General features: G+C 49.1%; 1 protein-coding gene across 1 annotated transcript; it reads right to left on the bottom strand.

Annotated features, from left to right (window-relative positions):
* Positions 1-2,452: 2,452 nt before the first annotated feature.
* On the bottom strand, positions 2,453-49,875 carry Mmd2 (monocyte to macrophage differentiation-associated 2). The gene is made up of 7 exons (NM_001037217.1): positions 49,656-49,875; positions 19,066-19,147; positions 14,148-14,308; positions 13,761-13,835; positions 8,865-8,966; positions 7,185-7,254; positions 2,453-3,878 (listed from the first exon to the last, which is right to left on the bottom strand). Exons 1-7 carry the CDS (start codon positions 49,703-49,705, stop codon positions 3,675-3,677), a joined length of 744 nt encoding a protein of 247 aa, NP_001032294.1. The 5' UTR covers positions 49,706-49,875; the 3' UTR covers positions 2,453-3,674.
* Between the last annotated feature and the right edge of the window lie 11,073 nt (positions 49,876-60,948).

Below are 60,948 nucleotides of genomic sequence, written 5' to 3'. Positions count from 1 at the left end.
TGAGGTGCCCTGGAACCCTGGGGAACTCCTTTTTCTGAATGATGCTAGATCATAGGCAGTGTGTCTTGAACTGGAGCAGGAGAAGGAAGGGTGGCCATGGCCTTTCAAGATATCCCCAAGGGTCACCCATAGTTAAATGTCACCCTTAGTGACTTTTTTCTTGGGTTAGTATTGAGGTTCAATCGGTTGCTATGCAGTGAAGGGCTGCGTGGGGCCCTAAGGCCTGGTTGTTCCAGAGGTGAGAGAATCGGCAAGTAGTCCCAGAGGGATGCTGTGACCTTGGCCCCAAGTTACTTGGTGAATAGAGATGCCTACAGCTTAGAGCTGGGCAGAATTGAGATAGGCGGGGCTTGGTGTTCCCGGTCTTGTGGGAGGAGACCACAAGGGGTTTAAAGAAGAAGGTGGAGGGAGGAGAAAGATGCCCTGAATTAGGAGTCAAGAAAGTATGGCTCTGAGGGCTGACCAACTGGAGTTAGGAGCCTCTCAGATGAAGCACAGTAAGTAATAACTTGGGGTTATCAGAAGGAAATAGATTTTCCTTTTTCTTTTTTTTTCTTTTTCCTTTTTTTTTTTTTTGGAGCTGGGGACCGAACCCAGGGCCTTACGCTTCCTAGGCAAGCGCTCTACCACTGAGCTAAATCCCCAACCCCGGAAATAGATTTTAATAGCATAGAGGGCACAGATCCACTCAGCATTAGTACTAATAAAGGCTTATTATAAAGGTCACATGTGTCTTTTATCTGGGAACTGAATAATCAAAGGCAGGATAAAAACTATGCTTTGAGATTAAATATTTCCAACAACAGGTTGAAACTCCAACACAGGAGTCTCCTTTATCAGACCTTACTTTCCAGGGGACAATTAACAAAGCTAATTAGAGCATCAGGCTGGGCGTTGCATCTCATTCATTTAATTAATTAATTAAATGTGTATGTGTGTATGTACATATGTGTATGTATGTGTGTATGTATGTGTATATATGTATGTGTGTATGTATGTATTTGTGTGTATGTATTTGTGTATGTATGTATGTGTGTATGTGTATGTATATGTATATGTGTGTATGTGTGTATGTGTGTGTATGTATGTGTGTGTATGTATGTGTGTATGTATGTATGTATGTATGTATGTATGTATGTATGTATGTGTACGGCAGAGGATGGCTTGCAGAAGTCCATTCTCTCCTACTGTCAGCCTGGGGAATTGAACTCAGGTCATCAGGCTTGACAGCTAGCACCTTTACCTTCTGAGCCATCCCATCAGCCCCACTGTTATTCTATTCCTTTCTTCATGCAGCCTTATACGGTGCTGTCATTTCACATTATTTATTTATTTATTTATTTATTTATTTATTTATTTATTTACTATTTATTTATCTTTATTTGTATAAGTGCTTTGCTTACATGTATATCTGTGCACCAGATTTATGCCTGGCTCCTACAGAGGCCAGAAGAGTGTGTCAGATCCCCTGAAACGGAAATCAGAGATGGTTACAAGCTGCCATGTGGGTGCTGGGAATCAAGAGCAGCCAGTGCTCTGAACCGCTGAGCCCTCTCTCCAGCCCCATATGAGATGCTGTCTCACTTACTTTGTCTCATAGCTGGGAACATCTGCCACAGAGAGCAAGGGATTGGTCTAAATCCATGCCAGATTTCTAAATCTGGGAAAGGCCAGATTTGATGCCAGGTCTAGCAAGACAGCCCAGCCCTCCAGGAGCAGCTCATGTACCTGAGTGACAGAGCGCTGAGCTATGGTGCGTGCCAACGAGCGCAAGGAGTTAGAGGTGCAGAGGATAGACCCAGAGTCACACAAATACTCCAAAGTCCTCAATGTGTATTTGGGCTTTGAAGAATGAATAGGAGTTGAGTAGGAGAGAGACCCTCTGTAGGGTGACTGTCTAGGGACAATTCTAACAAATGTCCAGCCCAGGGCCACAAGGAGATGGAGCTATTCAACTCAAGAGCTCAGCAGTGGCCATGTGGTCACTTTGAGGTGCCAAGCCAGTGTCTTAGGCATCCATTAATGTTCCCAGTCCCCATCTGCATCTAGCTGCAGACGCTTTTCTTGGTCTGAACTGCACCATTCCCAGGACATTCTCATACAGCATTTCAGATGCCCCATTTCCCACAGCTTCAGGCCCAGGGTGAGGCCAGTTATGAGGGTCCCATCCCAGTCAGCAGCTGGCTCTCTCCAATGTGGGTCTCTTCTCTGAACCCTGACTCCCTGTTGGAGGAAACAGGGGAAATGCATGGGGCAGGATTGCCCAAGATGGTTACCAGGGGCTGGAAGTCCTATTCTTTTACATACAACACACACACACACACACACAACACACACATGCACATAGACACACACATAACACACACACGCACACGCACATACAAAGAGACATTCACATGCACAAGCAGCCTAGACAAATCCAATTTTAAAGCTCGCTGTCTCCACAACCATCTTTCCGAGGAATGCATAAACTTGCTTTAATACTGGCTTTGACATATGGGATTCCAGGTGCTGACGCCCTGAAATACCTTGGAATGTGCTAGAACAAAGTATAAGGCACCCTGTCTTGGCCCACCCTCGCCCACGCCCATCTGGCCGGCAGTTGTTGAGTAAGATGTTGGATTTCCAGCAGACTCCTGCAGAGTCTGAGCTGTCAGTTTAGGTCAGGAGCCAGGCCTGCTGCTCCAATACTCCATCAGTGTCCAGGTGGCATCTTATGACAAGGCTAGCCCAGGAGTACAAGTGGCTGAGGACGGGCCCCTGGGAGCCATGCTCTTAGCTAACAGATCACTTCAGACGATTGAGGGATGGAGGCATTCCACTCATTCTAATAGGCGAAGACCCTGCCCCTAGGCCCATCAGAGGGGCCTCTGAGAGCCATCTCATGACACTAAGAAAAAATCCCTCTGTTGAACAGTGTCGTTTTTCTGTGTTCTTTGAGATGAGAAAAAAGGGCCAGGAAACAGCATCTTCATGCCAGATCTCAGCTCCTCTAGAACCAAGAGCCAGCCATGGTGGAGCAGAGTGTGAGGAGCTGCTTGGAATGTGTGCCTTGATCTTCCTGCACTGCCCCCAAACAGCCCACTCCAAAACTCCCTCGGACAGGAGGGAATCGAAGGTAATGGTGTCCATACAGTAACTTCTCATCGCTATGCTGTGATCCTGTCTCTTAACACACCTGGCCAGCCAAAAGGTTCCATAATAAGAACAGAATCAATTAGTAATGTCTGCATGGGACACTGTCGAATTCTAATGCTACGTACATGCTGCAATTGATTGGTGATGCCTGTTGTGGTCAGGGATATTCCCCATCTGTCATCTATAAAGCTAAGTCACTTTCCTCTGAAGCAGAAAGGGAGGCCCTCAGGACCTTAAAAATTACCTTTTGGATGGTCATCCCCTATTTGGCCCTTTTCTGAAGATGTTAATCTTGGTTATAGTAAAAAAAAATATATCTAAAGTAGAAACACAATACTGAATTAATTTCTCCTCCATGGAAATGACTAAATGTTTTCTTCCTTGCTGGAGATTCAAAAGGTGGTCTGGCTGTCACTGAAAGGGACCTTAGACCCATGAAGAATTCCATCCAGGAAAAGACAGGCAGATCTTGGCACAGTTCACTTCCCATGATGCTTTGATCCCAAAGTCCAAATGACCCACGGAGTCTGGGCCACTCATTTAGACACCTTGGTCTGCAGTGTGCTGGGCAGGTAGAGGTACCTCCAGATGGCATAGTAGTGGGTCCCAGCACCAAATGCCACAAAGAGGTGCCAGATGGCATGAGCAAAGGGAATTCTTCCATCGCTCTTAAAGAACACCATGCCCAGGCAGTAGAAAGCCCCTCCTGTCATCAGCTCCCAGATACCCTCAGTGTTGGGCTGTTGGAATAAAAGGAGATAAGTCAGAGGAAGAGCTGGTCGTTCCCTGCCACCCAGACCACACATACAAGTGTAGAACAAGCCCAGAAGGAAGTCTCAACATGGTGCTATCAAATTTTCCCACCTTAATTCCCCAAATCTGCAATTGGTTGAAGATGACAAACTGGACCCTCAGAGGCCCAGCACGTGGGAGAAGGCAAATGCAGCAGGATTAGAAGTCCAAGGCCAGCCTGGGCTACACTGGGCTGTGCCTCCACAAACAGACCCCCCCAAATTTCAAAAGCTACTTTTATAATAGGGCCATATAACAAGTTCGTGAGGAACTTAAGGTAAATATTGAGACCCTTCCAAAAAAAGGAGGAGGAGGAAGAGGAGGAAGAGGGGGAAGAGAAGGAAGAGGAGGAAGAGGGGGAAGAGGGGGAAGAGGAGGGAGAGGGGGAAGAGAAGGAAGAGGGGGAAGAGGGGGAAGAGAAGGAAGAGGGGGAAGAGGAGGAAGAGGGGGAAGAGGAGGAAGAGGGGGAAGAGGGGGAAGAGGAGGAAGAGGAAGAAGAGGGGGAGAGGAGGAAGAGGGGGAAGAGGGGGAAGAGGAAGAAGAGGGAGAAGAGGGGGAAGAGGGGGAAAAGGGGGAAGAGTGGGGAGAGGAGGAAGAGGAGGAAGAGGAGGAAGAGGAAGAAGAGGGGGGAGAGGAGGAAGAGGAGGAAGAGGGGGAAGAGGAAGAAGAGGGAGAAGAGGGGGAAGAGGAGGAAGAGGAGAAAGAGGAGGAAGAGGAGGAAGAAGAGGAAGAGGAAGAAGAGGGGGGAGAGGAGGAAGAGGAAGAAGAGGGGGGAGAGGAGGAAGAGGAGGAAGAGGAAGAAGAGGGGGAGAGGAGGAAGAGGAGGAAGAGGGGGAAAAGGGGAAGGGGGAAGAGGGGGAAGAGAGGGAAGAGGGGGAAGAGGAGGAAGAGGGGGAAGAGGGGGAAGGGGGAAGAGGAGGAAGAGGGGGAAGGGGGAAGAGGGGGAAGAGGGGGAAGGGGGGAAGAGGGTGAAGAGGAGGAAGAGGAGGAGCTGGGAATACAGCCGAGTAGTAGAGCACTTGCCTAGAATGTGGTTCTATCTTCATCACTGCATGCTCACGCAAGTGCACACAGCCCAGCACTCATGCACACACACACATACCACCAGTATGCCCACACCCTGGGATGTTACTCAGCCTTAAAAAGGATGGCTGTTCCAACACAAGCAATGGTGTGGAAAAGCTTCAAGGTCACGGTGCTAAATGAAATAAGCCAGGCACGGGCACAAAAGGACTGCTACCATGAAATGTGATTGCCCCAAAGTAGCCAAGTTCACAGACACAGAAAGTAGGAGGCCTAGGTGGAGGGATGTTTCACAGGACCATCCTCCTAGCAAAATTGCTGCCATCCTCGGGAGTTTGGGCTGGACCTGCTCAGCCAAGATCCCAACTGGACTTGTTGAATGCTAACATCCCCTCTTGGGAAGAGGGGTCAGCGAGAGACATGGTACCCTCAGCGGAGTATCCAGCCATCCCTCCCAACCAGTTCTATGCAGTTCTGCCCTAGTCACCCAAGGCCTTGGAGTCTCCGAGAAGGGCTACAGGATAGAGGTACAGATATGAGAAGGACTCCATCTACACGGCCACGGGGAATCGTCACACATGTTGGATGCAGACATTTAGTGTGGCTGCTTTAAAGTCACCCACACATCTGCCCATAAGCCCTCACCCACTGCCCTGCAAGTAAGCCTGGACTCTGGTAGACTCGAGGAGGGGTAGATGTTTACATCTTCCCAGCAAAAGGAAGTTTAGCAGTGGAGGAGAAAAGGGATTGTGTGAGTGCCGTGTATGCGGGTGCCCAAGGAAGCCAGCAGAGGGCGCTAGATGCCCTGGAGCTGGAGTTCCAGGTGTCTTTGGTCCGCTTCTTGTAGATGCTGGGAGCCACACTCATGCCTCTCCTCTAAACTGACACAGGATCCAATCTTTAGGCAAGCAGGTTCCGCCATCCTTTCTTTCTATGACTCAGCCATGACACAGTCTCTTAGAGACGGGGCAAGAGGCGCCTGCCTGTAACCGTTGCAGGCATGCGCTGAGCAAGCAGAGGAAGGAAGAACTCAGGGACAGCCTGGGCTCAGAACCGGGCTCTGCTTCACACAAACAATACAAAACAAAACAGAGAGGAGAACTGGACACGAGAATGTTATTCAGCCTTGAAATAGGAAGAATATTCTACATAAGGAATTTGATGTCAGCCTGGTCTACAATGAGAATCTCAAAAAAAAAATATTTCTTAGAGATCTTAAAGACGCTGTGTGGTGCTTAATTGTAACAGCTGGCTTGACCCAATCTAGAATTACTTGTGAAGAAGGTCACAAGGAAAGATCTAGATCAAGTTGTTTTGTGGGTATATCTATTGGAGATTATCTTGATTATTATTGTTGATATATGAAGACTCGTCCTAAAAATGGCCAGCACCATTCTCTGGATGAGTCCTGGACGATATAATGGTACGGACAGTAAGCTGAGCTCTAAGTATGCATTCATTTTCCTCTTCTCTTGGATGTGATTAGCTGCTGCAAGTTCCTGCCTTGGCTTCCCCTCAACGATGAACTATAACCTGAAATTGTGATCTGAACAAAGTCTTTCTTTCCTAAACTGCTTAATAAAAAATGACTTCATTTTTAGTTATGTGTATGCATATGGGAAGGGGTGTGGGTGCACCATTTGTGTGCAATGCCCATGGAGGCCAGAAGGGGGCACCAGATACCTGGGTCTGGAGTTAAAGGTGTTTGTAAACCACCTGTTGTGGGTGCTGGGAACCAAACACAGGTCCTGTGTAAAAGCTGCAACTGCTTTTAACCATTTGCACTATCTTTTCAGTTCAGCCCTCTAAGGCATTTTTTGTCACAGCAACAAAATGAAACTAAAACACATGCACGCATGCACGCACCCATGCATATTCCCCAGTCCTCAAGAGTATGGAAGCTGAATATTAACCACACAGTACACATAGCACCCAGTGCTTTCTAGCAGGAGCAACATGCCAGGCACCATGGTCAGTGCCTTGCTTGAACTGTCTGGTAAACTCAATAGAATATGGAGACCTAACCTCAGAGTTAGGCACAAGGGATGCTCTATTTCCCAGGTGAGATCTCCATGTTTTCTGTTCCCTTAGGCAAGCACACAGACCCACGGGGCCTCTGTTTCCCCTGCTGCCAGAGAGGGGTTTATTGATAGTCTCAAGAGACAGGTCTTGCTAAGGCATGTGTTCCTTCCAGAAGATCGGAGACCTCATGATGGGCAAGTGAAACTTACCATGGAGAGGATGACCAGGGCGGGGAAGAAACCCATCACCACATAGCAGAGCAGCTCCACAAGCTTGTACCTGGGAAGACAAGTCATGTGGCCTCAGGACAAGCTTCCAATGAAGGTCAGAGCACACAGGTTTCTGATGCTGAAGACCAGCACAGCAAGAAGAGGGCACTTCTCTGTGTGACACTCCTTGGCACATTTTCTACCCAGCAATATCAATAGGCAATGGTGGTTGTGTGCCACCAATGTGTGGCCAATGCAGACATTACTAATTAATCCCAGCATCATCTCCCACAGGACCCAAGCAGCCATTCTCAATTGTGCTGAACTGCTAGATCAACTGAGCTCTATGCCCTTCTGTCTCCTGGAGTCCCTGGGGCCTCTGTGGATGCAGGACTTTGTTACTTTCTGATGCTTCCCCAGATTTTCTTTCTTCCCCCACTTAATGACTCTCACTCTAGTTCCATAGCAGTAATAGTTTTTGGGGTATATCCCTCTTATAGCCTTTTCCCATTATCTGATAATATAGCCTAGGAAGGTGATAGATGAACTAGGCAGGTGACTCAAGTTACCTACGATGTCATTAAAAAAATCTGGAGAGGACAGTGTGCTGGATAGATGGCTCAACAGTTAAGAGCACTTCTAGTTGGGTTCCCAGCACCCACAGTGGGCAGCTTACAACCATCTATAACTCCAGCTCTAGGGGATCTGACAGCCTCTTCTGGCCTCCTGGGGCACCTACACATGTGTGCATGTACATTCACACAGATACACATAAATGAACCCTTGTTATGTGTGTGTGTGTGTGTGTGTATGTACATTTGTGTGAGGTGTGTGTGCACATGAGTATGGGAGTCAGAGAATAGCCTCTTGTGTCATTCCTCAGGGGTTGTCCATCTTGAGAAAGGGTCTCTCAATGACCTGGACCTTGTCAAGTAGGGTGAGCAGCAAGCCATGGGGATCCTCTGTCTCTGTCTCTCGGCAGTAGGATGCTGGGCCCAGCTTTTAAAGTGTGCTCTGGGGATCAAGGTTAGGTCTTGGTGCTTGAACACTGGAACTTCATCAACAGAGCCATCTTCCCAACATCCTCTATGATAGCTCTTTTGAAAGACACATAGGGCCCAAAGAAATGGCTTCCTTGGCAAAGGGCTTTCTGTACAAGCACAAGGACCTGAGTTCAGATCCCTGCAGCCACATAAAAGCCAGGCCATGATCACACACATCTGTACCCTCATCTCTAGGAGAGAAGAGTCAGGATTCCTAGAGCTTGCTGGCCTGTAAGGCCAGCTGATTGATGAGCTCTGAATGAGAGATCCAATCTCAAAAAGCAAGGTGGAGTGGTTGAGGTCATCCACATACTCTGGCCCCTACACACACACAGGTACACACACACAGATACACACACAGACACACAGATACAAACACACACACACACACACAGAGAGAGAGAGAGAGAGAGAGAGAGAGAGAGAGAGAGAGAGAGAGAGAGCTTCAGAGCTTCATATCTGCCCCTCTTGGCCAGGTGTACACCCATGGGTCTCCTCAAGGGTAGGATACAAACAAAGCTGGGCCCTCACCTTTCTGGAGTCATCCTTGGGGTTCACCTACTTGGGGGTGCTGAGTAGGTAGTACTGAAAAACTAAGGGACACCTTGCCAATCTAAGACTTCCAGCCTTCACTTACCGTTCATGGAAGAAAAAGACATAGACAGTTCCAATAGAGGCCATGATCCAGACCAGCCAGCGCATGTGGGAGGCCCAAGGGCCCAGCTCCCGAAGGTTCAGCCTGGGAGAGAAGAAAGCCAAGTCTGAGAGAACCAGCATGGCTCAGCACTACAAGGCCAGACTGTCCCAGGAAGCTGATGCCAGAGCAACCCAGTCCCCAGTGGCTGCCTGGGAGGAATGGAGACTCTCACAATGGCGGGGTAGAATGCTACACAAAAGGCATTGGCAGGGGTTGGGGATTTAGCTCAGTGGTAGAGCGCTTGCCTAGCAAGCACAAGGCCCTGGGTTCGGTCCCCAGCTAGAAAAAAAAAAAAGGCATTGGCAAAGTTTCGATGGCGGCACATGCTTGTCATCCCAGCACTCAGGAGGCTGAGGCAGGAGAACCACCAGTTTCAGACCTGTATGAGCTACACACATGAGATAAGACCCAGACCCAGACAGAAACTAGCCTCACAGCAGGGACGACAGTAAAATGCCAGCCACTTAAGCAGAAAGACATGAGTTCAAATTCCCAGAACCCACAAAATCCCCAGTGACAGGGAGGCAGATGCAGGAGGATCCCTAGGGCTCACTCAGCAATCAGTCTAGCCTCATAGTGAGTAGTGGTAGGATCAATGAGACCCTTCCTCAAAAATAAGGAGGAGGCCAAACAAGGGAGTCACCAGACCTTCATGTGACCTCTGTCTTTCACATGAGTGCATGCACACATGTGCACCCACATGTGCACCAGAACATATATACACATAGAGATCACACGCGGAAATAAACGTGGGCCCTTTTGTCATTTACATTCCTTCTGTTGGTTCCGTTTAACTGATACACAGTACCATGCCCAGTTCTTGTAATTTTATACAATATTTTGAGAACGTCCGTATGTTTTTTTTAAACATTTATTTTGTGAGTGTGTGTATGTACTCAGACACCATGGTGCATGTGTGGAGGTCAGAGGACAAATTTTGGAGGGGTTGGTTCCCTTCTTCTACTCTATGGCTGCTGGGGAGAAAACTCAGGTTTGCCTGTAGAAGTCAGGGCTGTCTACAGGCCCCTAATTCTTTAACCTGCTAAGTCATCTTGTTTGTTTGTTTGTGTGTGTGTTTGGCTGGTTGATTGGTTGGTTGGTTGGTGGAGACAGAGTCCCTCTACCTGGCCCTGGCTAGCCTGGAACTCACTATGTGGTCCAGGCTACCTTCAAACTCACAGAGATCCATCTACTTCTGCCTCCTGAGTGCTGGGATTAAAAATGAGGGGATTGGGGATTTAGCTCAGTGGTAGAGCGCTTGCCTAGCAAGCGCAAGGCCCTGGGTTCAGTCCTCAGCTCTGGAAAAAAAAATGTGAATGACTGCATCAGGCTAAGTCATCTTAAGGGCCCTATTCACAGTCATTGTAAAGTAGAATGGATGGCAAGGCTGGGATCTTTAAGTTCAAGGCCAACCTGGTCTACAGACCAAGTTCCAGGATGGCCAGGGATACACAGAGAAACCTTATCTTGGAAAAAAAATAGGCGTATAGATTGTTTGAACCAACGTGGTGAAATCCCCAGAGGCTGTTATAGCTGTTGGAGCTGGGAGATCAGTCACGAACAGCAAGCTTGAGTTTGGAGAAATGGCTCAGTGGCTATGACTATTTGTTGGGCCAGCGATGGTAGAACACAGCTTCAGGAGGCAGAGCCAGGTGGAAACCAAGCCATCCAGGATTTCACAGTAGGCCCTTCAGAGAGAGGGCAAGGAGGGAGAGAGGGACGGAGGAAGAAAGACAGAGGGAAGAGAGGGAGGAAAAGAGAGAGAGACAGAGACTTGTTGCTCTTGCAGAGAATCTAGGTTCAATTCCAAGCACCCACATTGGCCACCTGTAACTCCCGTTCCAAGGGGCTTGAAGCTCTCTTCTGACCTCCACAGTCTGCACATGGGGCACCTACACACATTGTCACACACAGACGCATGCATGCATATGTATATAATATATATGTTTACATTATATAAGCCTGTAAACAAAAGCACATAACATGTTGGAAAGAGAAGGAGGCTGAAGATTATGGGATGGGAAGAACGGAATGCCGTATCAAAGTGAGTTACAAAAGAGGATATATAGCTAATAGTTTTCCTGGTTCTAACTCTGTCATGGATTTTCTGTTTGGGGTGATGGATACTGTGATGGTTTGCATATGCATGGCCCAGGGAGTGGCACTATTAGAAGGTGTGGCCTTGTTGGAGGAAGTGTGTCACTGCCGGGGTGGGCTCGGAGACCCTCCTCCTAGCTGCTTCAGGATGCTGTCTGTTCCTGGCTTCCTTCCGGTGAAGATGCAGAACTCTCAGCTCCTCCTGCACCATGCCTGCCTGGATACTGCCATGCTCCTGCCTTGACGATAATGGACTGAATCTCTGAACCTGGAAGTCAGCCCCAATTAAATGTCGTCCTTATGAGAGATGCCTTGGTCATGGTGCCTGTTCACAGCAGTAAAACCCTAAGACAGATACGTGCATAAAAATACATTTGATAATAAATGTATAAAACCCAATAAGAAGCGCTACAACATCCATTCCAAATGGCTACTCTAGCTGTACAGAAGCTCACTGAGATGTACAGACTAGGGGCATGGCTAATTTTGGCAATGTTTAATTTAACAAGTTTCCATAATAAAGTATATAAAATTTGAAACAAAAATAATAAATCTTAAAAGGGAAGAAGAAATGTAGCATGGCCTGAGCGATGGCTCAGTGGTTAAGAGCACTACCTGCTCTTCCAGAGGTCCTGAGTTCAGTTTCCCGCACCCACGTGGTGGCTCACAACTGTCTGTGACCCCAGTTGCAGGAGCTCTGACACCCTCACAAAGACATAGACATACATGGAGGCAAAACACTAATGCTCATAAAATAAAAATAATTAAATTAAAAAAAAAAGAATAGCAATGTGGTGGTTAGTGCTGTCAATGAAATAAAATGTACACGTATGTAGGGAGAAAAATGTAGGGACATTTTTCTTCAAATTCCTGCTGTTCTCCAAACCAAGAATTGGAATAAATATCTTCTCCCTTAAGTTGCTTTCGCCAGTGAATCTATCACAGCCCAGGGTGGATGGCAAGACAGCAAGATTATATTGTTTGCATACAGGATAAATTGCATGTAGATGTGGAGAGAGATCTGAGTCCCTTCCCATGCAGGGAGACTTAGAAAAAGACAATTAATAAGGGGATGAAGAAAAGCCTTTAACTCTACACTGGAGTGAATTCCTTGGATGAGAAAGCCTTTAACATTTTTTAAAACTATGTATCTGTGTGTAGTGGTACACATGAGTGCAGGTGCCAGTGGAGGCCAGAAGAGGGCGCTATACTCCTTAGACCCGGAGGTACAGGGGGTTGTGAGCTGTTCAACATGGGTGCTGGGAACTGAACTTGGGTTCTCTGCAAGGGCTCCCAACTGCTGAAAGAAAAGGGGGGAGATGAGGAAAGAGGAGGATGAGGGTGATGATGATAAGGAGGAGGAGTCAGACACTGAGTAGGGAGGCCCTCTACTCACGACGTAACTGAACGGTCATCACAAAGGCGTTAAGTAGCTGAGCGTGGCTGAACACACCTAGTCCCAGTCTTGGGAAGACTGAAGTCCGAGGATCTGCTCATCAAAGTTCCTGACCAGTCAGGGCTACACAGCCAGACCCCAACTCAGAAAGTGGGAGGGAGGACGTTTACCTAGCACTTGTGAAAGAAAACCTGGGTTATACCCACAGCACAGTAATTAAAAAATAGTAGTGCTTCTGTGTGGAAGAAACCTGATCATTCAAATTCCTGATCCTGCCTCAGTGAACAAGGTGAAGAAGGACAGAGGATGATTCTGGATATCACACATAAATATGCATACACACATGTACACCACACACACACACTCATGCATACGGTCACACATACTCATGCATACAGTCACACACACACACACGCACGCACACACACACACACACACACACGCACACAAAGGACAATAAGCGGAAAAACTAGAAAAATTTTGGGGTTTTATTTTGTTTTCGAGACAGGAACCCACTGTGTAGCTAGGGTTGGCCTCAAACTCTTGATCTCCCTGCCTCAGCCTCCCAAAGTCTGGGGATGCAAGCACATGCCACACACTTGTCTAAATACACACGTAATAATGTCCAATACATGTATGTCCGCCCCCTTCATAGAAAGGAAGCACAGTTAAGAGATAGAGAACTGGTTTGATTTCCAGAACCACCGAGGAAAAAGGATAAAAATATATTGAGGAAGGAACATGTAGCCCCACTGAGCTCAAACTGCCAGAGACGTACCTGTCTCTGCCTCCTAAGTGCTGGGATTAAAGGCCTGTGCAACCACACCCAGAAATAAGTAAAGCTTTTCAATCATACATATAAGCCAGGCACCGTCAAACACACTTGCAATCTTGGCACTTGGAAAGCAGAGGCCGGAGGATCAGAACTCCGAGGCCAGCCTCAGCTACATGGGTAATTCAAGGCTGAGACCCAGTCACACACACACATGAAAAGATAATAATAATAATAAAAGAAAACCCTCACATGCATATCTGCAAATATGTGCAAGTGTGTCTACACATCTATACATTGGCATCTACTGATATCTGTGAATATATGCGCTAATGCATGCTAATATATGCACAAGCATTTGCATACACAGCCACACACACTTGCTCTCTTTTTTGCCGACATTTCTTGAAGGATACAAAAGGTAGGTAATCTTGGCATAAGAGTAAGGATGAGCATGTCTTCTTAACTACTCCTCTGGCTGTGTGACTGCCAGCCACCCACCCAAATTCAATCATGAGAAAGGAAGGGAGGCAGCCAGTGGGGGTGGAGGGGGGGGGGCGCTGGCACTCACCAAGGAGCATAGGAGGCCGCAATGAAGAAGTAAATCACCATCCTGTCGATCATGTGCAGGCAGTGTTCTACCATCCTGGTCAGGGAGAAAAGGAGTCAGGTCACAGCCTCTATGCCAGCAGGAAAGCCCAGCAGCACCCCAGGCACTGCCTAGGGACAACATTGCCTTCCCTACAGGGAGAGAGACTGAGAGATGGGATTAGGAAAGCCCCCACCCCTCCTTCCCGCTCCAGCCTCGGTCTCTCCGTCTCTCCACCAGAGCCACAGTTTTCCAGGTCACCTATCATTCTTGGGTTATTATCCATTACGATGAATGCTAACACATCTCTAACTACATGTGTGTAGAGTGTACGTCCATGAGCCCTTCTGTGGGTTGGGCAGGGGGTACCTGAGATGGCTCTTCTTCCATGAGACTGTGTGGAAAATGGTGGATACCACAAAGAGGCCACAAAGGCCAAGGCCGTAGATCCAGGCAGATATGGTCTCCCAGTCATCATCGGACAGGAAGTAGAGGTTGGAGCTGCCAAGGATGCTGGGAATGATCCAGAACTAGACGGAGAGAAGACAGATCAGGGTGAGCCTTTTAAAGAATAGATACCTTTTATAAAGATTCATTTCCTTTTTAATTTTGTGTATACGTGTGCAGTGGGGGAAGGGCTGTGCACGTGCACGCAGGAGGCAGCAGAGGCCAGAAGAGGACATTAGACCCCTAGACTTTCAGATGGTTATAAGACATCAGGCCAAGGTGCTGGGAAACAAACCAGGTCCTCTGCAAGAGCAGTATGTGTTCTTTTTTTTTTTTTCTTTTTTCTTTTTCAGAGCTGGGGACCGAACCCAGGGCCTTGCGCTTGCTAGGCAAGTGCTCTACCGCTGAGCTAAATCCCCAACCCCGCAGTATGTGTTCTTAACTGATGAAATGTCTCTCCACCCTCAGGGACCAAGTCTTTTGTGCATGGGAGAGGGTGTGTGATTCGGAGCACGGCAGGCTCTTTATGTGACTCTATATGGTGCTGGGCTATGCTTATGCCTATGGAAGCTGTCATTTCTCAGCCATTGTTCTCTCTTCTTGTTTGTATTAAACATTTTTGTTCAGTGTGTATGTGTGTATGTGTATGCACATGTGTATATGCACATGTGTGTGTATATGTGTGCATGTGTGTATGTGTGTGTGCATGTGCATGTATGCATGTGTGTGGGGGTCATGTGTGTATGTGCATGTGTGTATGTGTGTGTGTGTGTGCATGTACGTACACTTGAGTCAGAGTGTACTATCAGACACTGAAGTCAATTCTCTCTTTCTGCTGTGTAGGCTTTGGGGACTGAACTCAGGTCCTCATGCTTGTGGAGAAAGCCTTTTACCCACTGAGCCATCTCCACTGGACAGCCTCAGACTTTCGAGCAATGCCCAAGGAAGCACAGAGCCCCAGGATCTCTGAACTCCCTCCCTTTCTCCAGACCAGCAGTTCGCTTATGTTCTCAGGATCCCCCAACCATACATTTATTTTCATTGCTACTTTATAATGGTTTTGCTACTGAGCAGTGTCTCAGTTCCTAAGACCATCAGAAATGTGTGTGTGTGTGTGTGTGTGTGTGTGTGTGTGTGTGTGTGTGTGTGAAATATGTGTTTTCTGAAGCCATGACTCACAGATTAAGAATCGCTGCTAGATCATGTAGCCCGAGACCTAGGCAGTATGGTGCCCACCAGGCACGCGAAGGATAACAGTGCCACGTAAGAAGTGAGACATTTTATTTCAAAGGAATAGATTCTATTTTCCCGAAACTTTAACTGACAAATAAAATGTAAAACACACCTACCAGGCACAAAAGAGACACCTCAGTGGTTAAGAGCAATGGTTGCTCTTCCAGAGGACCCAGGTTCAATTCCCAAAACTCACATGGTGGCTCACAACTGTCTGTAACTCTGGCTCCAGGGGATCTGATGCCCTCTTCTGGCCTTTGTGGGTACCAGGCATACACATGGTGAACAGACAAACATCCAGGCGAAATATCCATAGACAGGAAATTACAATCACAACATAAAACTTGTACTTAGTGGACTGGAGGACTGGCTCATGGGAATGGCACTTGCCACACAAGTGTGAAGACCTGAGTTCAAATCCTGATAACCCACATAATGCCAGACATGGTTGTTGGAAGCCAGGATAATCCAGGGCTTTCCCTGAGGTCCTGATGTGTGGAGAAGGAACATAATTCTTTGTCTAAAAGCATGAACATGCTTGACAGAGTCAGTAATGGTCTGGGGCCAGAGTCTTGGGAACCCAACTCTTTCCTACTAAGGGCTGTGCTTATTGTCCCAAGGCCACCGTGTGCCCAGTCTGTGACACACTTGAGACATGCTGTGTCCCTTTTGCACGGCATTGCTTGATTAGCTTCCTGCTCACTTCATCCCCTTGTGTGATAGATTTCTGCCGACTGTCCCATTTGCCCCTGCAAATGGTGTGGAAGATGTGCTGATGGAACACGCCTTAGATCCTAGCTCTTGGGAGGCAGAAGCACGGAGATCTGTGAGGCCAGCCTGGTTTATAGAGTGAGTTCCAGGACAGCCAGGGATACACAGAGAAACCCTATCTCTAGAGAGATAGAAAGAGAAAAGATGCTGCGCTTCTTAATAAACTTATGGTGTGAGTGAGTCACGAGGGCTCCGCCCCCTCAATGCCTCTGTTTAGGACCCTCGTTCCTGTGGTTTGGGTCACACAGTAGCACATGTCTATAACCCTGGGACTTGTACATTATCCCAGCATTTCCACAGTGAGATGGAAGAATATCCAAGTACACATGGACCAGCTAGCCTGGGCTAGACCATTAAAGCAGAGACCATTTCAAGCAAGGTGGAAGGTGATAAATGGCACCTCCGCCCTCCACGTCTGCATCGCGACCCATGGGTGCTCACCGTCACCACCATCATCATTTAAGTACTTGTTTTTAACTATGTTTGGAGGTGGCGCGTGTGAGTGCAGGAACCAATTGAGGACAGAAGAGGGCGCTAGAGTCTCCTGAAGATGGAGATAACTGCCTGTTGTGAGCTGTCCGCTGTGGGTGCTGGGAACCAAACTCAGATCAAAGGCCGCTATCTTCTTAAACCTTTTATCATTGCTTTAGGGTGAAAACATCCTAAAGTCCTTCTAGGTTTGTTTGTTTGCTGGTTCGCAGTGCTGGGAGTGGTACCCAGGGCCTCCCTCATGTTATTCAAGGCTCTACCAACTGAGCTACATCCCCACCATTCTATCAAGGTTTTGGAAATGCACAGTTCCATAGTTGTGCTGGTAGAAGGCTTGTGTGTCCTTCCCAAATGACATCCCTGGCACCACATAAAGCAGGCATGGCTGTGCACACCTGTAATCCCAGCACTCAGGAGGTGGGGACTGAAGGCAAAACCAGAACTCAAGTTCATCCTCCGCTACATAGTGAGTTTAAGTCTGGCCTGGGCTACATGAGACCCCATCTCAAGAAGAGACAGCACAGGGGAAGGGGCAGGCCACTCACCTGGTTATAGAGAATAACCCCCCGAATTCTTTACAAATCTGTGATCTGCCTCTCCCAAACCTTCCATATTTTCCTCAGGAGAGTACTGGAAATTGTTCAACAACCGGGCAATGAACAGGTCATCCTAGCACGGCATACGTATGGCAAGGTAGTGAAGGGGACCTACTCAGGCCATCCCTGCATCTGGGCAAATGGGGGAGCTTTAGAGAGGAGCATTTCAGCAAGACCATGATGGACAAAAAGGGTTGACTAGGCAGGGTGATGGGGTGGCAAAAGTTCCAGGGAGCGGGACGGCAGGAAGTCACGGGAACTGCAAGCAGCTGCGGAAGTCAGGGGCTCTGGACAAGAGTGTGGGAGTGGCCTTGTGAGAGGAGAGCTGGGGCCTGTCCAGGGACGAGCTAGAGTGGGTACTAGGAAGGTCTGGGGGTTCACTGAGTGATAGGCGTACTCAGTTCCACAGTCCGTGGTGCTACAATGGGGCTTCCTTTAGCTCCTAGTCACCCTATGGGACCCTGAGGGATTAGAGAAGCAGGTCACACTGGAGTGGGTTAAGAAGGTCCGGGAAGACGACTCCATCAGTAAAATACTCACTGCACAAACACGAGGAGCTGAGTTCAGATCCCCAGCACCCATGTTAAAAACTGAACCACTTGGTGTGCGCTGGGAAGCCCAGTGTTGGGAAGCAGAATCAGGCAGAATCAGATCAGCAGGTGACCGACAGAGCATCACTTAAAGTAAGATGGAGTGCGCCAAAGTGTTTTTTTATGAAAGCCTGGCCACCTGGGTTTGATCCCAAGTCACACACTATGAGTGGAGAACTGACTCCTGAAAGTTGTCCTCTGACAACTTCATACATGCACACCCACACACAAATAAAAACTAAATTTAAAGAACCTCTCGGGGTTGGGGATTTGGCTCAGTGGTAGAGCGCTTGCCTAGCAAGCGCAAGGCCCTGGGTTCCGTCCCCAGCTCCGAAAAAAAGAAAAAGAAAAAAAAAAGAACCTCTTTCTTCCTCCCCCTTCTCTTCCTTCCCCCCCCCCTCCTCCTCCTCCTCCTTCTCCTCCTTGAGACAGGATCTCTCTATGTGGTTCTGGTTGTCCTGGGGCTTGCTGTGTAGACCAGACTGGCAACAGACTCACAGAGATCCTCCTGCCTCTGGCTCCAGAGTGCTGAAAGTAAAGATGTGAACCACTGGCCAGGGGGTGGTGGCACACTCCTTTAATCTCCACACACCAGAGGCAGAGGCAGGCCGATCTTCGAGTTCAAGGCCAGCCTGGTCTACAGAGTGAGTTCCAGGACAGCCAGGGCTACATAGTGAAACTGTGTCTCAAAGGAGAAGAGGAGGTGGGGGGAGGAGGAGAAGGGGAAGGAGGAAGAGGAGGAGGAGAAGGAGGAGGAGAAGGAGAAGGAGAAGGAGGAGAAGGAGAAGGAGAAGGAGAAGGAGAAGGAGAAGGAGAAGGAGAAGGAGAAGAAGAAGAAGAAGAAGAAGAAGAAGAAGAAGAAGAAGAAGAAGAAGAAGAAGAAGAAGAAGAAGAAGAAGAAGAAGAAGAAGAAGAAGAAGAAAACACCATCACACCCAACCTTCAGCACTTTTAGAGAATCTGAGTTCAGTCCCAGCACCCAACACTGAGCAGCCCACAACTGCCTGTAACTCCGGCTCCAGGCACTCGACCCCCTCTTCTGACCTCTGTGGGCATCTGCACTCACACACACAGACGATATACACAACAGACTGAGGGAGCGCGCCTCCCTTGCCCCCACCCTGAAGGGTCCCTATGTCAGCAGCCCATAAGTCAACTCACAGCATGGGTGGCACAGTTCGCTGCATGTTCATACTCTGTGGGCCGGTACCTCTTGTGTGCCGGGACTCGGTCATTCATAAACCTGCAATGAGAGGCAGGGTTTCAGGAAGGTGGCAGAAGACGCCGTACCCCAACTTCTCACCTGTTCCTTCCTTCCTTCTTTCCTTCTCCTTTTCTGGATATTACAGTTTTTTTTCCCAATTACACATGTGTGTTTGCGTGGTGCGTGCACTGGTGCTTGCCTCTGCATGTGCACACATAGGCCAGTAGGTGACATTGTGTGCCTACCTCAGGGACACTACTGCCTTATTTGTTAGACAGGGTCTCTCACTGAACCCAACGCTTGCCTCTTCAGCCAGGCTGACCGGCTAGCAGTGGGCCTCAGAAATCTGCCTGTCTCTGTCTCCCCAGCTCCTTACAGCAAGTTTTGTGTTACAGGTATCAGCCTTCACACCGGTTCTGGGGATATAAACCCAAGCCCTCGTGGGTGTGCAGCACACACTTAACCTAAAACCATCTCCTCAGCCTTAAGGGAAACAGTTTTACTGCTAAGTGTTTCATGTCTAGTCCTTAAGGTGATGTTAGTTTGGGGAATAAAAGAACTTTATTGGGGCTTGGACTATAACTTGGTTGAGAGCTTCCTAACAGGAAGTTCCACCCCCAGGACTTCATAAACGGCTGTGATTGGTGCACATATGTAATCCCTGCATCCTTCGGGGGAAGAAGCAGGGGGATGCTGAGTGCTGGGGTCACAGACATGCATCACCATGCCTGGCTAACACACAAACTATGTAAGATGCAGCCTCACCTGCATCATCAAGAAGTAGATGACTTCTGTACTAATAATCCGTGTTTCATTGATATAGTGAAGTAACTGAGCGTGAATAACTTTATTTTTTTTCTTTTCTTTTTCTTTTTTTTTTTTTTTTTTTCGGAGCTGGGGACTGAATCCAGGGCCTTGCACTTGCTAGGCAAGCGCTCTACCACTGAGCTAAATCCCCAACCCCTCTCTCTTGCTTTTCAAGACAGGGTTTTCTCTGTGTAGTCCTGGCTAGAACTCACCCTGTAGATCAGGCTGGCCTGGGATGAAAAGTGTTCTTAAAAAGAATTCCTGGAGCAGAAATGGCTCAGTTGTTAAGAATTCTTCCTGCTCTGGCAGTGCACCCAAGAAGTTCAGTTCCTAGCACCCACATCATCGAGCCCCCAACCACCTAGAACTCCAGTTCCAGGAGATCTGATGCTCTCTTAGCCTCCATGGACACATATACACATAACAAATGTACACATATACACATTAGAAGACATTTGTGGTGAATGCCTCTTAGGAAGCAAAGACAGGTAGATCTCTGTGTGTTCACGGGCAGCCTGAATTACAGAGAGAGTTCTAAGCCAGCCAGGGCTATACAGTGAGAACTTGTCTCATAAATAAATAAATAAATAAATAAATAAATAAATAAATAAATAAATACTTTAAAATAATAAGCGTTCCCCGTGTGCTACACTGAAAGAATGTTGCTTCTATGCAGACCATACAGGAGTAATTAAAGACTCCATGAATAAACTTAGAGAAAGGTTAGACAAAAGACAGAGAAGCGTATCAGGGATGGTTCGAGAGCTGGTTTAGTAGATCTCCTTGGATGACTACCCTGATATCTTCCCTTATGGGACCCTTCTTAATTTTGCTTCTGCTTCTGATTATAGGTCCATGTGTGTTAAAGAAACTAGTTAATAGGTTTGACTCCTACAAAAAGATAGAGACGCCCAACAAGGTTGGTTTGAGTCTTGGTTCACTCGGTCTCCCTGGATGACACCCTACTCTCTGCTATAAGGCTGGGCCATTACTAATAATTTTCTTGGTTTTAGTTTTTGGACCCTGCGTGACATACAGGTTAATTGCTTTTGTTAAAAATCGAGTGGGTGCTGTGCAGTTGATGGTTCTGAGACAACAGTACCAGTCAGTTAGGACAACTGGTGAGACCAAATATGAGACTTGATATCAAAATTCTAAGATTAGAATTACCTAGTAGAAGAAGAGGGGAATGAAAGGAAAATTATACAGATTTGAGGTTTAAAAATATGAAGTTAAAAGAATAAGTTTTAAATTCAGACTCAGGGCTAAACACTGTGAAAATCAAGTCCAGGCAGCCCTGCCCTGCCGCTAGAACTAACAGACCATAAAAGGAAAGGAATGCAGAACAGACCTGGAGTACCGGATCTGACTCACAGGCCACCTGGCAGGAAGAGATAAGCCCCCAGCCCCCGACATCCAGGACGCCCCAAACCTGCCAATGTGTGTAGCTATACCTTATTACCTCATCATGTGAAATAGCCAATCATATGTGAACATGTCTATGTGCCTCGTTTGAACCCACCAATCCCTGTAACAATGCATCTGCTTCTGTACGCCCACTTCTGCTTCCCCAATCCCTATAAAAGCCCCATGCTGGAGCTGCTGGGCGCGCAAGTCCTCCGAAGAGACTGTGTGCCCGCAGGTACCTGTGTTTTCCAATAAACCCTCTTGCTGATTGCAAAAAAAATAATAATAATAATAAGTGTTCCCTGTATGTCGGGGTCTGGGCCCTTCAAAATGTGTTTTTTTTTTTTTTTTTTTTTTTTTTACCTCCCTTCTATTTGTCACATAGCACAGTTAGGGGCAGAGAAACGACATCGCCAGGTGCCACAAGACTTGGTCCCAGCCCAGTGGCTTCTGAAGCTGGCTCTACCATGACATTTCATTTAGCCCGGTTGACACTTGAAAGTCAGCAGGGCCAGGAAGAGGTGTCCCAGGTCTACACCTGCCTCCCAGCCCAACAGACAGAGAGCCAGGCTACTGTGCAGTGCTCTCTGAACGCCACCAGAGGGAGGCAGCTGCCCAAAGACTCTGAGATCCTCCCACAAGACCCCAGTTATGGAGGCTGAGGAAATGCATGGGTAAAAGTACTAGGACCTGAGGCTGAATTCCAAGCACCTACATCGTCGCTTACGGTTGTACACGTCTGTGATGCCAGCCCTTGGGGGAGGGGACACAGAGAGACAGATCCTGACATCTCAGTGGCCTGTCTAACCAAGCCTGTTGGACGCAGACCACTTCAAGGTAACAAAACAGAGGATGACAGAAACACCCAGGATCCTGCTCTGGGGTTCACATGCAGGTTCATGTGCACACACACACACACACACACACACACACACACACAAATTATTACAGTGCATTCATTCCCTCAAAACGTACAGTACAAAGGTCTTTGTGTATCATAATCCTTTAAGGTCTTATTGGGTGCCAGCTGTATGCTGGTCTCCGGAGCATTGATTTAGTACCTTCTGTATGCCAGGTCTCTGCTATTACAGCAGGTGGAGCATTGGTAGAGCCTTCTTTATGCTGTCTCCAGGGACCACTCACCGAGCACTTTTGTATATTGGACTCATGTTGGTAAATACGCTGAAACTTTTGGTGGGTGTTTACTGGATGCTTTCTGTATGATGTCTTCTTTAGTGCTGGTGTGGCAAGGCAGGGGCAAAGGTTGGAGGGGAGCTGGCCAGGGCTGTTCCTGGGGCTTGTCCTGTCCTGGTGGTTCCCTGTCTGATTCAGATGACAACCTAGATGACTCTGGAGACCACATTGGCTCCCGTGACCCGCCTGCTCTAACCACTGCTCTTCCCAGCATCCAGCCCTTGTCATGTAAGCACACCAGCCCAACAGTAAGCATGATCCCAGCCATGTACCCACTATCACATGCACAGGCAAACACTGAGCTTATCAGTCAGGTGAGAAAATGGAGACTCCAGGCTGAAAGCCCCAGAGTTTCAGGGAAACAACAACTCGCAGGGTTTTCCATCCCAGGGTCTAGGTGCCTTTGCAGGGGCGATTGCCGAGCAGACATGCAGGCGAGGGAGAGTTAACTCGGTGGTTAGGAGCACTGGCTGTTCTTCCAAAAAACCCATGTTCAATTTGCAGCACACAGTTCTCTGTAAGTCCAGGTTCAGGGGATCCGAGATGTATACATCCGCACAAAACACCGTACACAGAAAACAAAAATAAACTTAAAGGAAAAGAAAGAAAACTCGGCAAGCATCCAGTCCTGATGGTGCAGGTCTATTCTCCAAGCTACTTGGGAGGCTGAGACAGGAGAGTCACAAGTTTGAGAACTGCTGGAGATAGATGGTGGGGATGAGACCAACCCCGTGCAACTTAGTGGGTCCTGATGCAGAGCAAAAAGAGGTTGGGAGACGTGGCTAGAATTCCCCAGTGAGGGGCTGGGGCATGGCTCAGTGGGAGAGCCCCTGCCTAGAATCTCCCAGTGAGGAGCTGGGGGCGTGGCTCAGTAGTAGAGCCCCTGCCTAGAATCCCCCAATGAGGGGCTGGGGTGTGCTCAGTGGTAGAGCACCTGCCTAGAATCCCCCAATGAGGGGCTGGGGGCGTGGCTCAGCTTATGCGAGACTCTATATTCAAACTCCAGTGGCACAACTAAAATTTTAAAGAAAGCCGAGAACAACCTAGAGCAGGATGTCATATAAGACCATTGCAGGGCAAAGATGGCCTCAAGCCACAGAAGCAGGGGGTTGGGGATTTAGCTCAGTGGTAGAGCGCTTGCCTAGCAAGCACAAGGCCCTGGGTTTGGTCCCCAGCTCTGAAAAAAAAAAAAGAAGAAGAAGAAGAAGAAGAAGAAGAAGAAGAAGAAGAAGAAGAAGAAGAAGAAGAAGAAGAAGAAGAAGAAGAAGAAGAAGAAGAAGAAGAAGAAGAAGAAGAAGAAGAAGAGGAGAAAGCAGAAGCCACAGAAGCAGCAAAGGTCCCCGAACCTGGAGGAGGAGCCATCGGAGCTAGAAAGCAGCAGCCCTTCCAACACCTCCATCCCAGAACTCAGTCCTCCAACGACAGTGAGAATAAGTGTGTGTGTCAGCTGGGTGCTGGCTACTTTACTGCTGCGGGCAGAGGACGCTGGTCCAGGGCAGAGCATGGTGTCGGTTCACTCCATCAAAGCCCCAAGAGGCAGGAACAATTGATGCTGCCAACAGCTGGACTGCGGGTGGGCGGAGAGCTGGTACAGTGACCCACAGGTGGGCAAGCTCATCACCCTCTGGGAGGCGGGGGTGGGTGGGGCCCTGCACCTGCCACCAGGCACCACCAATCCTCCCCTGTGCCTTTAACACCAGGCAAGCCACCCCATGATGCCAGCCGTGTGGGTCCAGGGTGATGTCACGGTTGCCGTGGAGACCTAGGGCAGGCCATTATTTATTTATTTCTGTCCTCCACAAAACTCCCCTTGTCTCTCCTTTAGGCTGTAGCTATTGAATGGAGGATGACGGGAGGAGAGGATTGAAGGTGGGGGGAGCATGCCTTGGCAGAGGTCCAAGAAATCATTCCCACCACCCTGAAGACCCACAGGTTTTCCCTTAACTCCTTGTCACCCGGCATTTTTCTTCAACAAGCCCTAGACAGGCATTTTTACATGGTAATAAATTCGCGTTTTATGCTTTAATTTGTGTACAATAAAATTGTCTCCCTATTTTGTAACATGGTTGTAGGGGCTTGAATGGATTTTTTTGATCATGGGCTCACCATCATACTTAAATAACGGTACAGCTGGGGCAACCAACAGCGCATGCCTCTAACCCCATCAGGATCAGTAGTTAGGGGCAGTCTGAGCTACACGGTGAGTTTGAGGTTAGCCTGAACTATCAGACCCCGTTTTAGAAAAACAATAGATGGATCAAGTCACAGCACATTCTTAGGAGGGAGGGAACTGTGCTTTGAACAGGAAATAATCTGTGCAAATGTGTCAAAGTGGAACTTGTATATTCAAACCAAAAATGGGCCATGCTAAAGGAAACCTTATGGCTGAGGTTGCAGCTCAGTGCTCAGTGGTAGAGCCCCTGCCTAGAATCCCCCAGTGAGGGGCTGGGGTGTGGCTCAGTGGTAGAGCCCCTGCCTAGAATCCCCAGGGAGGGGCTGGGGCGTGGCTCAGTGGTAGAGCCCCTGCCTAGAATCCCCCAGTGAGGGGCTGGGGTGTGGCTTGGCAGTAGAGTGCCTGTTTGGGATGTATAAGGCCCTGGTTTCTGTCCACGACATTGCAGGGGGGTGGGGATCCTTATTAAAGGTCATTTTGGTGATAATTCCCAACTCTTCTTTTCCCCATTGTACAACCTTTAGGTCAGGTTTTAACGTTTAGTGTAACGCAGCTGAGACTCCTTGGTGTTGTCCTGTGTTCTTTCCTTTTATCTTAGAGAAGGAGCTGGGGTGGTGTGTGTTCGTGGGAGTACCCATGTGCTCGGGTGTCTGTGGAGACCAGAGGCTGACGATGGGTCTTTTCCTTAGCCGGCCTCCACCTTCTTTTCTGAGATCTCAGGGTCTCTCACTACACCCAAAGCTCACGGACTTGGCTCAACTGGCTGCCAATGAACTCCAGGGATGATACACCCGTGTCTGCCCACCCCAGAGCTGCGGTTACAGATGTACACTGCCATCCCGGGCTTCTTACATTGGTCTTGCATGGTAGACACTTGACGTCCTGAGCCATATCCCCAGGCTCAGAGTTCTGGTGAAAACAGACAGAATATGTCAAATATAGATGCTTTGGGACCAAGCTGGAGTCAAAGTAGCAAACCCAAGGCTGCAGGAAGCTGGGTGTGTTAATCCCAGCATTGGGCAGGCAGAGGCAGCAGACTCCAGGGTCCAGGGCCAGCCTGGGCTACATGGCTAACACCTTGTTTGAAACTGACGAACAAACAAACAAACAAAGACAGAAATCTCCCATGCAAGAGCCAACGCTCTTAGCAGGCCCATGATAGGCAAAGTAAACACAGGGCTAAGCACTGCTCCCCCATTGCTGGAGAACAGAAGTCCCATCCTGAGGCCAACCTTGAAGCCCTGATGACCATGTGGCTGCAGCCCCTTGGCAACCAGCAGATGAGCACAGCATACTGAATCCCCCTCCCGGCTGGCCAGTCGAGCTGACTTGCTGACTGAGTTCCACGTTCAGTGGGAGACTATCGGAAAAATAAAACAGAGGAAAACTAAGGAAGACACTTGGAGTCAGTCTCTCTGAACACTTGTGCACGTGTACAGCCGCACAGCACACACGTAGGTGAGCGTATAGTCACCACCAAAAGGAAAGAGGGCCAGCGAGATGGCTCAGCAACTAAAGGCACTTGCTACCAAACCTTGAGTTCAAATCCTGGGACCTACATGGTGGCGGGAGAGAACCAACTCCCACAAGCTGATCTCTCACTTCCACATGGGTTCCATGGCGTATGTGAATCCCCACATGCAGATTAATACAAAAAATCAAATCAAAAGGGAGGGAGTTGTGGGCTTTTATAGTCTACAGCTCAGGAGAACCTCAAAACACGATGCTAATATCAGAGGGCATAGCCCACTGAATGCTTGCTCAGTATGCACGAGACCCCGAACTTAACCTCCAGCTCCCCACTCTCCTAAAAGCTATGCTAAATGAAAGGAACCTGTTGCAGTAAATATCACTTGGGAGGTTTCTACCCCACCTTAGATCATTTGATCCCCAAATAAAAGACATCAAACATGTCTTGAAGCAACTAGACCTTGGGACACAGAACTCAGCATTACAATGCAATGCCACAGACCAAACCTCAACAAAACCAGTGCAAAAAGTCCACATAGCCTTGAGTGTTCAGTCCTCCTGCTTCTGCCTCCCCAGTGCTAGGACTACAGAGGCATGCCACCTCGCCTGGCTAATCACGCAATCTCTAAGTGTCGAGGCCACTTTGTTACCTGGAGAAGCAGGAAATATGGAGGAAAGACAGCCAGGCCTCGCCGTCAGCTACTCCAGGAAAAGACTAGATGTAAACAGGATGAGAGAGATGCTAGTTTTCAGATATAGCCCAGGCTGGCCTTGAAATTACAGCACTCTGCTGCCCAAGATTATGGGCACAGGCCACTGTGCTCAACGTATGCAGTATTGGGTGTCAGACATCCTAGGCAAGCATCTACCAGCTGAGCCACATTCCAGCCCTATTTATTTATTGACTGATTGATTGATATTGATTGATATTGATTTGTTTAGTACTGAGGATAGGATCTCATGCTAAGCCCCACAGAGCCACATGTACAGCGTTTTAATAAAAATTCCAAAATAAAATCTAAGAAAACATTTTTTTCTTTTTTTTTTTCGGAGCTGGGGACCGAACCCAGGGCCTTGCGCTTGCTAGCCAAGCGCTCTACCGCTGAGCTAAATCCCCAACCCCAATAAAACACATTTCAAATACTAAAGTCCAGGTTTTAAATCACTGTGCAAGACCAGAAGGAGAAACACACACACACACACACACACACACACACACACACACACACACACAGAGGAAGGTGGGCAGGTAGGCTAAAAGTTCGAAAGGTAGAGGAGCTTGCAGCCAAGTCTGAGGACTTGAGTTCAATCCCCAAGACCCACAGGTAGAAGGAAAGAACTACTAAAAGTTGTTCTCTGAACTTCATTGTGAGCTGTATGTAAAATAGAATCTCACCTCCAGTGGCCCTGTTACACACACACACACACACACACTCACAGAGTCACTCACACACATGCACACATTCATACACATGTACACACACAGTCATAGTCACATACACACAGTCACATGTACACGCACACACACAGTCACATGCATACGCACACATACACAGAGTCACACACACAGTCACACACACAGTCACACTCATGCACACAGTCATACACATGTACACACACAGTCACACACACAGTCACATGCACACACACAGAGTCACACACACACACATGCACACACACACACAGAGTCACACACACATACACACACACACACACACACACACACACACACACACACATCAGTGGTTCTCCGCTGGGCGGGCAGGCTCAGAGCTGGCTAAAGTGAATGTGAGAAACCCCTGGATGCCCATCCACAGGAATGAAAGATAGGAAATGCACACCAGGACCTCCCAGGCCACTTCAGAAGCCATGAGGGCTAAACCTAGAAACTCAGCGAGCAGCAGGCAAGGCTGAATGACCTGTGCACAGTTCCATTGTGTTCCTGTCAACCTCTCTCTGCAGAGAGAGGTGGGAGACTGACTATGGGCAGGTCAGACCTGGAGGAGAGAGGAAGCATGGTGGATGGGGAGGGCCTGCCTCGAGTCTGCAGGTTCTCCCTCTCTCTCTCTGGCCTGTCCTTTGGGTGTAGAGGTCTGCATCCCCAGACAGAAGGAGAATTGCTACGATCATCGACCCTCCCTTCCCCCCAACCCCGGGCTGGTGCCTGCCACTGGCGACCCTGAGTCCTTTGGACAAGAGACTAAAGAGGTTTGCCCAGACTTCTGCACAAAGGGAGTACTGTCTGTCGGTCCCACAGAGGCCAAGGACAGCCAGGAACAAGTGGGCCTCCTCTGGGAGGCAGCTCTCCCTTCTCTTTGGAGCCCCATGCAGTTTCTTTGTGCCCATTCATGGATTCAGGGCTCCTCCCACAGGGCGCACAGTGACCTGGCTCAGTCTCTGGGAAAGAGACCTTGGGCTTGTGCCACCTGAGGCTCATGGCATGAAAATCAGCAGGCAAGCCAGGCCTAGGGGTACAGCCATTTCACCCCATTTACTTGTGAGGCTAAAGCCGGAGAATAGCAAATCCCAGGTCTGCTTGGGTTACAGTGTGAGTTCAAGATCAGCTTGAAGAATTTAGTGAGACCTTGTCTTAAAATTTAAAAGGCCTGCGGGTGGAGTTGGTAGAGCCCCTGCCTAGAATCCCTAGTGAGGGGCTGGGGGCATGGCTCAGTGGTAGAGCCCCTGCCTAGAATCCCCCAATGAGGGGCTGGGGGCGTGGCTCAGTGGTAGAGCCCCTGCCTAGAATCCCCAATGAGGGGCTAGGGGCGTGGCTCAGTGGTAGAGCCCCTGCCTAGAATCCCCCAGTGAGGGACTGGGGGCGTGGCTCAGTGGTAGAGCCCCTGCCTAGAATCCCCCAGTGAGGGGCTGGGGTGTGGCTCAGTGGTAGAGTCCCTGCCTAGAATCCCCCAGTGAGGGGCTGGGTGTACTCAGTGGTAGAGCCCCTGCCTAGAATCCCCCAGTGAGGGGCTGGGGGCGTGGCTCAGTGGTAGAGCCCCTGCCTAGAATCCCCCAATGAGGGGCTGGGGGCGTGGCTCAGTGGTAGAGCCCCTGCCTAGAATCCCCCAGTGAGGGGCTGGGGGCATGGCACAGTGGTAGAGCCCCTGCCTAGAATCCCCCAGTGAGGGGCTGGGAGTGATCCCATTGTTCACCTCCCCCAAGGAACACATCACAGGCAATCCCTTCACCTAGCACACCTGGTCCTGGTAGGGTAATATGGTATTACCATTCAATGGACAGAAACACAGGTGTGCACACAGGACAGCTAAGTTCACTCTACTCAACCCCCTAGCAATTAGCAACCATTGTACCCTACTACCAACATAGCTCTGTTGATTTAATGGCATCCCTAAGGGAGTCTTGATTAGGGAAAAGCTTAGGTCCCAAGCTAGTCTTGCTCCTTAACCCACACATACTAGCAGACTCATCCACAGTTCCAAAAAGAGGGTCCATCCCAGCTGACCTCAGAGCTCTATCCTAAGCCCAGCTTCCTGCAGAGTTCAGTCCAGGAAGGAAAACAGGTTCTCCAGCCACAGCTCCAAAAAGTCATGTCAGTATGGCCTGGGAACTAGCAGGAGATGTTCACGAAGGGCTGGGGATGTGGCTAAGTGGGTAGAGTGCCCGGTAAGCATGCTTGAGGGCCACAGTTCAAGCCCGCCAACTGCATAAAGCTAGACATGGTGGTGTATACCTGTAACCCTAGCATTAGGAAGATCAGTGTGGGCAGATCAGCAGTTCAAGGTTATTCTCGACTACATGGCTAGTTTAAGACTAGTTGGGATACATGAGATCTTGTCCAGAAGGAAAGAGAGAGAAAGGGAGAGGGGAAGTAGGTTAGTTAACACAACACGCAGTGATACAGACCTGTGATCCCAGCACTCAGGAGGCTGATGTAGGAAGATCACTGATTTGAGGCTAGCCTGAGCTACATGGTGAGACCCTGTGTGAAAAAGCAAAAGCCCTGGTACTCACTGGAATGGCTCAGTGAGTAAAGGACCTTGCCTACAAGGGTAACTAACCACTTGAGTTCATTCCTGAGACCCATGTGGTGGAAGGCATGAGTCAACTCTGGGGAGCTGTCCTCTCTCTCTCTCTCTCTCTCTCTCTCTCTCTCTCTCTCTCTCTCTCTCTCTCTCACACACACACACACACACACACACACACACACACAAATAGTAAAGTTTTTAAAATCCCAGAGTCGAAGGGTTTCCTGGTACATAGTATATCTTATTTTCACTCCAATTCCATTCCCTCCCCACCCTCCAAACACAGGATCCAGGCACAGGTTCCCAAGTAAGGTAGCCACAGACAGATTCCCCGGGAACGTTCTGGAACAAACTGCAAACTGCTCTCCCTCTCTCCCTGTCTTTCTCCCTGTCTCCCTCCCTCTCCCTCCCTCCTCTCCCTCTCTTCCCCTGTCCCTTCCCTCCCCACATCTAAGGATATCCACACTCCAAATGCAACCCTGGTCGATCAATTTGTTTCCCTCTGAGACCTGTCTTCAAAATGCAGCCTTGGCTTTATCTTGGATCCAACTGCTTTGACATTCTCAGTGAGAGAGGTCCTTAGCTAATGGGGGGCAGCAGCAGCTGGGGAAGCAGGCAGGTTCTCTTTATTAATAGAAAATATTGAAAGGGGTAATCAGGAAACTACAACGCCCTAATGACCGAAGGAATTGATTCTCATCTTGATAACTAATGGCCAAAGGGACCAGTGGATGTGAGGTTGCCGGGCAACAGAATGCTCCAAAAGAGCTGACCATTATCTCCACCGATCAATGTAGCATAGTTGGAAGCGTTGCTGTCTCCGCCCCCTGTTGAGTTGTGAGTGAAATGCATCAAGCACTCTGGTTTCCTTTTCAGAAATGTCGATTGTGAGTATCATTAAGCCCCGGGTAAGTACATCTGTGCTGCTATGGAGCCACCAGCCACATAGCTAATTAAATATGAATTCATTAAAAGTAAGAACTTGGTTGTCATGATGTCTGCCTGCAATCTCAACCCTCTGGAGACCAAGGCAGAAGCAGCAGCAGCCATTCTCAGCTAAATAGAGTGTTTGAGATCTGCCTTTGCGACATAATAAAAAATAAACCCAGGCAGGCTGGTAGCTGTAATGGACACTCAAGGCCAGCCTCAACTGGCAAATCTAGACTGCAGGAGATCAGATAGATAGATAGATAGATAGATAGATAGATAGATAGATAGATAGATAGATAGATAGATAGATAGATAGGTGGGTGGATGCATAGACAGACAGACAGATGGACAGACAGATAGATGGATGGACAGACAGATACATAAATACATAGATATACAGACATATCACTAACAGTAGTACATACGTGTAGCCCCAGCCCACAGGAAATGAAGGAAGAAGGGTCAGAGTTCAAGATCAACCTGAGCTACACCGAGAGTTCAAAAATCAGCCTGGCCCTCATGAGTCTCTGTTTGAAAGGTATGGACTGGAAAGAAGGCTCAGATGGCAAAATGCTTGTCGAGCAAGTGTGAAGGTCTGATTTTAACCCCCTAATGCCCATGTAAAAGCTACCCAGCAGTGCTACCAGTGGCAGAGCACTTGTAACCCTAGCTCAGCTGTGGGGAAAGGGCATAAAGATGGGGATCCCCAGCCAGTCCACCCAAAAGAGTGAGCTCCAAGTTCAGAGAGAGACCCTGCCTCAAAAATAAGGCAGAGGGGAAGACGCCAGGTTAACTCGTTGCTCTAACATACAGAGTGAGAGTTGAGAGGGGGGAAGGGAGGAGGAGCCAAGAGGGAGAGGATGAAGGGGAGAGGAGAGGGAAAGGGGGAGGGTGAACAGAAGGGGAAAAGAGAGAGGGGAGAGGTAGAGGTAGAGGTAGAGGTAGAGAGAGAGAGAGAGAGAGAGAGAGAGAGAGAGAGAGAGAGAGAGAGAGGCACACAGCCTTGTTGGAATCCAGAGAAACTACCCCATGATTCCGAATGAGACCTCCTACAGCAACTGGCCTGAGTGCTCCCAAATGCCCCACAGGGCTTTGGGAGCTGGGGGCAGAGGGGTTGAGGAGGAGATCTGACTAAAGAGAGGAGAGAGGTCAATGGGCCAACAATGCCTCATCACAGACAAGATCCTGGGTCTGAGCAACCCTCCTGGAAGAGACAGAGAGACAAGGTGGCCTTTGGGTCAAATGGTTAAATTAGGTGAGTCCCCGCATCGTGGACTGAATGCTCATGTCCCCCTTGCCAAATTCATACTGTGCGTGCTAAATATGCTGGCATCGGGAATAAGGGCTCTGAGGTGACCCTCATCAACCCTCACAGAGGATTCGAGAGTTCTCCCCACTCTCTTGGTACTACTCAAGGGTACAGGAATATCTGGACCCTGGAAATCTGGAAGACACTGACGATGCTGGGAGTTTGATCTCAAGTTCAAAGTTCCTGGAACTTCGAGGAAATTTGTGATTGATTCCGGCTGTTGCTGGTTGTCACCGTGGTGTTTGGGCCAAATTGGGAGCCTTATGTAGCCAAGGATGGCCTTGAACTCCTGACCCACCTCATGATGCACACTCCTGTATCCATACCCCGAGTGTCACAAGTGTACCTGCAACACCACCATGACCTGAATGTCTCTTCTTGTAGGACTTGGTCTTCAAGCAAACAACCGCCGCCTCCACCAGATGGTCTGTGCCTCTGCACCAGCCCATCATGATTGGGCCCACTGACTGTTGACATCTCCTCATAGCACCCACCTGAGCGTCCAGCTGCTACTCACGGCCATCGTGCCCTAATTACGAGTGGCTTCTGTGTTCTGGGAGGTGCTAGGGCACACAGGCTGGGAGGTCAAAGCCACCATGCATGCTGAGTGGACACTGTCCCGTGTGAGTGCTCTGGGGTACCCAAGGGTCCCGTAAGCAGCCTCACCCACGAAAGCTCATCGGTTCCTCAGAGAGGACTCGGATGGAATCGTGCTTCGGTTTGTCACTGGGACCTTCTGAGGAGGGGGTGGGCACTTCTCCCATTTCCCCAGGGAAGACACTCTAGAAACAGATGTTCATTAGCTGTTCAATCTTTGGCATTTTGGAATAGCTGTCCAAACAGCCTGAGAGAATTTAAAGATAATATTGCATTATATAAATTCCATTACGAATTGAGTATGATTTGTCCCTACAGGCTCCGGTGTTGAATGTGTCGTCTCCAGATGGCCTGCTATTCTGAGAGATGATGGAAGTTTAGGAGATGGGATCTAGCTGGGAAAAACTAGGTCGCTGGGAGTGGGCCCTGCAGGGTATATTATCCCCGGTCACTTCCTGTCTCCCTCTCTCTACTTCCTGTGCACAGCTCTTCTCCACATGTCCCCGCCACCATGCCATTCTGTCCAAAAACAGGAGGCCAAAATGACCTGTCTCAAAAAATGAAAAGCCAAGACCAGACCAGGCTTAAGAGTGAGTTCTAGGAAGCCTGGGCTACGATGTAAGATCATTGTCTTTAAAAAATAAAAGTGGGGCTGGGCTGCTCAGTGGTTAAGAGTGCGTTCGGGTCCCAGCACCCATATCAGGAAGTTCACAACCATCCATAACTCCACCTCCAGGGGATCTGATACCCTCAGGCACCTGCACTCACATACAATACCCACCTGTGAACCTTCACATGCATACACATAACTTAAGATAGAAATACTTTCAAAAGGAGGGTTGGGGAGATAGCCCAGTTGGCAAAGCACTTGCCTTGCAGGCACAGAGACCTGAGCTTAGTTCTCTGCATAGAGTTTAGTTTCTATGTATAGAAAAGCCAGATGTGGCAGTGAACATCTGTATTCACAGCACTGAGGAGACAGTAACAGGCAGATCCTTAAGACTCACTGGCCAGACAACCTAGTCTACTTAGTAAGTTCTGGGCCAGTGAGAGACTTTTTGTCAAAATAAAATGACTAGTGCCTAAGGAGTGGCAGCAGAAGTTCACCTCTGGCCCCCACGTACATGTACGTGTAATTATGCATGTGCACCCACACACATACACACACATGTATACACGCATGCATGTAAACACACATGTATACACATGCATACACACATGCATGTACACACATACACACATATGTACACACATGCATGTACACACATATGCATGTATAAACACACACACACACACACACACACGCACACACACACACACACACACACCTCAAGTGAAAAACAAGAAAGAACAAGCATAGGGTACAGGCCTGTCATCACAACATCCCAGAAACTGAAGCAGGAGGATCATGAGGTTGAGGTTTTCCTTGGCTACAGAGTGAGTTCAAATCCAGCCTGAGCTACAAGGTGATTTCGAGCTACATAGTGAGACCCTTGAGACAAAGAGGAATGGAGGGCAGGAGGAATGGGTGCTATGACCAGCACTGAAACAGTTCCAGCATGGCCAGCTACCCTCTACACCAGTCAGCGCCCTCTCCTCACGTCCCCCTGTAGCCCATGAAAGCATCACAGTCCCTGCTTCATCCCACCCACACCTCCCTATCTCTCTGCCACAACTGGCCACAGGTTATGCCTCTGTGAACTTCAGGAGGGCTGGACCTGAATGCCAGCACCCAGGACAGACCCTGCAGGTTCACAGGTACTGGTGATTGCTTCCTTCTATGCAGCTTCTTACTACACAGATTGGTCTGGCACACATTACCCTCCTGCCTCCTTCTTGGATGCTGAGATTGTAACCATGCCCAGCACACTTAGCAACAACTGATGTCATGAATACAGGACATACAGGGGTGGCTCATGCCCAAAGTCCCAGCCTTCAGGAGACAGAGTCAGGAGTGCTGTGAGTTGAAGAAGAGTTTGGAATACGCGTTAAGTTCTAGGCAAGCATGGCGCTACGGTGTAAGACCCAGTGTCAACAATGACAAAAGGGGACTGGAGAGATGGCTCCGTGGTTGAGAGCACTAATGCTCTTCCAGAGGAGCCAAGTTCCATCCCCAACACCCACACTGGATGGCTCACAACCGCCCAGATTCTGGGGGATCTGACACCCTTCTAGCTTCTGCACACATTACACACACACACACACACACACACACACACACACACACACTTAAAAGTAACCTTAGCTGGGCATGGTGGTGCACACCTTCTATTCCAGCACTGGGAAGGCTGTGAGTTTGAGGCCAGCATGAACTACATAGTATGTTCCGGGATGATCCGAGCTTGAAAATAAATGAATAATGAATAAATAACATTTTAAAATTTACATTTCTATTTGTTAAACCCCATTGTTCAAAAAGAAGACAGTGAATGCTTTGTGTATGTCAGTGTATAGTGAAGTTCATGTGTGAGGGTGCCCATAAGTGTGCAGACACGTGTGAACACATGTGTGTACCTGAAGGTGCTCATAAGTGTGCAGACATGTGTGTGCACATGTGTGCACCTGAGGGTGCCCATAAGTGTGCAGACACGTGTGTGCACATGTGTGCACCTGAGGGTGCCCATAAGTGTGCAGACACGTGTGTGCACATGTGTGTACCTGAGGGTGCCCATAAGTGTGCAGACACGTGTGTACACATGTGTGCACCTGAGGGTGCTCATAAGTGTGCAGACACGTGTGTATACATGTGTGCACCTCAGGAGCTGTACACCTTGCTTTCTGGGGCAGGGCTTCCCTCTGACTGTTGCTCACCTGAGTAGGCTAACCCGGCTGGTCAGGGAACTCCAGGGATCCACCTGCCTCCGCCTGGACAGCACTGGGGCTATGAGCACACGCCAGCACATACAGCATGTGGGAGATAGGGATTAAAGTCAGTTCCTCAAGCTTCCATGACAAGGACTTGATCAATTATAATGCTTAGGCGTTGGCCCACTTGACAGACACGTGAGAAAAGGAAACCTTCCCTGGGAAGAGGGGCTAAGGAACTCCCTCCACCAGATCACCTGTGGCAATGTCTATGCAGCGTTGCTGGGGGAAGGTCCGTGTACTGTGAGCAGCACCAGCCCTGGGCGGAGGGGAGAATGAATGGGCTGTACAAGAAAGGAAGCTGACCAGGAGCCTGGAACCGAGGCAGCAAGCAGCACGTTGTCTGAACTTTAGGTGCTTGCCTCGAGCTCCTGCCTGGCATCCCTCAATGGTGGCCTGTAACCTGTCCAAATAAACAATCCACAGTAACAGGAACCAAACTAAAATGCCTCCTAGGCTATCTCCTCATAGACTGCCTGGACACCAAGTCCTCAGGCTCCCCCTGTCTCTGCCTGTGCCCCCAACCCAGTGGGGAAGTTACAGACGTGTCCTACCTGGCTTTACATGGGTGCTAGGGATCTGAACTCAGGTCCTAGTGCTTGCACAGGAAGCACTTCACCAAAGAAGCATCTCCCAGCCCCGTGAGTATGAGCTTTTTAATCGGTGGGGGAGCTGCATGTGTGCCAGCATGTGAGCGGGGGTCAGAGGACAAGTTTCAGGAGTTGGCTAACTCCTTCCACCATGTGGATACTGGGGATTGAACGTGGGTCACTAAGCTTGGAAGTATGTGTCTTTAAGTCATCGTGTTAGCCCCATGAATGTCACCACCACCACCACCACCATCATCGTCACCGTCATTGTAGTCATCATCATCATCATCATCATCATCATCATCATCATCATCATCAAATTATTCATGTATTGGGGGACAAATGGACATGAGTGCAGGTTGTCCCCAGAATCTGGAAAAAGGTGTCAGATTCCCTGGAGCCTTACATAGGTCCTGGGAACCGAACCCAGGTCCTCAGCAAGAACGACAGGGACCCTTAACCACTCAGCCATCTCTTCAGCCTTCTATGGATGTCTGAATGCTGTCCCCTCCGGGTCAGACAACTCTCAATATAACACAGCCTACCTTCCCTCCCCATCTCGCCCCAACACCAGCTGAAGATGTAATTATTGGTAATCATTAACATTCAGATTACAGAAAACCCACAGGTCCTGACCTCCCTGCTTGCCCTCTCACCCCATCACGTTATCTGCTGGACAGATCTGTCCTCATGACAGAGTCCCAGTGCTGTTGAGGCCTGACGCTCGGCCTGGGGACACTGACAGTTTGGGCTTCGGATGGATCTAAGATAAGGGAGACAGAAAAGGGCTACCTTAACTCCACAGCTGCAGTGGCCCCAGAAGTTGAGGACCTGCCCCAGCTGTTCATATAGACACCATTACAATAATTGGTAAAATACTAGTGTGGGCCAGCAAGATGGTTCAGTGAATAAAGGCATTTGCTGCCAAGCCTGACTACCTGAATTGGAACCCCAGGACCCACAGGTAGAAGAACCGATTCCTAAAAGTTGTCCTTTGATCCCTATATGAAGGCTGCCACACTCGTGTAAACACACACACACACACACACACACACACACACACACACACACACTCCTTGAGTCCGTGAGATCACCAACCAAAATGGGCATGGTGTGTGGAACCCAGTCCTTTAACCTATGGGGTCTGTGCTAGGTTTAGGGGTTTCTGTTTTAAACAAATCAAGGAGGGTTGGGGAAGCAGCTCAGTGGGGAGAGCACTTGTGGAGCACTTGTGGTGAGATCAGGTCCCTGGCACACACATAAAGACTGACTCAAGGCTGGACTCAGTGATCTGTCAGCCAGTGAGATGAGAATCACAGACAGGGGAGTCCCAGGAAGTTCTCCGGTAGGACAGCCTAGTGTACACAGTGGAGAACAGAAGACCCTGCCTCAAACAAGGTGGAGAATGAGGGCAACACTTGATGTCATCCTCTGACCACACATGTGTCATGACACTCACAGACCCCCAATGTCATTGTGCAAACACACACACACACACACATACACATCATACATGCACATATACACACGCATGCACATATATGCACGCACATGTGCACATCTGCACACATCGACTAAGTTGGAGCACAAAAGTAAAAGAGTAGAAATGAGTTAAAATGAAGACCTGTGGTGTGGGGGATTCCACATAGGTGGTGTCTGCAGTGTTGCAGGTCTACTAGGCCTGGTGGTGCAGGTCTGTCAAGCCATCTGCTTGGAAGGCTGAGGTAGGAGGATCACATCTTAAGGCCTTCCTGGCTATAGAATAAGTTCAAGGCCAGTCTGGGCTACACACACACACACACACACACACACAGAGAGAGAGAGAGAGAGAGAGAGAGAGAGAGAGAGAGAGAGAGAGAGAGAGAGACAGTGTGTTAGTTCAAGGTCAGCCTAGACAATTTAGTAAGGACTCATCTTGAATGAAAAAGAAGAGTCAGTGACAAGTGAGATGGCTCGGAGGCAAAAGCACTCGCCATACGGGACTGAGGACTTGCGCTCCATTCATGGAATCCACATAAAAAGTCACATGTGGTGGTGCACATCTGGAAGCCCTACACCCTTAGAAAGAGACGGGAAGCAGATACTGGAGGATAGCCAGGAAGCAGGGCAGGCTGGCTAGCCTGAGGTGTGAATCATGGCAGAAGCCACAAGAGAGACGCTCCCAAAAGCTATCACATCCATGCAGCGGTATGCCCTCGCCCACACACCCTGCACACAGGGAGGGAGGGGGATTTTTTTTTTAAGTGATAAGAAGGGTTGTGATGCAGCTTGGTGGTAAAGGGTTTGCCCTGTATGTGAGGAGTCCTGGTTTCCATACCCATATCCATAATTAAAAACAAAAGTTCCCAGAGCTCATGGCAGGGAGTGGGGATGTCATGGGGGCAGGAGGGTTAGATCAAGATCTTAACGTCCTCCTCAGCTATATGATGAGTATGTGGCTAGCCTGGGGTACATGAGACCCTGTCTCAAAATACACAAGTGTGAGAGGAAAAAGAGGAGCAGGGACAACAGGAGGGGTCAGAGGTCGTGCTACAAGCATGGCATACTTTTCCTTGAACACCTAAGTTACCAGTTCGTGGAGGGCATTGTGAATACGGGTACAGGGGACCAGCTGTCGCTGGCACAGATGTTCAAGGGTCCTTGAGTATTGGAAGTCACTGGGGATGTGACCTGCATCAGTAACACAGCCTGCTAGTAGTCCTAAACACTACCGTCAACTGACACCAGGCAGGCCCAGGAAGAGCTTCTCCACGTCTCTGGGTCCATGTGCCTACTGCTGCAAACGATAGATGGCTGCATGTGCAGATCGACAGTAGACTACTGCTCTGGCTTTTAAAGGGCAGGCAATCCTGACAAGAACTACATGTACACAGGTCAGTTATAGAGTCTGAGCGATCCCACTTCTATGAGAGAGGGGTAGTTAAAACCGTAGAGAAACAGAGTGAGTGTGGTGGTGCACACTTGTGATCCCAGGACTTTGGAGGCAGAGGCCAAAGGGTTAAGAGACCAGCCTCGACTACAGGGTAAGGGGACTTGTGGGGAGACAGAGAGAATGATGGGAGCTAGAGGCTGAGGCGATGAACGGAGAGTCAACATTTAACGACTACAAAGTTTCCTATACAGAAGACAGAAAGTTCTGGAAGCAGGTGGCAACGTAGTGCATAATGCCACTGAATTCTGCAGTTAAAAATGGTTACGATAGAGCTGGAGTGATGGTTCCAGGCATAGACGTGTTTGCTGTGTAAGCCTGACCACCTGAGTTTGATCTCTGAAACCCACCTTAAAAACAAACAAACATGGATGGATATGTGGTTCAAATATGTAATCCCAGCACTCCTGAAGTGGATGGGAGGTAGAGACAGAACTATCCAGTCATCTGTGACAGCCAGATAACCCGCATTCTCAGCACAGTGACAGAAACAGTAGGAGCTAAGTCCTACCTCAAAAGGAAAAAAATGGTACAAAGAAAACAGAAGCACATGTATGTTCCCCCTCTCCCTCCCCCCTCCTTCTTCCCTCTCCCCTCCCTCCCCCTCCCCTTCCCCTCTCCTTCTTCCCCCTTCCCCTCTCCTTCCCCCTCCCCTCCCCCTTCCCCTCTCCTTCTTCCCCCTTCCCTTCTCCTTCCTCCCTCTCCCTTTTCCCTTCCCCCTTCCCCCTCCCCCTCCTCCTCCCTCTCCCTCCCCCTCCACTTTCCCTTCCCCCCCACTTTCCCTTCCCCCCCACTTTGTAATTGTTAAGATGGCACAGGTCTGGGGGCTATTATCAGTGGGTAAGCTGTTGGTCATGAAGCATGAGGACCTGAGTTCAAATCCCCAGCACCCACATAAAAACCTGTCTGAAGCCGTTTATGCCTGTGAAGCCAGTAGGGGAGGTGGAAACACACAGGTCCTGGAGCTCACTGATCAGTCAGTATAACAAACAACAGTGAGTTTCAGGTTCAATGAGAGAAACTGCCTCAAAAAGTCAGACAAGGTCACACACTTGTCCATACAGCTGCACACACAAACATATGTGCACACACGTGTGCACACACACTGAAAAGACAGACTAGCCTATATGACAGACTCTTATCCTACCTAGGTGCCCTGACTGTCACAGGGCCCTTGTCTGAGAAGGTATCAACCTCCGGAAGCCCCAGGGATGGACACCCCACCCTTCGTCCCCTCTCAACCCATCCTCAGCACTCACAGAGCCTGAGTCCTTCCAAAAGGAGTGCCCAGGGCTTGTGAATGGCATCGGGTCCACTTCTGATCTAACCTGGGTGTCAGAGAACCACCCCTTTCTTCACAGCATCAACTAAGGCTTAGAACTCTGGGTAGAGGTGCTCCATTTCCTAAAATCCAATCATATTATCAAAGAAAAAATCATTGTTGAGGTTTGGGCTGTTGCAATGTATTGTGAAGCTAATTATTGGCCCTGGCTGCCCCCAAGGACAAGGACTTTCTCACGTAGACCCAAGTGATGCTACACGATCTTGACCCCCAAGTTATCCCTGGCTGGTGAATAAAGACGCCTACAGCCTACAGCTGGGCAGAAGAGAGACAGTTGGGGTTTCGATTCCAGGGCTTGGGGTCAGAGAGGAACCATGACGGGACAAAGAGAGAAGGCGGAGAGGGGAGAAGATGCCACGGGGTAGGCGAGTCGTGAAAACATGGCCATGAGGGCCGGTCAATTGGAGTTAAGAGCGGCCCAGACGGAACACGGCAGAGTCATAGCTTGGCCTTGTTGGCAGGGAAGTAGACGTCATAGCAGAGAGGGCAGACGTCTGCCCAGCGGGAGTGCTGATTGAAGGCTTATTATATGTGTGTGTTATCTGGGAACTGAATGACCAAAGGCTGGGTAGAAACCCTTTCCCACTGAGATTAATTGATATTAATTAGTACAACAAATCATCTTATCTCAATTCTTTTGTCACTGCTTGGAAATAGAGCTCATTGGTAGAGCACTTGTCTAATATGCACGAGGCCCATCCCTTGCCTTTCTGAGACAAAGTCTCACTGTGCAGCCCCAAGCTTACCTCCAATGGGCAATCCTCCTGCCTCAGGCTCCCGAGTACTGGGGTGAAGGTGCACATTGAGCTTTACGTTGTGTATCTTACTGCTATATAGGCTCTTGCTCTCTCCAAGAGACGTCTCTGAAGAAGGGAACACAGCCTTTGTGTTTGTGTGGCTGTGTTTTAGATCCCTGCTGTGCAGAACAGAATCCCCCAGCCGCAAGCATCCCGTGCCCTGAAAATGTGCCCAAGGTCGCTGAGACTCGGACTTACTGATTTTACTTAATTCAACTGTTCTGTTTAAAATAACGTAGCCACAGGTGGCTTGTGTTGTTTTATCTGACAGCAGGGCTTCAAGTCGGGGCTGTCAAAAACTCAAATTTAAGGAAACAAATGTGTGTGTGTGTGTGTGTGTGTGTGTGTGTGTGTGTGTGAATACAAATAGCAGGATAATTTGGGTGCAGTGACATCAAGAAAAAGGGAGTTAATCAGCAGAGCATGGTAGTACCGAGCTGTCACCCCAGCTACATGTCACCCCAACTAAAGTCAGCAGATGAGGATTTCCAGGTCAGCCTGCAAGAGGCTGCCTCAAAAAAATAAATAAATAAATAAAAATAAATATATAAATAAATAAAAATAAATAATAAATAAATAAAATATCAAGGTTTACAGTGTGCAGCTCCCTGTCTATATCCTTGCCGCAGCCCACAAATGTCTGGCCAACGGAAGAAGAAATGAAGGTGCAAGGCAGTGAATGAATGCACGGGACAGCAGGAGATGCCAGGCGGTGTGAACGAAGGAGGGGGACCTGCAGACTGCGTGTTCTGAGAGCCTCTCCAATTCCCACCCAAGTGCGGGGAGTCAGGGCGGCTCCAAACCTGACTCGGAACCCCTTTTGACTCACAGGGAGTAAATCTGGGGGCGCTCTGCTGCAGGGGACCATTATTCTTCCCACGGTTGGCGCTGCCACTGTTGTCGCTTGGCATGGGTGTGAGGTGCCGCCCGGGGGAGCAGACAGCCGAAGCAGCAGCTTAGGCAAACCAAATGGGGATTTCAAATATATATCAAGGCTGGGGAGATGGCTCAGTGGGTAAAGCATCTGCCTTGCAAGCATGAGGACCCAGGTTCTGATCCCAAGAGCCCACCTGAAGCTGGGCGCAGTGGCACACATCTGTAGTCTCAGCACTATCTCTGCGAGATGGAGGGATGTTGCAGGATATTTGCTCACACTATGAACCCCGAAATTGTGTCACGGAATGGCTCGGCTCTTAGCACACACTTTTTTTTTTTTTTTGGTTCTTTTTTTCGGAGCTGGGGACCGAACCCAGGGCCTTGTGCTTCCTAGGTAAGCGCTCTACCACTGAGCTAAATCCCCAGCCCCAGCACACACTTTTAATCCCTCTGGATGGACCACAGAATAAAGTTAGTTTGTAGAAGGAAGCACCCATGCTTGAAAGTGATGTCTTCTCGAGTGGCAGAAGAAGTGACAAATTAGAGAAAGATCTGACAGAATAGGCTATGCCCAACTCTCAGGAGAAGGAAGAGGAAAGCTATTTAAGAGAGCAGGGCAGGGGTTGGGGATTTGGCTCAGTGGTAGAGCACTTGCCTAGCAAGTGCAAGGCCCTGGGTTCGGTCCCCAGCTCCGAAAAAAAGAATAGAGAGAGAGAGAGAGAGAGAGAGAGAGAGAGAGAGAGAGAGAGAGAGCAGGGCAAAAGGAGAGAAGAGAGGAAGTCGTCTGCTTTACTGGGAGAGTTTTACAAAAATGGGTTGAAGAGAGAACGGGCCAGAAGATTAGAACAGATTGCCAACATGAGGCCAGGCAGAGCAATTCAGAAGCCAAGAGAAGCCAGACTGAGTCAGTCAGCTTGGAGAGAAATTTGAGCTTTACCAGCTGAACCAGCCAGCCAGAGCTCGGAAAGAAATGGGACGGGTGAGCTTATTCAGCAGCAAGTCTCAGCCGCAGCTGACAACATTCTAGACCTAGACAAGATTGTACAGGGGCTAGAAGCCCGGGCCTAGGTTAGCAGACCGTGGCAGTGAGCCTTGGAGATGACAGATACTTCAGATGACTAAAAGATACTTTTACAGGAGGCCAAGACAGGAGACTCTTCAGAAACCTGAGAGCAACTGGTGTTCCCAGTGGCAAACAAGGCACAGGAGATGGTTGGACACATAAGGTTGTCCTCCAGCCTCCGCAATTGTGCTGTGTCGCATGTGTGTCCACACACGCACACAGGCAAGTATCCGCTCAGGCCTACAAAGAGGAAAACAATGTCTCCCACAGCAAGCCGGCTGGCAAGAGTGATGTTGACAAATGACTGAGTGCCTCTCATCCAGATCCTCAGAAACCCTGCGCAGGGCCATCTGCCATAACACAGGAAGACAAGCAAGTGACCTCCACCTCCATCACCCTCTCTCCAGACCGGCAGAAACCAGCTGAAAGCCCCACAGCCTCTCAAGAAGAAAGGATTTCTCAGAGGGCCCCACTGATCTCAACGTTCTACAAGTTACATGGTAGCCACTCTGGAAATAGGCAGTCTATAAACAGCAGTGACAACCAACCCTTAGCAGAGCCCAGAGGCTCAGATCTGTCCCTCCAGCCACTGTGAAGGCTGAGGCGGGACAGCTGAATGAATGTTCAAGACTAACCTCGGCTACAGAATAAAATCTGAGTCACCATGGGCAGTTTAGGGAGACCCGGCCTCAAAATTCAAATCAAAAAGAGCTGGAGGGGTGGCTCAGTCAGTAAAGTCCTTGGTGCACACACGGGAGGACTTAGGTTTTGATCACCAGAACCCACAATGAAAGTCAGGAGCAAGGACAATGAGATGAAATTCAGAGATAACTGGATGCCTGGCAGTCTGAGGAAAGGCTAGCCTGGCCTACTTGGCAAAATCTAAGACCCACAGAGACCCTGACTCAAATAAAAAGTAGAGGACACCAGAAGACCAGCACTACAAGTTGACCTCTGACCTTCACACTTGGGGTGTGCACGAATGCCCCCAGGAATGCGTGAATGAGAAAGGTGAGTGTGTAGTTTCTATGGTCGAGCACCACAGAATGAAATGGAAACCGGAGGCTGGAGATGCATAGAGTGCACGCACGCACACACACACACACACACACACACACACACACACACACACACACACAGTGACCAACACTTGGCAGCACTTGTTTTCATATCGGACAACACAGAAGATGGCCCGCTTGTCATCTTCAGGTCAAAATCTATTCTAGAACGTACAGCCTTCCACAGTGCCATATGCTAGCTGGAGCATGAGTGTCCCCAATGTGTTTGTTTGTGTGTGTCAAAGCAGAGCCTCACAAAACCCATGCTGACCTCAAACTCAATATACAATAGCCAACGGTGGCTCTGAACCTCTGATCCACCTCTCAAGTGCTGGGATTGCAGGCGTGAGCCACACCATTGAGTTTATGCAGTGCTGTGTCTGGAACCCAAGGCTTAATGAGGGCCAGGCCAGAACTCTACCAAGTAACCCACGCCCCAGTCTATATCTTAATGTTTTGGAAGACACTGAGGAGGCAGTAAGAGCCACAGAGAGGCTACCAACCTCTTCTAAGAGCCCCACTAACAGGCAGAACAACACAGTGAGGGCAGAGTTAAACTCCGGTTCAAGCCTTCCCATGGGCCCCTCCGTAGGACAAGCCGAGACCCTATCTTTGTCTCTGTGTGGTCTTAGGAGGAATTCCAAGTCCTGTGCGAACACTCCACTCGGGGGGCCATTTGACCTGGTCACTGCACACTGGGCAGCAAGTGGATATGACCTAGAACTTGGGAACCACGTGACCTGCCTGCTCATGCCCAGAGCCAACAATGGGTCGTACAGGTCAGAGAACAATCCCCCTGAGCACCACTTCACAGATGAGCCCAGAGGCAATTCCAGAAGCGGAATTTTCCCAACACCCCCGAGCCGGAGATAACAAAATGAATCAGTATGCAAGCGTGACAGGGACTTTTAGGTGAATGCTAAACTGGAGTTGGGAACAAGTTGCTTTGGTTTGGTTTTGCATTGTTTTGTTCTGTTGTTTGACATGGGGGCTCACAGCTGAGCCCAGGCTAGCCTTAAACTCAACAATTCTCCTCCCTCAGCCTCCTGAATCTGCAAACAATTATTAAAAGACAAGGACGATACAGGTCAAGTTGGCCTATGTGTTAGTTGGGGTCCTTTTAGGTTTATTTGTGTGGGAGGGGGTGAGGGCTACACTTGTTGCACTACGCATGTAGAGAGGCCAGAGAGCAACTTGGAGGAAGTCAATCCTCTCTTCCCATCATGTTCGTCCTTTGGGTCAGCTGGTTCGTCCCTGGTTGCTCAATCTCCTGCCTCTGTGCCTTCTCTGCCATGAATCACAGCTATGGCTGTGGGTGGATTCCCAAAGGCTTTGCTTAACAAGCATGCATGCACGCATCGACATATCTGCAGGCCAGTATGCTTGGAGCTTAAGCTTAAAGGAGAGGAGGCCAAAAAAAGTTCAAAGTGGGAGCAAGATGCCACACCTTGTTCCAGGTTCCGGTTCCAGTCAGCTAATGACTATCAAAGTAAAGCCCCTGGTCACCATGTCTGAACCGAGCCAACATGAAGCTATAATGTCACAGAAGGAGACTTAGTCATATGGTCACATGACATAGACTTCTGTGAACATTTCCAAAGAAGCCTCCGTCCCAGGAATGAAACTCAAAGCTGAGACTGTCTCAGGGAGAAGACTTTGTCGGTGACAGTAAGAGCAAATGTGCTGACCGCAGGGCATGGGTGTAAGACTTTTGTCCCAGCACTCAGGAGACAGAAGCAGGCAGATCTCTGTAAGTCCAAGGTCAGCCTCGTCTCCATAGTAAGACCTTGTCTTGAAAACAAAACGAAGTCTAAGAACTGAACTTCAGGATTCACCCAACTGTGAACCAAATTAAAAATTGTATGTCAAATTTAAGACAGGTTTTATTATCTGTACAGACCAAAAGACTTAAAAAAAATCATCAAAGAAATGAAGCCCCTCCTGACTCTGCTATCAATCTCTTAAGACTTCAAAGCCAGGACCAACAAGATGGCTCAGTGGGTAAAGGCATTTGTTGCTAACCCCAACAATCCAAGTTTAATCCTTGTTACCCACATGGTGGAAGGAGAGAGTAGACATTGTCATGTTGTTTTATGACCTGGACATAGATGTTGTGGCACACACGTGCCCACACGTGTAAATGTAATAAAACATCATGACAAATAAAAGGACCCAAGACTTCTTCTCCCAGCACCTCCTGATATCAGAACAAGAAAGAGAGGAAGGAAGGAAAGAAGGAAGAAGGAACGAAGGAAGGAACAAAGGAAGGAAGGAATGAATGAAGGAAAGAAGGAAGGAAAGAGGAAGGAAAGAAGGAAGGAAGGAAAGAGGAAAGAAGGAAGGAACAAAGGAACAAAGGAAGGAAGGAAAGAAGGAAGAAGGAAGGAAGAAGGAATGAAGGAAGGAAGGAAAGAAGGAAGAAGGGAGGAATGAAGGAAAGAAGGAATGAAGGAAGGAAGGAAAGAAGGAAGAAGGGAGGAATGAAGGAAAGAAGGAAGGAAAGAGGAAAGAAGGAAGGAACAAAGGAATGAAAGAATGAAGGAAAGAAGGAAGGAAGGAGGAAGGAAGTAAGGAAAGAGGAAGGAAGGGAGGGAGGAGGGAGGAAAGAAAGAGGAAGGAAGGAAAGAAGGCAGGAACGAAGGAAGGAAGAAAGGAAAGAGGAAGGAAGGAAAGAGGAAGGAAGGAAAGAGGAAGGAAGGAAAGAGGAAGGAAGGAAAGAGGAAGGAAGGAAAGAGGAAGGAAGGAAGGAAAGAAGGAAGGAAGGAAAGAAGGAAGGAAGGAAAGAGGAAGGAAGGAAAGAGGAAGGAAGGAAGGAAAGAAAGAAGGAAAGAGGAAGGAAGGAAAGAGGAAGGAAGGAAGGAAAGAAGGAAGGAAGAAAAGAGGAAGGAAGGGAGGGAGGAGGGAGGAGAGAGGAAGGAAGGAATGAAGGAAGGAACGAAGGGGGGATGGTAACATTGGTAGAAAGAAGAAACACCCAGTGTTCCTTCTCCGACCTTACCTAGTCTGTCCATTATCTTTGTGTGTGCGGGGGGGCATACATACATGTTCGTGGAAGTTGGTATATACACATGTGTGCACATGTCTACAAGGAGGCCAGAGGGTAGCTGTTCCTGGGCGGGGGGGGATACCAACCTTGTTTTTGAGACAGGGATCTCTCACTGGGACCTGGAACCTGTCTGAGTGTTCAAGCCTGGATGGCCAGCAAGCTCCGGGGATCCACTTGTCTCCACCTCCCTGGCACCAGGATCACAAGGATGTCACCGCATCTGGCTTTCTATCTTGAGGGTCCGGGTTCCAACTCAGGCCCTCATTACTGAGCGACAAGCGCCCGGCCAACTGAGCTCTCTTCCCAGCCCCTACATCTGTGTTCAACGTTGCTGGAACAGAAGACCCGAGACGTGCTAGCTGAAAGAATTAGAAGTTCTTGGGCTGGGGGAGTAGCTCAGTATGCTAGTCTACCATGCACTGGGTTCAGTCCTCAATGTTTCATAAACTGGGTGTGGTGGTTTACACCTAACCCAGCACTTGGGCAGATCAGGAATTTGAGACCACCCCAAGCTGGGAGTTAGAGGCCAGTTTAGGATCCACAGAATAGAGGCTCTGGAGACTGGAACATCCAAGTCCATTGCTGGCTTCAGTTCAAGGGCAGTAAATCTGCAGGTGTGCAGAGACGTGGCAAGCTTGGAGAGGCAGCCTCACTGCACTACAACCAGCTCTGGAGAGAACTAATCCCATCTCTGAGAGCTAGCACTCACTCAAGTGAAACAGCTACATCCCCTAAGACTTGATCCCTTCTCAAAGGCCGACCTCTCCACAGAGGCAACCACGTGCAGCCAGGCAGAGCGGCCCACACTTGTTATCTCAACCTGAGGCCAAAGGACTGTGGCCTGTAAGGCTGACCTGGGCCACATAGTGAGTTTCAGAGAAGCTGGTGTTATGGAATGAGACATTGTCTCAAAAAAGGAGTTTGGGGGCGGGGGTGGGGGAGTGGGGGGGGGGAGGCATGGAAGGCATAACAAGATGGCTCAGCAGGTCAAGGAGCTTGTCCCAAAAGCCTGGAGACCAGGGTTCAATTCCTGGAATTCACATATAGTTAGAAGGAAATAATCAATTCTGCACATTGTCTGACCTCCCTATATGTGCTGTGGCACACAGCCCATATACAATAATAATAATAATAATAATAATAATAATAATAATAATAATAATAATAATAATTACTATTCAAGGCAACCAAATCAAAATGCACACCAGATAATGAAAACTTCATATTAAAAAAAAAGAATGCAGGGCTGGAGAGGTGGCTCAGAGGTTAAGAGCACTGACTGCTCTTCCATAGGTCCTGAGTTCAATTCCCAGCAACCACATGGTGGCTCACAACCATCCTTATTCCCGTGTGTCTGAAGACAGCTACAGTGTATTCATATAAATAAAATAAATCTTTAAAAAAAAAGAATGCAAATAACACAACTAATGTGTTCAGATGGGAATCAAGTATACACAATGTTAACTAAAATATACTTTAGGTATGGGGACACCCAGCCCTGATTTCAGCATTCAGGGGGCTAAGACTGAAGAAGTTCAAGAAAAGCCTGGGCTACACAGTGAGATCAAGGCCAGCCTCGGTACGGAGCAAGACTGTCTCCAAAACAGGAAAAGAACTAGTACTCAGAGCTAGATAGAGCTCTGCGAGGTCAAAGGACAGCCTGGTCTACCACAGTGAGACCTGACTCAAACAAAACAGAAAACAAAAAAGGAAATCGGGGCTCAGGTAGGACCCCAGAGAGTTCCATAGGGATGGAGCAGCTCCCCCGCCCTGCTGGCATCGCGAAGTGCTTTCTAAGGATCATCTCATATAATCCTCCTGTGGTCCCGAGTGGTGGGGACTGTCACCGTTCACCGTGTCGCAAATGTGGAAACTGAGCTTTGGACGGAAAAAGCGCCTCGCCCAGGGGAAAAAGGAAACACGGAGAATTCGCTGCGCTGTGCGCAAAAGCGGGGTAACAATTACCACTCCGTTAGGAAGAGGACACTGGGTCGTTCTAGATCCAGGCAGTGGGGTCTGTGCACTCAGCCCAGTTCTCTAGACAGTGGGGACGGAAAAGAGGGGTCTCAGCGGCCTGGCCCCTGTCTATCACCCCCAGACCCGCTGCTCACCTTGCGTATTTGGTTTTCTGGAAATCCAGCAACCTGGCCAGAGTGAACATCGCCGCGGTTCCATCAGCGCCCGGCCCGGGGCTGGGACGCGGGAACACCGGGAGCCGCTTCGGGAGGCGCAGCAGGTTGGAAGGGTGTCGTATCCTCGGGCAGCTCCAGAGCCCGGAGCAGACCGGATCAGCTGCCTCCGGAGCCCGGAGCCCCCGAGCCTGGAGTCTCCCGATTGCAAATCCTGAGCAGATGGTGTCGGGGGCGGGGCGGGGGCGGGATATGTGGGGGACTCGGGCGCACGCTGCCAATCGCCCGGCTGGGAGGTCCCCTCCCTCCTGCTAGCTTCTCCCTGTGTCCCCTCCACCGCATCGCTGTTCTAGCCAGCAGAACACAGTTTGGACTAGACTGAACTGCTCTGTTACCATTGCCATCCCAGCAGCACCGCAAAGCCACCGGGGACGCCTGGGGACAGAACCTTGTGGCACCCTCAGTTTACTTGTTGAGGGCTCTTAGTCCTGTGCACCCCTGAGAAACCTGTCAGCCCTGAATCCTCCCTACCATCTTGGACTCTGTGACTCTAGGAACCATCTTGCTCCACCACCGCCACCCCCATTCCACCCCCGCCTCCACCCCCATCCCCGTCCCCATCCCAGTACCAAAATAGGGACATTCCAGCATGTTCAGAATCTGCAGCCACAAGTCTAGTCTCATATTTTCAAACTCGAGCTTTCTTTTTATTATTACTTTATTGCATTTTAATATTTTGAAAGATTTATTTTTATTTTATGTGTGTATACGTATGCACACCGGGCAGAGGGGTGTGGCTATGTGCATGTTAGTACAAGGGGGTCTGAAGTGTGGGATCCCCAGGGGTGGGAGTTAATGGCAGTTGTGAGGCAACTGAAGTGGGTGCTGGGAGTCGAACTCCAGTTCTCTGGATGAGCAGCAAGTAGAGGGAGCTGCAGGAGGCAAGATGGTCTTTGAGGTTTATGATAGCTACTATTGTTGACTTTCCACCTCTGGGCATGTCTGCGAAGGATCTTATTGGTTGGGTTAAGGTAGGAAGGCCAACCCTAAATGTGGGCTAGACCAATCCCTGGGCTGGGGGCCGGCCCGAAATAAAAGAAATATTGTGAACTTAATGCCAGCATTCCTGTCTCCTGGATTCTTTTCAATGGTGGCCCTGGTGGTTTTGTTTTTCGAGACAGGGTTTCTCTGTGTAGCTCTGGCTGCCCTGGAATTCGCTATGTGGACCAAGCTGCCCTTGAACTCAGAGATCTACCTGCCTGTGCTTCAGTGCTGGGATTAAAAGTACCACAGCCCAGCATCTCTCTGCTTCTTGACCATAGATGCAAGTTGACCAGATTGGCCCCCAGGTTGACGAGAAGTCCTCTCCCCCTCTATCCATGGCTTCCCCCTTCCTAAGTCCACAGCTTCCTGGTCTTCTTGATTTGCTTATTTTTACCCAGTGCTAGAGACCGAATCCAGGCCCCAGTACATGCTAGGCAGACACTCTGTAGCCTACATCTCTGGTCTCTTTTTCTCTTTTATTTTCAGATAGTCTGGCTAACTTGCTCAAGCTGGCCTTGAACCCACTCCATAGCTGACCTTGAACTTTTGATCCTCCTATCTTCAGCCTCCCAAGTGGCTGGGAGCTGGGCCTCCCAAGTGGCCTTGCTCTGCTTCTTGTTAGAACAATGTTTGTTCATGTCCCGTGGAATACTAAGAAAACGCCACCCACACCCTCTGTGTCAAGGGAGCCAGAACTAGAAACAAACTGATAGAAGGCTGCCTGGTCCACCTCTGCCTTCCTAATGCTAGGCCGGGGTGGGGGTGGGGTGGGCAAAGCCAGAGGGTTACAGAGAGACGCTGCTGAGGGGATTGTGGCAGGACGGCAGTACCTGGGAAGAAGGCTGTGGATCATGAGGATGCTAAAGGAAAAGGCGAAACGGGGGACCCTGGGGTGCTTAAATGATAAGACTGACCAGCCTTAGATGTTGGCTTAGAAATTCAACACATCTAACATGGGCGTCCTAGCACTTGGGATACAGAGGCAGCCAGGATATTTTAAGGCCAGCTAGGACAATTTAGCAAGATCTTATGTGGAGACATCAAGAGAGCAGGGCATATAACTCCAGTAGTGCATTGCCTAGAATTCCCCAGTGAGAGGCTGGGAATGAAGTTCAGTGGTAGAGCAGCTGCCTAGAATCCCCCAGTGAAGGGTTGGGGGCGTAGCTCAGTGGTAGAGCCCCTGCCTAGAATCCCCCAGTGAGGGGCTGGGGGTGTGGCTCAGTGGTGCAGCCCCTGCCTGGAATCCCCCAGTGAGGGCCTAGGGGCGTGGCTTATAAGTAGAAAGTCTGCCTAACATGTGAGACCCTGAATTCGGTTCCTAGTACACAGGGAGGGGAAAGAATTAACAAAAATGTCACAATTAAACTAATTACTCTTTATGCTAACTTTAAAAACTAATTTTAAAAATAAGGCAGAAGGCCAGGTAGTGGTGGTCTATGCCTTTAATCCCAGCACTTGGGAAGCAGAGCTAGGCAGATCTCTGGGTTTAAGGAGATAGCCTGATCTACAGAGTGAGTTCTAGGACAGCCAGGGCTGCACAGAAAAACCCTCTTAAAACTGGGGGGGGGGGGGGGGAGAAAGAGAGAAAAAGAAAAGAAAGAAAAAAAGAGGCAGAAGGAACGGTTAGAAGGTTATTATTTATATTTATGTATCCTAATTGGTTGTAGACTTAATTGCAACTCCTGGTAAAATTGAGTGACAAAGCCAGATATGGTGGTTAAAACCTATAATTCCAGAATTCAGAGCCGAACCAAGAGGATCTTGAGTTCGAGAGTAACCTGAACTGCACGGTAAGAAGATGACAGCGATAGAAGAGGGGGAAGGGGGGAGAGAAAAAGGTAGTGATGGAGGAAGAGAAGGAGCAGGAGGAGGGAACCCACAATGGGGGGCTGGGGAGACAATTTAACGAGCAAAGTTCTTGCCATGCAAGCATGAGGGCTTGAGTTCAAATCCCCAGCACCCGCATATAATCTGGGTGCAGGGACATGTATCTCTAACCTCAGTTCTAGGGACACAGAGACAGTTGGATCCAGGGAGTTTCTGGCCAGACAGCCTAACCCAGTTGGTAAGCTCCAGATCTGAGGAGAAACTTTGTCTCAAAGAATTAGGTAGCAGACCAGAGACAGCTCCATGATTAAGAGTGCTTGCTGTTCTTGTGGAGGGCCCAGGTTTGGTTCCTAGCACCCACATGGCAGCTAAACACCACCCTTAGCTCCAGTTTCAGGGGATCTGTTACCCTCTTCCAGCCTCTGTGGACGCTAGACATGCCTACATACATACATACATACATACATGCAGGGAATACACTGGTAGCATAAAATAAAAATAAATAAATAAATAAATAAACCTTTGAAAAAAGACGGAAAGCAACAGAAGAAGACACCTGATCTTGACCCGTGGATTCCGTGTGGACAAGTGTGTACACACACAACAAAGTGAGCTAGGGTTGTGAGGCCAGTATGGTTATGGTATGAATGGGAGATTTTGGAATTCGGAGAGACCAAAACATTTCTGAAGGACACGGCTCATGGGCACAGGCTACATGCGTTTAAATCTCTCTGTACCCTGGCCTCACTGTCTGACATCACCCCCAGAAACACTACTAACCTCTAGGAGACAAAACCCAAATAGAAACAGAGAGAGATAAGCCCCACATCGCACAGCCCTGTGCTAACCCGCAGGTCCAAGTCTCTCTATCAGAAGCATTGACTCCTGCCTATCTGTCTCCCAGCATTATCTCTGCCCCAGCTCTCAGCCTCAACTCAGGTCTCACCTGACATGGCCTGACCCTCTCGAATCACCTTGCTTCCCACAGAGTCCAAGTAAGATCTCAGGCGGTCACTGGTAGGCAGAGTTCCTAAAAGGCTCGGATCAGACCTCTCCAAGGCTGTGCCCTCCTCCTTGGCCTAGGCTTTGTCCACCTCACCGCTATCTACTTTCAAGGAAGACCACTAGGAGACCCTTGGAATAAAACGCTAAGTCTAGAAGTGGATATTGCCACCTCCAACAGCTAAAGAAGTTGAATAAAAAATAAGTTACTATTTTTACTGCTGGGATGTGGTTGTTATGGCAACAAAGGGCCTGAGACTCTTGCTCCAGAGTGGGGGTTGGGCTATGCTAGAGGGAGAAGGTGGAGGAGGTAGCTGGTAGGGTGGTCAGCCACAAGGAGAGAAGCCAGAGGATCACAGATCTGTCCTGTGTACATCAGAAGGACTCTTAACCACCAAATTGACTTCGTAGTTCCTTACCACTCTCCCTCCCTCCTTCCCTTCTCTCCTCCTTTCCTTTTCTTTTTTATACTTTCATAGTGTTGGAAAATGAACCCAGGACTTACATATACCACCCATGCATTTACTAACAAAGGGACACTGGAACACTAGAAGAGGAATTCTGCTTCAGTGGTAGAGCCCCTGCCTAGAATCCCCCAGTGAGGGGCTGGAGTGTAGCTCAGTGGTAGAGCCCCTGCCTAGAATCCCCCAGTGAGGGGCTGGGGGCGTGGCTCAGTGGTAGAGCCCCTGCCTAGAATCCCCCAGTGAGGGGCTGGGGTGTGGCTCAGTGGTAGAGCCCCTGCCTAGAATCCCCTAGTGAAGCATTGGTGTGTGGCTTGGTAGTACGGTGCTTGCCAACCATGCACCAGACCCTGGACTCCACCCTCAAAATTGCCAAACCAAAACAGCCAGTCGAGGGGCAGATGCTGAAGCTTACTAACCAGACCAATGAACAAACACTTCGCAATTGCCCTGTGGCCTTTATCTGTATTATGCTTTTTAAGTCAGGATCTCACTGTGTAGCCTAGGCTGACCTCAATTTGAATTGGCACCTCAGCCTGCTGGGTGGCGGGATTACAAGCACATGATACCTTGCCTGGTCCTCGTCCTTCCTTTCATCCTAGATGCTAAGTTACAAAGGGGCATCACTGTGCCTTTTCCTGCGACAGCCGCCCCTACCCAATTAGAAACTGCTGATTGGGAACTAAAGCCACCACGAGGAAGAGAAGCAGCACCATATCAGAGGGTATCATGAAGATCCAAGATGGCTGTGCATGGACTTCTGAGAATAGGGTAAGGACATGATGGGGCCTCCAGAGAAAAGCTAGAAAGCCAGGCTGATTGTGATTCCCCCAACTCTCCCACTTCCGTCTCCCCAGGTCAGAGCAGTGAGAGGGAAATCAATACCTATTGAACGGTGCAGGTGGCTTTAGGTCAATGAGAGCTGGCAGGGTAGAGAAGGGAGTTCCGGTGTCGCCGACCTCGTGGAGCCTGGCGTCCTGGCGACACCTATCATAACCTTACATGGAAGGTTGGATTGGAAGGTGTGGGCATGGAACCCAAAGTTTCCTATATGCTATGTGAGGACTGTGCCACGCAGCCACACCACCAGCCCAACAACAAAATTTGCCTAACAGTAGATGCTATAACTGGGACAGTTTAAAACTGCCTGTTCCTTTGTTCAGTCACTTAGGTGACTCTTTTCTATCATTGTAAAAAATGTTTACTGATTTGTTTATTGTAGTGCTGGGGATGGAAACAGGGCTTCAAATATCCTCTAAAAGGGCTCTACTACTGAGCCACATCCCAGCCCCTCACTGGGGGATTCTAGGCAGGGGCTCTACCATTGAGCCACACCTCAGTCCCTCACTAGGGGATTCTAGACAGGGGCTCTACCACTGAACCACACCCCAGCCCCTCACTGGGGGATTCTAGGCAAGTGCTCTAACGGTCTCTCAAGTACTTGTCTGCCTGTCTATAGCACTAGTTTCTGCATCATTTCAATTGATTGTCATAGGATCAAAAGGCAAACCCAGCCTCACAGAAGCAGATCACAGAAGAGGAGAACCATGTTCCACCCCCACCCCTGCTGACCTCCCTGCAAGGCTCCAGACTCTTCTTTTGGTGCCTCAGCCTCCCTATTTAGACAAGGTCTCCACCTAGACACTGTTTGCTTCTTGTGGGACCCACAGGTAGATCAGAGAGACAGAGCTGGTGGGAGCCACCACCTAGAGGCACACATTTGGTCTGAGGAGAGGAAGGGAGTAGCAAAGATAAGCAAAGCTGCTGTGGTCAGCAGAGATTTTAATCAGTAGCAAGTACGGCACTGGGTGAAGTCCAGTGAAAACTGAACTCCTTGTGGGTTTGGATAAAGGTATCTAGGTAGCTGTGTGTGTGTGTGTGTGTGTGTGTGTGTGTGTGTGTGTGTGTGTGTGTGTGTATGTGTGTGTGTGTGTGTGGGTGTGTGTGTGTGTGTGTGTGTTCATGCCTGTACTTATGGAGGCCATAGATCAGTGTCAGAATCAATGCTAGAATCCAAACACTGTAGTTCTGTTTTTATTAAATTTATTTATGTATTCTGGGAGGAGGCAAGTATCCCAGAGCCCAGGTGTGGGGGACAGAGAACAACCGGTGACAATTGATTCCCTCCTTTCACAATGTGGGTTCCAGGGCTCAAACTCAGATCATTAACCTTGGCAGTAAGTATCCATGAAGCCACCTTGCCCTATCTTGGCTTTTGAGATAGAATGTCTCACTATCAGGCAGCTTGGCAATTCAGCCAGTCTGACTGACCAAGAAGTCTCCAGTATCCTCCTGTCTCTGCCTCCCTAGAGTCAGTGTTAAAAGTGTTGGCTACCACATCTTGCTTTGGGTACATGGGTCTTGGAGAATAAAACTCTGATGCTTGTGCTTGTGCAGCAAGCACTTTGCGGACTGAACCATTTTCCAGCCCCCCACCCCATGTATTTATTTTTGCAGAGCTGAGAGTGAAACCAGGGCCTTAAATGTCCAAAGCAAGCATCCTACCACTGACACCTCCTCCTTCCAGTCTTACGGTGTAGCCCAGACTGCCACGTACTTGAACTCTCGCTGACTTACCCTCTGGACTGCTGGGATCACAGATGTGATGTCCAGCTAGCTCTGGACATTTTAAAAGTGAGGAAAAGGGTAACCAAATATGGCGGTACACCTCTGAAATCCGCACTGATCTGGCAGGAGGATGAGGAGTTCAAGGCCAGAAATGCTACAGTTAAATTTAAAGCTAACTTGTGGGCTACATTGTTTGCAAAGAAGAAAAAAAAGTGTGAGGCGGGAAAGGGCTGGGAAGAGGCTCCACCGGATCAAGGAAAGAAACAGTTACAAAAGGCTAGAGGAGCTTTGGTCTCTGTGCTTTTGGTCTGCTAAAGGCTTATCAGTATCCATGGCTGTTGTCCCTGACGGGAGGGCACAAACAATTCTTTCCCAACCTTGAGCTTTCTCTGGCAACTTTTCAGAGAGTCTTGGGTCATCTCAGGATGTGACCAATTAGCTGGTAGAAGCTGAGACCGAGGCCAAGATGGAAAGAGAACTTTACAGAAATCTGGCTGGGGTTCGGTCAGTGGCTCTTTTGGGGATTGTGGGTGGCGGCTGGTCTGGGTGGTAAGAGATGAGAGGAAGGAAGGAGGAAGGGAAGGAGGGAGGGAGGGAAGGAAGAAAGGAGAGTTAGAGGGAAGGAAGGAAGGAAGGAAAGAAGGAAAGAAGGAGAAATGAAGGGAGGGAAGGGAGGGAAGGGAGGGAGAGAAGAAGGCAGGGAGGCAGGCTGATTTCTCTGCCTACTTCTTTAAGAAAGCTTGCCAGATCAGGAGAAGACAGGATGAGGAAACACATCCTGAAGGAAACAGGATAAGAGCAGGTGGGCTGAGTGGTCAGAAGGGGAGACAGCCTGGGAGGAGAAAGAGAGTATTCAAGAGGAAAGGAGAGGGGATTTAGCTCAGTGGTAGAGCGCTTGCCTAGCAAGCGCAAGGCCCTGGGTTCAGTCCCCAGCTCTGGGAAAAAAAAAAAAAAAAAAGGAAAGGAGAGTGGGAGAGAGCCGGTTGTGGTGGCGCACACCGGTAGGATTTGCTGAAGGAGGCAGAGGCAGGAGGATCACGAGTTCGAGGCCAGCCTGGGCTACACATTTTTGTCCCCAGCTCTGATTAAAAGAGAGTGGGAGAGAGAAGTCACCACAGTGGGTGTGGGGGGGTGAGGAAGGCAACTGGTGAGGAACAGGGAAGAGACTCAGAAGGAGGAGGCAGCTGGCTGGGGAGGAGGAAGCAAAGGAGCCTCACACACTCTGATATTTTACTTGTTTGTTTATTTGCTAAGGGAGCCAAAGCCGTGAGGGAATGTGTAAAAGGAATGATGAGTCCTGAGTTGATATGTTTTATGGACAAGGACAGATAGATGCCTCAGACCCATGGGAACTGGCAACACCTCCCTTCTTCTGCTCTGAGGGCTGATGTTTCTCCCAGAATGACTGCAACCCAAGACTCAGCTCAGATGCTGCCTTTCCCTAGGCTGTACATAATAAACACTATGAGGTACAAGATTGATCAGAGCAGAGACAGCCCACCTGGTCCCAGTTTTTTCTGTGCATGTGTTTGTCTGTCCCTCTGTCTGTCTCTCCCTCTGTCTGTGTGTCCTTTCTGCATTCCCTCACTGCCCCAGTCTGGTGTCCAGGACCAAGCCATGCTGTAAATGTAATCTGCCATGTTTGAAAGTGTCTCACAGAGTGAAGGCTCTCTGGAACTTTCTATACAGCCCTTCAAGTTGCCCTCAAACATACATCAGTGATCCTTCTGCCTCAGCCTCTTTTAAAAAAAAGATTTATTTATTTATTTTATGTATGTGAGTACCTTGTTGCTTTATTCAGACATGGCAAAAGAGGGGCATTGGATTTCATTACAGATGGTTATGAGCCACCATGTGGTTGCTGGGACTTGAACTCAGGACCTCCGGAAGAGTGCTCTTAACCACTAAGCCATCTCTCCAGCCCCTGCCTTAGCCTCTTTAGGGCTAGGTTACAGGCACCAGGTACCACATCCAGCTCTAGTTTTATGTCTTGTAGGACTTCATAGGAGTGGAATCCTGCCTGTATTGGAGGGGTTTTATCGTGTTTTCTGTGCTGTGCTCACACGATACACTATCATGTGCATGTGATGGAAGGAGTGTGGAGACCAGAGGAAAAGGTTGAGGAGTCAAACTCTCTCTCCCCGCCAGGTGGGTTGCAGAGATCGAACTCACATTGCCACTGGTGGTTTTGGTGGCAAGCACCTTTACCTGCTGAGTTTTCTCGCTGGCCCCTTGTTTTCTTCTGGGGACAGGCTCTCACTATGTAGCCCAAGATGGCCTTGAACGCACTATGTAGCTCAGGGTGGCCTTGATGTTTCAGCCGTCCTCTTGATTCGACCTCCCAAGTGCTGGGATCACTAAGAGGGCCTGCCTCCCTGGCTTGGGATCACATAGTCTTTCTACATACAGTGAGATGTCCTTGTGATTCATCCAAGAAGTAACAGTTAGTCCTTCCATTTCAGGAAACTCTAGAATGCAACATGCCCTGGTTTATTTGAGTTCACTATGGCATACTGCCCTGGAGGTGGGAAGGGTCGCTTTCACTGAGCTCTAAGGCTTCTTCTCTGGGAGGGGGGGTGAAGGGGGGACATAGCTGAAAGTCCATTTCTTTGGGGTTCTTCAAAATGTCAGGTCTGATGAGAGAGTGCTAGAGACAGGAGAATGAGAGGAGATCCCTTCAGAAGCTTCCTTAGACAGGGTCCTGTTGTGTCTATTTTTTATGGGGAGACAAGAAAAAACATCTCTTCACCCCCATGTAGGAAGCCAGTGACAGACCAAAGTAATGATTCTATCAAAGTCTAACTTGAACAGTGAGTTTCGTGAGGTTAACAACAGGAATGTGGGTGGGGAACAGAACCACTCAAAGCTACACGAACCCCTGAAAAGTCCACTCTACCCCACCATGGGCGAGGACTCACAAAAGCCGCATCCTTGAAGCTCTCAGGATAACATACAAGCAGCCTAGCTTCCTCTACCCAGCCCATACTTCTGTAACCTTGGACAGAGGTCCTGTGAATCCTTATGATTTCAGAAACTTCCTGAGATTTGTAAGTTGTCTGCTTCCTGAATCTTAAAAAGTCTCCCTTTTTCCTTGGGAGAGAATGTTTCAAATCAGAAGAAATTGGTAATAAAGGCTTAGCGTCTAAGGCAGTGGAGGGCTAAATGCCACTCCACTGGCGTCTTCTCATGCTATCGTGTGTTGCTTCAGGGTCCCAGCACAGCCAGAGCCTAGGGCTGGTCCCTCTATAGAGAGACCATCCCCACTGATTAATTCTCCTGTGTAGGTGGTACAGTTCAGATAACACCAAATAAATCACTTCCCTCTTACCTCCCCTGTGCACTCCCAACTGCCTCATCCCCTCCTGGAAGACTTCCTTTTCTTCTTCAAGGCCCAGCAGGAAGCTCTACAAAGCCTCAAGCCTTGAAGCCACCCACCCCTTCTGTGCTCCCTTCAAACCAGCACTGGGCCTCTACACTCCACTCCATTCTACCCCCTCAGCACCAGAGGCCAACAACACAGGCCTGTACCATGAGTCAGACTATGGGTTCTCAGAGTCTGAGGACCCTAGAACAGGATAAGAAGGAGCAGGTTCTGGATTTGCACTGGGGTGGGCTGATTTGTAGCAAAGGCTAGGATCTGGGGGTTTAATTTTAGGCGGATGCTGCTAGGAAACAGAGATTGTTTTGTTTTAACTTATTACGTTTGGATTTTGGTGGGGGGTTGGGGGTTGGAAGACGACTTGTAAGTGTCTTCTCCCACAGTGTGGGTCCTGGTGGCAAAACTTGTCACCAAACTTGATACCAGCCGCCTTCATCTCAGCCAGTCCTAGTCGGACTTTGTCTTCTGAGGCAGGGTCTCATGCTGCCCAGGCTGGCCTCTAACACTCTATGCAGTGGAGGATGACCTTGAACTCCTAAAGCTGCTGTGTCCACCTCTAAAGTATCTCGATGACAGGTGTATGTCACCATCACCCAGTTTTGCCTGGCTTCATGGATGCTAGACAAGTACTCTAGTAACCAAGCTACAGGCTTCTCTCTCTCTCTTTTTTTTTTTTTTTTTTGGTTCTTTTTTTCGGAGCTGGGGACCGAACCCAGGGCCTTGCGCTTCCTAGGTAAGCGCCCTACCACTGAGCTAAATCCCCAGCCCCTCTTTTTTTTTTTTTTTTTAAAAAAAAGTGGCTTATTTATTTCTTATTTTATGCGCACTGGTATTTTACCTGCATGTACATCTGGGTAAGGGTGTTAGATTTCCCAGAAGTGGAACCACAGACAGTTGTGAACTGCCATGTGGGTGCTGGGAATTAAACCCGGGTCCTTTGGAAAAGCAGCCAGTGCTCTCAACCGATGAGCCGTCACTCCGGCCGCCACCACCA

Source organism: Rattus norvegicus, chromosome 12 (assembly GCF_021556685.1).
Source record: "Rattus norvegicus strain SHRSP/BbbUtx chromosome 12, alternate assembly SHRSP_T2T, whole genome shotgun sequence".
Taxonomy (NCBI): Eukaryota; Metazoa; Chordata; class Mammalia; order Rodentia; family Muridae; genus Rattus; species Rattus norvegicus.
The sequence above is the reverse complement of the archived record's forward strand: the minus strand, read 5'-3'. Positions and strand labels throughout refer to the sequence as shown.

Coding starts and splice junctions, on each gene's coding strand:
- Mmd2 (NM_001037217.1), bottom strand. CDS start 49,705: ATGTTCACTCTGGCCAGGTTGCTGGATTTCCAGAAAACCAAATACGCA. Junction 14,309..19,065: donor CGAACTGTGCCACCCATGCT/GTGAGTTGACTT, acceptor CTCTCCGTCTAG/TTCTGGATCATTCCCAGCAT. Junction 13,836..14,147: donor TGGAAGAAGAGCCATCTCAG/GTACCCCCTGCC, acceptor CTCCCTGACCAG/GATGGTAGAACACTGCCTGC.